This window comes from Bidens hawaiensis, unplaced genomic scaffold (assembly GCF_021521415.1).
Source record: "Bidens hawaiensis isolate Kalapana, Puna unplaced genomic scaffold, B.hawaiensis_p1.1 tig00009085_1, whole genome shotgun sequence".
Classification (NCBI taxonomy): domain Eukaryota; kingdom Viridiplantae; phylum Streptophyta; class Magnoliopsida; order Asterales; family Asteraceae; genus Bidens; species Bidens hawaiensis.
The window spans coordinates 336,821-399,339 of record NW_027491667.1 but is presented as its reverse complement, the minus strand read 5'-3'; the positions used below and the strand labels follow the sequence as shown (position 1 = coordinate 399,339).

At 34.8% G+C, this 62,519-nt stretch overlaps 3 protein-coding genes and 1 non-coding gene across 5 annotated transcripts; 3 read left to right on the top strand and 1 right to left on the bottom strand.

Annotated features, from left to right (window-relative positions):
* Positions 1–21,318: 21,318 nt before the first annotated feature.
* On the bottom strand, positions 21,319–22,422 carry LOC143531120 (CASP-like protein 1). The gene is made up of 3 exons (XM_077026495.1): positions 22,050–22,422; positions 21,708–21,840; positions 21,319–21,559 (listed from the first exon to the last, which is right to left on the bottom strand). Exons 1-3 carry the CDS (start codon positions 22,304–22,306, stop codon positions 21,329–21,331), a joined length of 621 nt encoding a protein of 206 aa, XP_076882610.1. The 5' UTR covers positions 22,307–22,422; the 3' UTR covers positions 21,319–21,328.
* A 4,110-nt stretch (positions 22,423–26,532) lies between these two features.
* On the top strand, positions 26,533–30,806 carry LOC143531119 (protein JASON-like). Of its 2 annotated transcripts, XM_077026494.1 has the most exons (8): positions 26,533–26,569; positions 26,732–26,838; positions 26,923–26,977; positions 27,685–27,770; positions 28,601–28,839; positions 28,923–29,502; positions 29,583–29,665; positions 30,588–30,806. In XM_077026494.1, the coding sequence occupies exons 1-8, from the start codon at positions 26,533–26,535 to the stop codon at positions 30,607–30,609; spliced, it is 1,209 nt and encodes a 402-aa protein (XP_076882609.1). In that variant the 3' UTR covers positions 30,610–30,806. The 2 variants fall into 2 exon arrangements, with proteins under 2 accessions (XP_076882609.1, XP_076882608.1); XM_077026493.1 differs by lacking the exon at positions 26,533–26,569 and having other exon boundaries at positions 26,602–26,977.
* Positions 30,807–36,516: 5,710 nt separating this feature from the next.
* On the top strand, positions 36,517–36,616 carry LOC143531155 (U6 spliceosomal RNA). The gene has a single exon (XR_013134978.1). It is a non-coding gene; the product is annotated as a U6 spliceosomal RNA (small nuclear RNA).
* A 20,070-nt stretch (positions 36,617–56,686) lies between these two features.
* Positions 56,687–59,982, top strand: LOC143531118 (cytochrome P450 86B1-like). The gene is made up of 2 exons (XM_077026492.1): positions 56,687–57,994; positions 59,581–59,982. Exons 1-2 carry the CDS (start codon positions 56,753–56,755, stop codon positions 59,980–59,982), a joined length of 1,644 nt encoding a protein of 547 aa, XP_076882607.1. The 5' UTR covers positions 56,687–56,752.
* The last annotated feature ends 2,537 nt before the right edge of the window (positions 59,983–62,519 follow it).

Below are 62,519 nucleotides of genomic sequence, written 5' to 3'. Positions count from 1 at the left end.
GGGATGTCATTGCAAAAGTTCTTACTCGAATGCCCGCTAGTACTATCCGAGATCTTGCTGTTTTGTTTATGGTTGATGTAGGACAGAGAGAGCTTGACGAGTTAAAACTTTTGCGCAAGGCAATTCTTAAACTGAATTGCTCAATGGAATTGAAGTTGAAGTTTCTTATGTCACTCAGAGATTAGTATGTGATGATGTTTCATGGTGTGTTTTTATGTGTGTCACCCAGAGATTAGTAGTAATAAAATTTGTATGTTTGTGATGGTGTGTTTTGGTAATAATAAAATTTTTATGTTTGTGTTAAAACATTGATTCAACATGTAACTATTATCTTAAAGTGCATTACAAACTGTTAACAGAATACTAGAGATCTCCATAACAAGTATCTTAAAGTACATAGCAGTCAGTTTTGAAATCATTCAAATTTTTTGTTGCCTTATCTTAAGTTCAGCAATCAACTCTTCTCCGGTTAAACGAGTGTCGTCATTTTCATGGAATAGCAGTGCATTCTTGATAAGAGTATTTCTGTGTTGTTTTGTATCCGAGAGGAGGATTTTGCACAAATACTTTAACCTCAACCCTTTTAGTTGTCTTTGTTGTTCAGGGCCTTCCTTTTGGAGATTACACCCCCATGGTCTCTTCCCATCATATTTCTCCATATGTCTCATAGCAAAAATACCATAATCTATTCCATTACCTTTTGTTCTCCATCTCATCTTCAATCTATTGATTGTTGCTACTTGGATTTTCTGAGTAATGGGGTGTTTGATTGTTTTAAGATACATGCAAAAAACGTTTCTCTACACAAAATAGAAAGCAATTTAAGTATTTTGACAATTTTTATAACAGGTATGTATGTTTTTTGGGTAAACGTATATATGTTTACCAGTATATTAGGAGTCTTTCCGTATATTTCTTCAATATTTTCTCTAATTGCTTTTGATTTGTCTTCTAAGCTTTTAAACTTTGCATTAGCTGGTATTTCTTGATTTGCACTGTTGTCAAGTAATTTTATCACTCCTGTTTGAATATTGAAGGTAACCACAAAGAAATGATCGCGTTGTATTATTGGCATGAGCACTATAGCAACCTCCTTGAGTGATAGAATTCCACTCCTTGCCATTTCTCTTTCGATGTTGTCTGAAAACACATCCAGTCTTTCTTTGTCTGTGAAACCCCTTGACTCAGAATAATGGTCACTTGTCTGTATAATAATTAAAATGCAGATGACTAAAGCATTTATTGTGCGTTTTCTAATAGTGCAAACAAAATAGATTAATTTGTACCAGCACATTGCTTGAAGCAAAGAATCTGAACGGTGATGCTGCAGATTTTTTCTTTTCTTCATAGTTCATTATATAGCTGAATGCATCCATTGCATTGGTGGCTATATAAATGCCAGGACAGAAACTTTCACAGACCACCTTGAACGATTCTATGTGAGTGGACTTGTTTACCTCCTCCCATATGTCTCCAAGACAAAAAAATATATACTCTGAAATTATTTCTTCATCTTCCGTGACACCAGCGGATACGTCAACCTCTCTCAGAAGATATGGAGAGTTCAGTGCATCTGGGCTATCACTTGTTGACAATCCGGTGTCAACTGTTAAACATAAAACAACTCACATTAAATTTAACTGAAAATAATTGTAACTATAATTAAATACCTTCAACCCCTTTTGGTTTTTATTTATAATTAAATACCCTCTTTTAATGTCGCAGGCACTGTATTAACAACTTCATCAATATCTGCGCATGAGACATTGTTTTCTTGACCTGCATCACTTGCATCATTTTTTACGACAGCCAAAGACGTAATATATTCAACTGTGATTATAATTAAGCTGGTACATATATGATATACCTTTCTGAGCAGCCACTGGACCACTAACACCAACATCTTAATCAACTGCATCACACAAATGTAATAAGTTTTAAAATAACAGCATAAGTGTTTTAAGAGCATTTTTATTATACTAATAATTAATTTAGCCCAAATACCTTTCTGAGCAGCCACTGGACCACCAACACCAACATCAGAATCAACTGCATCACACAGATGTAATAAGTTTAAAATAACAGCATAAGTGTTTTAAGAGCGTTTTAATTATACTAATAATTAATTTAGCCCAAATACCTATCTGAGCAGTCACTGGACCACCAACACCAACATCTGAATCTTGTGTTTTAGGGACCACATTATTAATGAATCTGTTTTCCCATTCACAACATCTAGCAAATATATTCTCATTTGATGGATGTATATCCTTTCCTTGACGGACCAACTCGTTGATCTCGAAGCAAATTTTATCAAATTTCTTCAACTTGTTATCCATTGCCTTATTCCAAGACTGTAAAAAGAAAATATAGTTATTGTTAATTCAAAAACATTTTCAATTTATCCCAACCAGTTGTAATGGAGTTAAATAATAGTCAACAAGTACGATAGGCATTTGCAAACTTAAAGGTGAATAATCGCTTACATAATCATCCAAATCTTGTTCAGCTGTTTGATCGGCATTATCTGTTTCAGATGCACTTTGACCATCTGTTTTTTAATTACATATAATGTTGTATTACTTAAAATGCATGTAGAGATAAGAGATATGAGAGTTTTTTAGAAGAAAATAACAAGTTTAATACCATGTTCTTGTTTCTCCTCAGCTGCAGTGTTTTCTTCAACTCCAGGCTTACCGACAACACTAACCGTCACAGCAGCGGTAGCAGCAGCAGCCGCAGCAGCAGCAGTCTCATCAAGTCTCCTCCCGGCAGCACTAACTGTCACAGCAGCAGTATCAGCAACAGCAGCATCAGCAGTCTCATCAAGTCCCTTCCCGGCACCGGTCCATATTTGGAATAACCGAGGTTTTATCAATTGCGGAGATGAATCGTTGATTGACTGTTGTTGATTTTGTCACAAATCCTATACAGGTGTTGAACAACACAAGGAAATTAATCTTAAACAGTTCACCAACTCCTTGATCCGCGGCCAGTTTGTCTTTCACATGCTTTATACTTATTCTTGAATTTGTCGGGAATTGATTTTTGAACAAATCTGTAGTAACATCTTCCTCCAATCTTGGTCTACTCTTGTCTAATACAGGAATCTTACCCATTGGTATCCCCAACACTTCATGTACTTTTTGTGGTGTTATCTTAATAACACCGCTCCCAATGTTCAATTCATTTAAACGGTTATTATAGTTCATGAGCAACCAATATCCCAAAGTTGTTGGAGTTTGGGTTACTTGAAGTCTTAACATTGACCCGAAACCCATTTCTTCCACACAAGTTTTTTAGGCAGTGGTCATTGCCTTCACTGCATCAACAATATTAAAAGGTGCACACCTATTCTTCAATTTTTTGTCTACAAATTCAACAAAAGGTTTTCCCCTCTCGGCTGGCTTCTTTTCTTTAATGGCTTTCTTTTTCGGAGGCTGAAAGTTCGGGTCAGAGGTGTTGTGTTCCACCTGTTTCCGCTTTGACAACAACCTGTCGATTTTTGTGTCAAGGTCTGAATCAGAGTCTGCTTCCACAACATGTTTTGTTTTCCCCACCGGAGCAACTTTTTTAGTCTTCCTTTTATCAGTCTTGTTTTTTCGACAACCGAATCACATACATACAATAAAACACGGGGGTAGGGGATAACAACACGAATCACAAGGAAACAGAAAACTCTTATCAAACATCACAATGATAAATTCTCATACCAAAGCCATAACACGCTAATCATACGCATATAACATGCTTTAATATTATACATAAAAAAACAAGGATATGTATTACAATAACAACACGCTTATCAAACGCATTAATACATAAGAAGATTCAAACAAATGCTTACATTTTAAGATTAAGTAAACCTAAAATGCTAAAAAATCATAAAGTAACACCTGTTCCATCTTCATTCTGAGACCTATCGTGCTTTTGCTTCGTCCTTGGTTCCGTTCCAGAAGTAGATGAGTTAGGGTTCTTCATTTTGGTTTCGTTCCAGAATAATTAAACCACTCGAGCTTGTGCATGTGTTTGTGCTTCACAGTAGAAACGAATCGTCGACTGTTTTTAGGAATTTTGACTTACTTATCCACGTTCCAGAAGTAGATGAGAGACTTACGAGGGTAGTTATTTGACCCTTTTAAAAGAAGGCGCGTGCTTTTAAATTTTAATCGTACGGTTAGTATTTTATAGTAGCAAAATATATATATATATATATAATATTAGTGGGTGGTGGTGGGTTCAGGTGGTCATGATGGTGGTGAACGATGGCGGAGGTGCGGTGGTTCGTGGTGGCGGATGTGTGGTGGTGGGTAGTAGTTGGTGGTGGTGGATGGGTATAAATAAATGTATATATATTTATATATAATATTAGTGGGTGGTGGTGGTGTGGTGGGTGGTTGTGGTGGGTGGTGGTGGAGTGTGGTTAGTGGGCGAATGTGGGCGGTGGTGTGTAGTATGATTGCGGATATGTAATAGATGAGACAGTGACGGTGCTATCCCGTATGATAACCATGATGATTGGCCCAATTATGACGAGACGATGCTAATATAACTACCTGGGTTGGTGGTGGTTATCATAATGATGCTGCTAACCTATATATACGGTTTGCTTACGCCAACCCATACGATGGCGACTGTAGCTCGTACGACGAGCATGACGTCTATGATGATGATCACACATATATATGATGAGGACCAATTATATGTACCTATATAACAATACGCCACACAGGCGCGCGCGCACACACACATATATATAATATATATATATATATATATATATATATATATATATATATATATATATATATATATATATGTTGATAATGATGGTGACACCGATGTTTAATGACATGTAACCCGTATGATCGACGACGACCATGATAACGTATACGATGGTCATACTGATGGTAGCATGTACGACTGATGATGTCGTTTGATAACGACAACAATTCATAAGATGGCGCCGACAGTGATCGCTAATATTGGGAGTTTTGTTTACGATAACCCATACGATGCTGACTACATCCCGTACATGGCAATCGGATGATGATGATGATGATGCTGATGATGATGATGGAGATGTGTGAAGATGATGACGACACTAATAGCGAGATATATGTTACCCGTATGATCAACGCCGACTACGATAGCCTATACAATGACCACGTTGATTACCCGCACGTCTGATGATGATGCCGTTTCATGGTGATGGTGATCGATGATTATGATGATGATAACCACTATAATACATGATAACGATGATAACTTTATGATGTTGATCATCATCAAAACACATATGGTGATGATGATAACCTAGAAGATGATAATGATACAAAACTACATATGATAATGATAACACACTAGAATGTTACGAGCCTCTCTATTACGAAGTTGTAAATCTTATCCAGAAAATCTTACTAACGGTTAAGATAATACTTCAATAATGGATAAAATTTCAAATTTATTTAAAAAAATACGATTTATTAAACGAACTCAACTTTTAACGAAATTTAATACCGAAATGTTAGTAAAAAAACTAAAAGTAAGACTATGTTTTTATACTATTTTTTTTAAAAGTTATAAAACAAAAAACCAAAATATATAAATAATTAAATGTGTAGAAATAAATAAAACCAAAATTCAAAACCCTTTTAACTACAAAACCCTTTTAACTTCAAACCCCTAAATCGACTTCTATTTCGCTTTACTGTAATTCGTAGACATCACTTATCCTGGTAAGAACATAAAAATGTCACGTCTCAATAATGGAGTTAAGTTCCTGGTAGATATCGACAGCGATTCCATGAGTAGGATGGTATGTTAATGTTATCTGGTTAATTTTTTTATGAAACATTTTACAGTTTTGCAACATATACATTCTAAGAACATTTTTTGTGTTACTTATAGCTCATTCCTAAAGCTGTTCAACCAATGTTTGCTGACATGAAATCGAATACCGGCTGTTGTTTGAGTTATGATCAAAGTGGTAGAACGTTTTCTATTGTTATAATCAAAGTACTTGATGACTTTTATTTTGGAACCGGTTGGACTGAATTATTCAGAGAATGTTGTATACAAGCTGGAACATATGTTGTTTTTGAGCTTAAATCAAGATCTATGTTGAATATGTTTACTTTCAAAAGAAACGTAAATGATCAATCCGGTACTATGATATGTATTCCAGTCAGAAACCGACACGTCCATTACTTAGTAAGTTTTAATTTCTGTTTTTAATGATTGTTTCCAAATTCAAATGTCTTTTAATTAACATGTTTAACAGGATTTCCCTGAGTGGTACGTGATTCAAGAATTTGGTGAAAATTGGATGAATTTGCTTTTCGAGCTTATTGCTCCAGATAGAGTGTTGTTTAATGTTTCATGTCATTGGGATAGAATGGGTTGTAGGCTAGAGGATGGATGGATTGAGGTTTTTAAACAAACCAACTTGAAAGGTGGTTCGTTTGTTGTGTTTGAAATCATATCAGATAACACATTTCATATTAATGTCTTTCATGAAGATGGCATAGAATTTATCCTTCCTGGTCCGAATCAGCTGTTTCTCAACTATCAATTAAGCAATCAAGGTAGTTCCTCCCAAAACCCCATTCATTTTGATGAGCAAGATGATGACTCTAAAATCGGCTTCTACATGAACGTCACCAAGAAATTGGTAAATTGAATTTTTAAATTTCTTTTTTATTTACAAGTATATTTGAAATTTGCTTTTCACAGCGTCTTCTACGTCACATTGCCACCAAGATTGATGCCTATGATGGAATGCCAATCACTTTGGTCAATCCCGAAGGTCATAAGAAAAAATGAGACTTCATGGTGAACTGTCGGACCTGAAATTCAGATATCGGTTACCAAAATGGAAAAAATTCAAGGTGGAAAATGAAATACAGATTGGTGATAAGTGCAGATTTGAATATGACTTCAATGAAGCTACGTTGTTAGTTTCAAAAGTTGATTGGTGATTTGGTGATGTTTGGAACATTTGGGAAATATTTGGTGACGTGTTTGGTGAATTTTGGAACGTTTGTGATTTGGTTGGTTATTTGTATATGTATGGTTGTATTGATGCACTTTTTAGTTTATTGTGTTGAATGTTGGTTGGTTAGCTTTTAAATGCTTTAATTTTATAGTTTCTTGTATCATCTATTTTGTTATTCACTCTTATTTTGTTTCATGGAATGTATTGTAATGGTGCCTTTTGTATGAAAACTTTTAATGAATGAAAATTATGGTTAAATCTAAAAATAAAACAAAAAACAGTTTGTTAAAAAACACTATTACGCTTGTAACAAGCTAATATACATAAACATATATAAATATCCTAATACGCAAAACACGCTTATCCAACCATCTTCTGTCAAAGTGCCTATTTTCAGCCACAGGTTCTCTATCGTAAAAACTATGCCAATAATCTATTAGTTCTTAATTAAAAGGGAGGCAAAACTCAAAAAGCTCCAAAATATTGGCTCCAAATATTCAAAAACTCCAAATTACATTTAACACTCCAAAAATCTAATTACACTCCAAATTATTAAAAATTTTCCACTCCACAAATCAGCCGACAGTGATTTATACTCCAAATTATTAAAAAACAATCGAAGATGAAGCTTTTAGATGAAAGAATCGAAGAAGAACATGTTTTATACTCCGATGAGGAAGCCAACTACGACGACGATGCTCAATCAGACGACATTGAAGGCTACTCCAGCGAGGAAGCAAACGACGACGACGGTCAAGAAGACGAGGTTATAGGGACGATGGTTATCGAACCCCTCAACAGTTTGGAGGCTATCGAACCCCTCAACAGTTTTGCTACTACGAAAAAACCCACAAGGGGGTTGACGAGGTTACCTAAGCTGCGTACCCAATATGCAAACACTGGTGGTGGCAAACTGGCAGTGGAGTTTGATAATCTGGGTAGGTTCACTGGCCAAAACAGATCAAAGTTTGCAAGTTTTTTAGGGGATGTTGTAAGGGAAATAGTTGGCTTGAGACATTTAAGTTTAAGGGAGGTCACAAAGGAGCTTAGAGATAAACTGTGGGAACAAATAACGGTTATTCTTTATTTCTATTTGTGCTTTTTATATTTTGAGATGTAATTTACCTATACTGTATTATATTATGCAGAAATATTTTGAGATTGAGGCTTGTGGCAAGCCTTCTGTGATGAATCGGCTCGGACACCTTCTTCGGGATTTCATAAGAAAAATGTATGCCAAATACATTATGCCGAACATCGGTAAACCTCTGAAGCTGAAGGCGATACCCAAGGGACACAGGACGATGATCAGGCAAGAAGACTGGGATCGCTTCGTTGAGTACACACAATCAGAGCAGTTTCAGGTATAAATCCTCTACTCTGCAAACGTAGATTGATCGACTATATATGGTTTATGTTTTTTGTTTAAATATAATGAAATGATTATAACGTGTGGTTGAAGAAAAAATCGGCTTCATCAAAGGGAGCTCGAGCAAAGAATGTTTTTGATCATCACATGGGACGAGGGGTTATACCTACCTTCGAGAGAAACTGGTAATCACCGTCAGCTGCTTTCTCTCTAGTTCAATGATTTGTTGGTTATGTGTCTAACGCATGACCGTCAGCTGATTTCTCTTGAATATTTTACAAGGTCAAAAAGAAGGAAATTGGCCCGGATGAGATCCCCAGCCGTGCATTAATGTGGATGAAAGGGAGGGAGGACAAAGATGGTGCATACAAGAATGCTATTGTCGAAGGCGTGGCAACCAAATTAGTATGTTTTAGTATTAAACTTTTTAAATCATTTTAAAGTCAATTCATTGCCTTATATTGGTGTCACAAAAACTTGAGTCTGTATAACTTGTCTCAACACTTTATGTGAATACATAAGCGTGTTACAAGTGTATTATAATATTTGTTTTCTTGCAGGCTCAGCATGAGGAGCAGATCGCCTCCAGATCCCTGGCACTTGAACCGTGCACAGATGCCGTCACCTTAGTGCTTGGCAAAGAGAAAGGTGGGTTTTTAAAAAGGATTGGGTACGGATTTGCTACAGGTAAATATTGGGGTGTGAGTCGGGTAAAAGGTTCGTTTAAGCAACGGATTGCCCAACTTGAGTATGAGGCGGTGCAGAGAGATGAAGTGGTGAACAGGTTGACGACTCTACTTGAATCCACGAGTGCTATGCTAGCAAGCCGTGAGAAGGAACAGTTAGCATTTGAGGCCACGTTCAGACATCTCGAAGGATTTTTGCCGCAAATGTCGGCAAGTCAAGTAAGTGACGTATGCTACATATTATTAATGCATTCGACATACATAATTGGCACTGTTTTTGTCACAATTCGTAGGTAAATCCTGTTCCCAACCAGGTTGGTTCTAACCAAAGTACTAGTGATGTGGCGCAAAATAAAATGCCAGGACCAGTAAGTATCTGACAGATTATTTGTTTTTTACAACTTTCCATGTGATTTTTCATTTTTCATAACCTAATAAATTGATTTGTAGGCCAGTTCTGTGGGAAACATCTTAACCACAGGTGAGGCTGTGCAACAAGAATCCGCTTCTCAGGTAACCATTTCACAGTTTGATTGATTTGTTTTAATAATTAACTTTCCATGTGAGTGTGCTGATTTGCATAAGTTAATTGTAGCCCATGTCTGCGGATAAAATAGTTGTCGAAACGGTACCCGCTCCCCATATCGCGACATTAGTACTTATTTGACAATTTCAGTACTTTTTATAATTCGTTTCCAATGTGAGTGTGCTCATTTTCTATTACCGAATTGCAGGCCAAGTCTGTGGAAAAAAGTGTTGACCAAACGGTAGTCGATCCCCATAGCGCGACATCAGTAAGTATTTGGTAGTTTCAGTTTTTATATTTTATAACCTAATAAGTCCTAACAATTCCAATTTCTGTTATATTACCAATGAAGCCTGTAGAGAACAATGTTGACCAAGCATCAACACAACTACACCACACTCCGGATAGTAACGGCTCGAAAAAACCATCAGTAAGTATTTGGCAATTTCAGTTTTTCCTTTAATTGTTGATTGATTCATTGAATGGTTTTTAGGTAAAACAGAGAAGCCGTAAAAGAAAAGTTGATGTATCTACGAATGAAGCTTCCCCACCTGCTGAAATAAAGGTATGTACTACGCGAAACATTGTTAATTTCCCAACAACATGGGTATGTACTTATATATTGACTTCAACTAAGCCATCTTAATTTCACATGCTGGTTTATAGGTGTATGAGTGTCGTTTGTGTGTGCATGACAAGTGTAACAAGGTGGCAAATGGTAAAGTTTATTGGTCACCGGTTCCACAACAGTTGCATGGAAAAGCAATCCCGGAGGGTTGCTATAAAGTTAGTATTGATGAAGTCATAAAGGAACAAGCAATTATTCCTTGTGAGGCAGGTGAAATTGTGACTGTTGGCAATGCACGTGGTTCTTTTGTTGCTTGGCCAGAACACCTAATCTTATGTGACTAGGAGGTTTGTTCCCTTTTAACTTAACCGAACAAATATCTATGTTCATTTTCATTTAGTTTAAAAAATGAACACTTGCGTTCGTTTATGTTCGTTTGTTTATAATCTAAACTAACGTAATTGAACAAAGATAAACGAACTTCCAGCCGAAAGGTTCACGGACAGTTAAACGAACGTTCGGTTCGTCTGCAGGCCTACTATTTTGTTCTATTCAATTACAAAATACGACATTAATTATACATATTTGTTTTTCATATTCTGTTGTTCCAGCTACCACCACTCCCATCCTCAAAAGAACCAGACAGAGCTGGCAAGAAGCCAAAGGCAAAGTACACAACGATAGACAGGGTGACCAAACAGAAGAGAAGGAGCAGTGCCAAAAAACCGACGCCTTAGGTAGTCGTTATTTTTGTATTTTGTAAGATATTTTGCATATACATTTTCTTAAGTGAATATTATTGTTAATATAATTTGTTTCTAATTTTGTTTTGTCATGCTTGCTTATAGCTGTTTTATATTACTGCATAAAAAATAAAAATAATTATATATTGCCTAATTACACACAATTTGGCCACATAGAACACATTAAATAGGTGTGGCCAAAAGTACCTGAAATTACAAAAATTAGAGTCTATAAATGACCATTAGCCACAACATAAACATTTTTGTGTGACGAAAAGTATGATAATAGCCACACTTTAAAAGCATTATGTGTGACAAACGGTAAAGACAATGGCCACACCACAAACAACAAAAGAGTGTTTGAGTGGCAACTTCACATTTTTAGCCACATTGACAACAACCTCCAGTGTCTATATGATATTATTAGCCACACAGTATCTCACTATGTGTGACGAAAAGTTTGACAATAGCCACACTTTAAATTAGGAAAAGCATTATGTGTGACAAACGGTAAAGACAATAGCCACACCACAAAAGAGTGTTTGAGTGGCAACTTCACATTTTTAGCCACATTGACAACAATCTCCTGTGTCTATATGATATTATTAGCCACACAGTACCTCACTATGTGTGACGAAAAGTTTGATAATAGCCATACTTTAAATTAGGAAAAGCATTATGTGTGACAAACGGTAAAGACAATGGCCACACCACAAAAGAGTGTTTGAGTGGAAACTTCACATTTTTAACCACATTGATAACAACCTCCGGTGTCTATATGATATTATTAGCCACACAGTACCTCACTATGTGTGACGAAAAGTTTGATAATAGCCATACTTTAAATTAGGAAAAGCATAATGTGTGACAAACGATAAGACAATGGCCACACCACAAAAGAGTGTTTGAGTGGCAACTTCACATTTTTAGCCACATTGACAACAACCTTTAGTGTCTATATGATATTATTAGCCACACAGTACCTCAATATGTGTGACGAAAAGTTTGACAATAGCCATACATTAAATTAGGAAAAGCATTATGTGTGACAAACCATAAGACAATGGCCACACCACAAACTACAAAAGAGTTTTTGACTAGAAAGTTCACATTTTTAGTCACATTTACAATAACCTCCAGTGTCTATAAGTTATGATTAGCCACACAATACTTCACTATGTGTGACGAAAAGTTTTACAATAGCCACACTTTATATTAGGAAAAACATTTTGTGTGACAAACGGTAAGACAATGGCCACACTATAATCTACAAAGGAGTTTTTAAGTGGCAAGTAAATATATTTAGCCACTTTTAATGTAATATCCAGTGTCTATATAATATAATTAGCCACACTATTATTAAATTTAAGTGGCCATTGCTTTGCTATATCCACACGGTATAGGTCACAATGCACGCTTAACACAACCCTATTGGCCACATTATTATAAAATTCATGTGGCTGAAACATTAATTCATGTGGCTATATACGTGCAATGGTCACTCATAGTGAATACTCATGTGGCCATTTTCTATCGTTTAGCCACACTTATTGGAGAGGCTTCTTGATGGCCAGCAACTAATGCGTGTACCCTTTAGCCACACTTATTACCACATAAGGCCACCAAAAACTATGTGTGGCCATATCATACCCACGGTGTCGCGATGTAAGGCCCCGAACCCGGTGGCCCTACTTTCGTGTCGGATTTACTCATAAACACAGTTCTTCAAATCATAGTTTATTAAAACTTTTCGCGGAATATAAAACATCAATCATTTGTTACAAAACATTAAATCTTTTCTTTGATACCATAACACAAAACTTTATTTTTAAAACATCTTTACTTCTTTCTTCAGATGCCAACCGTTCAATCCATGCCGTGTGTCATCCTCATGCTAGCTCTTTAATCAGCTCACCTGCGTGCATACTAAAAGTCAGCTACGCTGAGTGAGTTCTAGTTAATCGAATGCCATACAATACATACACATACATACATATCTGTAGATACATATCCATACTTCACTAGTTGCCCTTCTGTTCTACCTACATACTTGCTACCATACATGCAATTTATTCCCATATATTTCTTCCCGTATCCGAAGACACATATTACTATCTTAACCTCGTATAAATATCCATAGGAGGATCGTCACGTAATATCTATTAAAAGAACCATTACCATTACCATACTATATATAATTTCCATAGGAGGAACACTCTGTATACTTTCCATAGAAGGAACACTTTACTATCCATAAAAGGAACACTATACTTTCCATAAAAGGAACACTATACTTTCCATAAAAGGAACACCATACTTTCCATAAAAGGAACACTATACTTTCCATAAAAGGAACCCTATCTATACGTTATTATTTAATATCCATGTAAGGAGCTAATCACTTCCCTTGACGATACGTGCAATATCCGAAGATCGTTCACGTACCATCAAGCAATCATTCATACATTTCACATTATCCACAGAAGGCATACACTTATCTCTTAGGATAAGTGTATTAACTATCACATTGAGTATGCACACAGCCCCGAAAACATAACAAGGAATGGGGCTAGAAACTCACCTGAACACGGTTACGTTCACCGTTAATCGTAATCCCTTTCTTCAGTTGTGCACGGCTGACTGTATAACAAGTATGCGTATCAATTAACTATCACTTCTCATAATGTATTTCTATCTTTAAATGACCCACAACGAACGGGGGTCCGGGGGCAGCGCCCCTGGCAGCGGGGTCTAGGGGCGGTAGCCCCTAGCAGGGTCCAAGGGGCAGAGCCCCTGGCTGGGGTCGAGTTGCCAGGTCAGCTTGGAAAAATTTTATTTCCATTAACTGTCTTAACACATTTTTCATTAGATTTTTAATTTATTTTCTAATCGAACTTGACTTTAGGCGAAGTTAACCTTAGGCGAACTTAGCTTTAGGCGAAGTTACCAGCTAGGCGAACTTAGCTTTACAGCGAAGTTGCCATCAGGCGAACTTGGCTTCAGGCGAAGTTGTCTTCAGGCGAACTTGGCCTCAGGCGAAGTTACCAGTTAGGCGAACTTAACTTTACAGCGAAGTTGCCATCAGGCGAACTTAGCTTGCAGGCGAAGTTCGTCGCTTTGAAGGCGAAGTTGCCCAGATGAAGGCGAAGTTGCCCAGACAGCCGCTGTTTTAGTTTCTGATCGGCATTTCGAGCGATTTTAACACCCTTGCTATGGTTCAATATCACCCACTACGCTACCTGACCATTTTTGGTCGTTTATACACTAAAAAGCTTGGATCTTTAAACTTCAAAGATCAAGAATCATACCTTTTTGGGCTTGTTTGGATCTCGTTTACTTGCTTATCACCACTAATCGCTCTCTCTCTCACTCGGGTCTGCCGGATCTGCCCGGATCTGCCTTCGGTCCGGCTGCGAAGTTAGTGGCGTGTGTGTGTGGGTGTGTGTGTGCTTGGATAATGATAGAAATGAAGATATTTTGGGGTGTTAGGGTATTTATATCCCTGAAATCCCATGGACCTAAGGCCCATTCTCATTTAACCCATCTCTATTAATCCAAGTCCATAACCCACATCCATTACCCGACACTAGCCCGACCCATACCAACTCCTATTCTTTTATTTATTTCCTGATAACCCGAGTAAACTTTCCCTCTATTATTAGGTAATATAATTGATATTATTTTGGAAATTTCGGGATGTTACACGCGATCTTTGGCCACATATGACTTGAACCAAATGTGTGTGGCTAAAGGTCTACGGCCACACTTTTTTCGTGTGGCTGAAGGTCAATATTCACATAGTGTAAAGCAACAACTTGATATTCGAAGGCAGCTCAGTCCCCAAAAGGTGCTTTTAGTAGCCCTGATTCAAGGACTGGTCAAGCTGATAGTGAAGCCAGTGAAGTGGATGTGAGATCCCAAGTTAATAAAGTAATGTACAACAGAAATCCATTTTGGAACACTAAAAACGATAAAATCATAAAGGATCCTAAGACTGAAAAGTCCGAGGATTCACCAAAAATAGTTTTAAAAACAAGAAAAGAAAAGTCCAAAATTGCCAAAACAAAGAAACAAGTTTCTTCTTGGATTCCTAAGGACGATTCTTCATCAAGTGAGGCTTCAACAAGAAATAAATTGATTTTAAGAAATAAATGTCGATTTACGGTTGACTTTCCCGAGACAAAAACGTATCGGGAACCCATGTCCATTTAAACGCTTAGTGCATGTAGGGTCTATCAAGAAGACTATCAAGAGTATTTGGTACTTAGATAGTGGTTGCGCCTGGCATATGATGGGATACGAACCCTTGCTATTTGATGCTAAACCATTCGATGACGGATTCGAGTCTTTTGTAAGCGACATGGGAGGACAAACTTCGGGGAATGAGAAATGTTTCATATGGTACTTTGTGCTTCAACAATTCCAACCTGGTTCAAATGGCTCAACAACAACTTGTCGAGCGTTTCTCAAACTCACCTCGTTCAACTACTTCTCTCAAGTGATGGATCTAGCATTATCTACTGGTTTCGGTTTGAATCTTTTCAACTTTGTTATATGACGTGATAATGTGTGCTTAAGATAGTCCATATAACAACAACTGTGCTGACCTTTTCACTAAAGCCATCGATAATTTTTTATTAAAAAACTTATCTATCTTTTTGTATATAAATTTGTAAATATTTTTCATATATATCATAATTTTAAAGGGAGTAAATGAGTTAAGTATAACTCACCAAAAAGATTTTCAGTTTTTTTAAGAAAAACTAAAATAAGTCATTTGACTCGTCAAAAAGATTTTATATTTTCTTTAAAAAAAACAGAAAAAGTTTCAAAAGGATATTCTCTCATTTAGAGGGAGCTCTTACTTAGAGGGAGTCGGATAGTTTAAAATTTATAAAAAGTTTGAGAAATCGATCCGACCTTTGAAAAATGATAAGAAATTGTCTTTAACGATTCTAACATATGAAAAGAGTAGATCAAAAGCCAACAAGATCATTCTTTGATGTGTAGATAGGCTTGACAAATGAGTAAGTGTCATAGTGATATAAACTAAATCATCTGCCTATGCTAGTGGTTTTACCTCTATGAAGTAGTTACCGACTCCAATATAAGGCATATCGATGAAAGAAAAAATTTTATTAATCAGTCATACACGAGTCCGTTAGTGATTGATCACCATAAAAATTATTCTTGCTTTAGATACAAATATTGAAAATCAAAATGTTAAAGCAGAAAAATAGCAAAGTGCTTAAAAGATTCAAATTCAACAACAAAAATGTTGATAATTAACAAACAAAAAGGGGTATATTAGAACCACGTAACATGGGGCAAACAAGTAAGTTCTAAACACTTTATATAAAGGTTTGTAAGTCCGTATGTCAAGTAAGTCCATGGTACAACCTTTATTGTTTTGAAAGAAAATTTGCAAAAGGTTCATATAAGCTCAAAATGTTTTGATTAATCATTGGGGTTCGGAGTCAATTCAGGGTGCTACTGATGAACACAAACTATACCCAAGGTATGATGGAGCTTGTAATATTTCGGATTAAATGGGGACTGCATAAGCATTGTGATTAATATATACCTTAACATATCACGTTGACAACATATACTTGTTTAAGTTTAAAGTGGACAAAAAAATATTTACATTCAACTTTGGGTTTTTGGCATAATAATATCAAAATAGAAATGTGATCTAGGACTAGGGGTGCAAACGAGCCGAGCCGAGCCCGATCTCGACTAGGCTCGAGCTCGGCTCGTTTAACTTACACAGAGCTCGAGCTCGGCTCGTGAATGAATTTTGAAGCTCAAGGTCGTCTCGGGCTCAGCTCGTTTACTATTTATCAATTATTTTTATATATATTTTTTTCTTTTATAGTTTTATGTATAAATGAATATATATTATTTAGTTATTTTTATTTATTTTTTCATAACATTATATTTATTAATTAATAATTATTAGATATATATTTAAAAAATATATAAATGGCAGGCTCGTTTAGGCTCGCGAGCCGGCTCGAGCTCGGGCTCGTTTATTAAACGAGCTTATTTTTAGGCTTGAGCTCGGGCTCGGGCTCGAGAAAGTTCGGCTCGAACGAGCTTTTTAACGAGCCGATCCCGAGTAGCTCGCGAGCAGCTCGGCTCATTTGCACTCCTATCTAGGACGTTATCGATCAATGTGATTCCATGATATGATCTTTCTCGCAAATTTAATTAAAGTCATTAGAAAATTATGTAAATATGTTGTTATATAATATTAATTTCATCTTTACTCCTATCTTTTTCATTTTTCTTGTTTTATTTTATGTTTGAACTTCAAAATATTGTATATATATTTTCGTAATTTTAAAACATATGAAAATGCCAAAAAGATTTTAAGTTTTTATGTGTTCGTACATATTTTATTAAATATTTGTTTTTATTCAAAATCATGTATTTTGTTGTCAAGGTCATTCATGCAAAGTTCGTTAGAAACCTGAGACTTAAACAAATTATTTACAAGTTGAGGGACTGAAATTGATATTTTTTAAGAAGTTTATATAAAATAAAATTTCAGAGTTATTTTGCAAACACTTCAAACTAAGAGCATGTTTTGAAAAAGAAAATTCGTTTTTAACCCCAAGAGGGTTTGTGAACGAATCTTATTCGCTCTAGGTTTTGTGCAGCTGCACATGGACATGTAGATCAAGTGTAACATCCCGAAATTTCAAAATAATATTAGTTATATTACTTAATAATAGAGGGAAAGTTTACTCGGGTTATCGGGAAATAAATAATAGAGTAGGAGTTGGTATGAGTTGGGCTAGTGTTGGATTAATGGAGACGGGTTAAATGAGAATGAGCCTTAGGTCCATGGGATTTCAGGGATATAAATATCCCCTAAACCCAAAAATATATTCATTTCCTTACTTTCTACACACACACTCCAAAAACACACACACCATCTACACCGCCGCCGGGCCGAGGAGAGGAACGGGCAGATCCGAGAGAGAGAGAGAGAGAGAGCGATTAGTGTGTTAACAAGTTAAACGAGATCCAAACAAGCTCAAAAAGGTATGATTCTTGATCTTTGAAGTTTAAAGATCCAAGCTTTTTAGTGTATAAGCGACCGAAAATGGTCGGGAAGCGTAGTGGGTGATATTGAACCATAGCAAGGGTGTTAAAATCGCTCAAAATGCTGGATAGAAACCGAACAGCGACTGATCTGGACAACTTCGCCTGCAACTGGGCAACTTCGCCTTCAAAGCGATGAACTTCGCCTGCAAGCTAAGTTCGCCTGATGGCAACTTCGCTGTAAAGTTAAGTTCGCCTAACTGGTAACTTCGCCTGAGGCCAAGTTCGCCTGATGACAACTTCGCCTGAAGCCAAGTTCGCCTGATGGCAACTTCGCTGTAAAGCTAAGTTCGCCTAGCTGGTAACTTCGCCTAAAGCTAAGTTCGCCTAAGGTTAACTTTGCCTAGAGCTAAGTTCGCCCGAGGTTTAACTTCGCTTAAAGTCAAGTTCGTTTAGAAAATAAATTAAAAATTCTAATGAAAAATGTGTTAAGACAGTTAATGGAAATAAAATTTTTCCAAGCTGACCTGGCAACTCGACCCCAGCCAGGGGCTCTGCCCCTTGGACCCTGCTAGGGGCTGCCGCCCCTAGACCCCGCTGCCAGGGGCGCTGCCCCCGGACCCCCGTTCGTTGTGGGTCATTTAAAGATAGAAATACATTATGAGAAGTGATAGTTAATTGATACGCATACTTGTTATACAGTCAGCCGTGCACAACTGAAGAAAGGGATTACGATTAACGGTGAACGTAACCGTGTTCAGGTGAGTTTCTAGCCCCATTCCTTGTTATGTTTTCGGGGCTGTGTGCATACTCGATGTGTTGTTAATACATTTATCCTAAGTGATAAGTGTATGTCATATGTGATATGTGTGATAGATATGAATGATTGTTTGTCGGTACGCGAACGATCTTCGGATATTGCGCGTACTGTCAGGTTAAAAATAAAGGTCCGAATATTATATATCGAAGATGTATGAATATTTCAAATGAATACTTGTCGGGGCGTGAACGATCTTCGGATATTGCACGTAACGACAAGGGGTATGGTTGTTAAATGAATGAGGTAAAGAATGCCTAGAGTGTTCTTATGTTATAATGTAAGTATGTGTATATAGGTACACGAATGGCATGTGAGTTCTACGTTCGACATAGTAAGTTAGGATGGCAAATCCCTCTAGCTTCTGTCGGACATAGACTCGGCTGGTAATGGCGTAGTTAAGGACTGCGAGCCTTATACGTGAAGTAGATGATATATGTAAACGTAGATAAGGACTGCGAACCTTATACGTAATGTAGATAGGCGTCAGCATAGGAAAGGACTGTGAACCTTATACGTGCTGTATTTGTAGCATAGGGGAGGACTGCGAACCTCGTACGTGCTATGAATTAGGTTGCAACATAGGGAAGGACTGCGAACCTTGTACGTGTTGTGGATGTATTTCAGCATAGGAAAGGACTGTGAACCTTATACGTTCTGTATTTGTAGCATAGGGGAGGACAGCGAACCTCGTACGTGCTATGAATTAGGTTGCAACATAGGGAAGGACTGCGAACCTTGTATGTGTTGTGGATGTATTACAGCATAGGAAAGGACTGTGAACCTTATACGTGCTGTATTTGTAGCATAGGGGAGGACTGCGAACCTCGTACGTGCTATGAATTAGGTTGCAACATAGGGAAGGACTGCGAACCTTGTACGTGTTGTGGATGTGCTATGGTATAGGGAAGGACCGCGATCCTTGTACGTACCATAAATGGTGAACATAGGTAATGACTGCGAACCTTGTACGTGTTCACGACCTTGAGTACAGGTATAGACGGTGGTACGTACTCTCGGTTTACTGAGGTTAGTGATTGTAGATATGTATGTATGTATGGTAGCAAGTATGTATGTAGAACAGAAGGGTAACTAGTGAAGTATGGATATGTATCTACGGATATGTATGTATGTGTATGTATTGTATGGCGATCGATTAACTAGAACTCACTCAGCGTAGATGACTTTTAGAATGTACGCAGGTGAGCTGATTATAGAGTTAGCATGAGGATGGCACATGGCATGGATTGAACGGCTGGCATCTGAGGAAAGAAGAAAAGATTCAATGTTTTGTAACAAATGATTGATGTTTTATATTCCGCGAAAAGTTTTAATGAACTCTGATTTGTAAGAACTGTGTTTATGAGTAAATCCGACGCTAAAGTAAGGCTACCGGGTTCGGGGCCTTACATCAAGATCAAGTGTTTTGGGCTACAGAGACTGAAGTCGCAGATGAAGCACTTAAAAGAACTTGAGAACGTGACAATTGGCGGTAGATGAAGATCAATCAAATGACAAAGTAAAGAAACCAGTCGGCACAAGAAAGTCAGCAAAAGAAAATTAGACGTCGAGCCTCCCGAATCTGGTGTTTCTAAAATTTATCGTTGTCGATCATTCCCAGAAAATAAGATTAAAGTTCAAGTCTTCAAGTATGGAAAATAAAGAATTGTCCAAGATCCAATCTCGTTCAAGCTCTTGGATTAAGACAAGTACTAAATTCAAGAAATAAAAACGAAGCAAAGAACCTAATGAGGTTCATGGACATACTCAATCCTAGAGGGAGATTGCAGGGCTAATATTCTATATTAGTATTAAGATTGTGTATGTCTTTATTTATGCTATTAGTCTGTGTATTACGTATCTCAATACGTTTATTTTGTACGGACGAAATGTAAAAGTTGGAGAAAGGGGGACCCTATATAAAAGGTCACTTAATCCATTTCTCCACAACCAACTCTCCAACTCACTTTAAAATAAAACACTCCAAGGAAATATAGAGAAGTTCTCTCTCTACCAAACACCCAACTTCATCTTTCTCTCTTTCCATCTTTTATGTTTATACAAACTAAGATCCGAGATCCGAGTGTTGTTAGTGATTTCCGCTAACTAACAACACGGATTGATTCGAGTAAGGTTGTTAGATCCATCCAAAGAGGACCTACAATGAGTGTTACCCCTGAGGTTTTGCGTATCGTTGCATATCACCCAAATATGTACCTTTTTTTAATTTTACGATCTACCGAATGTATGGGTTGTTACCCTTAGCCCTTAAAGTTTTCACTAAAAATAAAAAAAATGTTTCGATTATTTGAATCTGTTAGTCATTCACTGGATTTTAAGTATCCATCCTCCATGATTTTTGTGTGAATTATTTTTCCGTCTATTTGTTGGTTGATATTTATATACATTTATCCAAGCATTTTTTTTTATTAGTTATTACATATAGTTTGAGTGTGAAGATTTGAGTTTTATTTTTATGTGGTTTTATGAAACCTTAAGAAACCACAAAAGGTGAAAGGAAATAACTCAAAACTAATACACATTGGAAACATATTGCTTATCAACCAAACTAAGTACTCCTTGAGATTTTCTTCGAAAGCGCAAAAACGGAGACCCAAACGAGCAGTAGAAGTGCTATGGAAGGCAAGAGCGACACCGTAATAGAGCCTGCAATATGTCCACAAAAGGAGCCGTAAACGTTGCAAATCTTGTTCCATCTCGTATGCTTGTTTCCTTTGAAACCTATGTATCCTACTCCTCCTGCTGCACCTGTTGCAGAAGCCATGATACCTAACAGCAGCTGTACCATTCACATTAATATAAATTAGTTCATTCAGTTCTTCTATAACTATTAGAACTAGCTACCACAAACTCGTGAAGCTAAACGTTAAACATTCCAGCCATTGAATCACTTTTAAAGAATTAAATTCTACAATTCGAGAACTTACAGCGTCAAGTATCACAAAATGAAGTAGCATCTTTGTGGACCCTTCTGTGATCATCTTCACCAAAGCTAAGACCGATAACAAACCAGTGATGATGCTGTAGAAGCAAACAACTGAGAGTGCTGCCACATAGTATCTGCATCATATCGCAAATTAATATCGAAAATCAGTCTCAAGTAGCTAACCTTTTTTTATTTTAGAAGCTTAGAAAAATTTTTACACACTTACAAATAGTGCATACTACACATATATGATATGATGCACTCCATAAAAATTGTACTAAAGATCCACAAGACACAACCGTATTTGCTACGCACTTTTGCGTAGCAAACTTAGGTTACTTACATTAAAGCTGGGGACTGGTTGAACTTCGCAACCATGGGTATCGCAAAGCCTGGGGCGACGGGTATCAACTTGGTTTGTTTAGAAGTAACCATGATAATGAGTGCAACGAAAGCCGTTGCAAAGAGCATGGACCTCAATACCACATCAATCACCACATGGTTCTTGGCCGAACCAGTACCTGTACCGGTACTAAATTTGTGTGCTGGTGCTGGTGACTCCACCGATATGGTGGAATGTGATGGATTAATGGATGACATACTCACCGGAATGTATAAAAGCTGAAATTTGTGTGTTCGAAATTTGCTGGTGGTTTGATTTATGTGACACCATCTACATTTATACAAGAATTGGTGAACTTGATAGCCATTCTTACTAACTAGAGTACTTGAAGAGTTGAAGTTTCAAAGTATAGAATGTATTTAGATTTTTTTTGGCCATTTTGTCAGATTCGATAGACATCCAAATTATTGCATTTGACTACCTAACTAACAATAGTTTTATTTTCTCATAACAGTAGTTTTATCAGAATTTGCCTCATCCTGTTTTAATTTTTAATATTAGTATTTTGGGGTAACTGTGTAGATAATCAAGTTTCAAGAGTGTTTCAATTACGTTACTTAAGTTTAAAAATTGTCTCAATCAAGTCACTCAATGTAATTTACATTGAGTGACTTGATTGAGACAATTTTTAAACTTAAGTAACCTAATTGAAACACTCTTGAAACTTGATTATCTACACAGTTACCCCAAAATACTAACCCGCAACCCGACCTTATTAAGGTTCGGGTTAGTCGGGTTTGGGTTATTCGGGTTTCAGGTTTGTCTGGTCGGGTTAATCGGGTTAACCATGTTACTTTATAATTTTAAGTTGTTTTATGTATTTGTAACTTGTAGGTTGCGAAATTTCTCATTCCATTTAATTTTCAATTTCTTTTACAAGTAATTATCTTATAATTTCACATATAAACCTATAAATGAACCGAACGAACATGAACAAAGGCGCCGTATTCTTTCATTTAACTTTTAACGAACACGACACGAACACTTAATCGAACAAATATTTGTGTTCATGATCATTCATTTAAAATATAAACGAAGAATTCACAAACATAAATGAACATAATTAAACAAAGATAAACGAACATGAAGGAACATATATGTACATACATTCACGAACACAAACATACATTAACAAACATCAATGAACGCATTTAAATAAACACAAAAAAACAAATATAAAACATATTAGGGTGATATAATTACTAAATGCAAATAATATTTAATAATTTTCTATTAATATGTAAACGAACATGAACGAACGTAAATAAACTTAAACGAACGATCATAAAAAAGCATTCACAAACATAGATGAACTAGTGAAATATGTGTTCATGCTCGTTCGTTTATTTAAATGAACACAACGTAAATGAAACATTATTGCCTTTATAGTGCTTATTTCACCTTTTAATCATTGTATATAAAGTTAAGTATCCCAACTAATCAGGGTTAACCCGAAACCCGAATTTTTCCCAAAAATAAACCCGAAACCCGAACCTATTAACAATTCAGGTTGACCCGAATAACCCGATTAATACTTTTTGACCCGATTTAACCCGACCCGAATTTGCTTATTCGGGTTCGGGTCAGGTCGGGTTAATCGGGTTCGGGTACTTTGGACACCCCTACATATTATTATATATATTAAAAGGAGGATTCACTTCTCCTCACAATTACACTATTCAATTTTTTAATATTATATTTATTATAATTATTAAATTACTAGCCTATAAATAAAAATGAAGGATTTATTTCATTTATTTTACTTTTTTTCAACTAATTATATTATTTATACAAACTATATATTTAAATATTCTTGGACAAGTATCAGTTTTACATATTTAGTTAAACGTTTTTCTTAAACTTCGCTTTCGTATTTTTTTATAATTCGTTTTTACAGTGACCGAAACTTTTTTTATGATCTAAAAATATCTCATTGTCGCTTTGTTTTATATTCGCGTCTCGACGATTGATAACGCGCCTTTAAAATATTTTTTTGGCCTGCTTATGTTTACGAATTTGTGTTGATACTGTTGATACTAACCGAATTTGCGTTGGTTCGTAGCAATAACGTGCCGGGTTTTCTTGTTCTACATGTGATGATTTGTTGTAATTTGGCATTCACGAGTTTATTTCTTTTGTTTAGCTCTGATGCCAGATACAAGTTGACTTCGTGTTGACTCACAACGCAATCGTGGTTTAACGTTTTCATGTATGTTTTTGTTCGATTTAATGGTCCAGCCGCGAAGCGCGGGATCATAAATCATAGTTTTACTAAATTTAAGGTTTTAACATGTTTTTAGCATTCTTGTTTTGGTTTCAGTGAGGAAATCTTTTTATCTTTTTTTAGTGTGTTATGTGGACCGGTGACGTGTATTTTATTTTTTATTTTTAATTATTACGGAGTAATATAATTAACGTTGTATTTAATTTTTTAAATATAACTACATACATTACAAATCCTGACCCTCATATATTCTCCTTCATTGCTTTCTTGATGCACAAAAAATCTGATGATGCTCGATTTGAAGGTTTATTGACCCGATTTAAGAAAACAATTATATAAGTGACTTAATTGAAACTTTTAAAACTTGATTACTATTAGTCTATATATATTCTCTTTAGGTTTCTCGTCTGTCCACAAATTTTTCCTCTCAACCTTCCACATTTTGTGTTAGAGATATTATTTTGATAGCTTATCACACTTTAAAAATCTACACCAAAGGAACCAAGGATTTTTTTTTCTATATATGGGTCACTTTTTCAAGGCCTAGTGTAGTAGGGAATTTAATAAAATATATAAAAATACACAAACATATTGAACACACAATAAAATTATGATGTCACTAGAAGTAACAAATACATCACATTTTCTACAGTTGTCGTATGAGTTTTCATCTCTTGAGTGAAACTGAAGTTCCTTGTTAATTTTACACCCCAAACTTGTTTCAAAGTTCAAACTACAAACTTGTTAATACGCTATTTGGATCAAACCACAAGGATCATATATGTAATTAACTCGTTATTATTCTATTTCATTTCATATATAGGGAAAATTAAATAAAAAAGACCACTTAGAGGTCCTTGGCTATACGGTATGTTTTGGCTACACAACTATTGCAATAAAATCAATTTTGTCATCTAGCAATAACACGTGGTTGAAAATTTGGTTATGGTCCCAAGGGTTTTATTGAATTGTATTTGTATTTGTATTTATATGATGTATTTTATTGAATTGTTGCTTATAAGAAAATAGTATGTCGTGAGTCTAATATTACATTTTGTTTATGTAGCAAAATTTCGCCTTTTGATATGCATTTCAAATTTCTGACTTTTCAATTTTGTCATACATATTTAAATAGTTCATACAAAATTACAGAATTTTATCGAAACAAATTTGGGATATAAAACTGATATTCACAGTACTAAACAAAGTGTTTTATGTGTTTCATTAAAGTCACCTAAAACACTTTTATTTCTTTAAAATCACTTAACTTTTATTAGTTATTTCAGTGCTACGAAAGTTATTAAAAAACATCAAAACTTTTAACATATATGATCCATATGAAATATACATGAATCCTAATTACTAGTCACAGACTATTTTTGTTTTTTAAATTAATTTGAAGAGTGAAGTGGTAATCAAAAACTTAGTAAATAATAAACAAATTAGTGAATTTGTGTAGTTAAAATAAAAAAAATAATCAATAAAAATAGTAACTAAGGTTTACGATTCATAAGTAGTCCATTTATATCACTTAACAGAATTAAATTCATTACTAATGTTTGCAATATTGGAACAAAGTTTAATGTAAAGAAAATAATAATAAAACTCTCACTAATTTTTATCAAGAAACTTATTAAACTTGTTTACCAACAATAGTGAAAAAAAAACTCGAACCCAAAAAATAATACTTGAAACTGGTTTATTTTATATGCGGGTTTTTACTATCCATACACAACCCTACTTGTAGGGTTCAGATTGATTATGCATTTCAGTACCAGCCCGTATTCGGAATCGGGTCCGTTTTGTACCTGCTAATTCAAAAAACCAAAACCGGATTTTTCCAATACCCGAGACCGGGTATTTCAAATATCTAATCTATACCTAAAATTACCCGAAAAATAACTGAAAAGTACCTCAAATATACCCTAAAAAAATGTAATCCCTTAAAAAAACTCAATGTATATAAGGGTTTTTCAATATCCAAAAATAGAGTAATCAAACACCCAGTTTTCAATACTCAGTCATACACGAACTGAAAAACCCGATTTGTGCACCTCTACCAGCCATTAAAGTAGTTAACAAAATTATATAAAAAAAGCAGACCCAGGCCCAAGCCCAAGCCCAGGCCCAGGCCTATTAAATAATATCAGAAATGGTAATATAACTAAAAACTCAAGTCAAAAAAGTTTGAAAGCATCCATGGACACAACTCAAATCGTTTATTCTCTCCTTCTCGGTCCGTTTCAATTTAATTTCTGTTTATTTCCAAAAATATTTAAACCCAACGTTCACTAATCACTAATCCACTTATTAATTCATTTCAAAATCAAATCAAAATATCTAATTCTCTCTCTCACTCTCTCGATGTTAACCTCACGCTATTTTTCTCAATTTGCAGATTTCATTCGCCGAGCCATGCGTTGCTTCACCTGCTGTTTCCGAACCCGAGATGATCACCGTGCTCAGACTAATCGGTTTTCGCAACCGATTACTGCCGTTCGTAAGGTTAGGGTTTGGTATTTGCTGATTGAGGTGTTAGGTGTTGAATTGGTGCTGGTATTGAAGTATTATTGTTGTTTTGGTGTTCAGGAGGATGTGGATTCGCACGATAGGTGTTGCGTGTGGTCTCTGCTAGCTCGTGAAGGTAGTTGATTGCTTTTGTGTGTTATGTTTCGTGTTATCGATGTGGTTTGATGTGGATTTTATTAGATCTGTTGTTTAAATAGTGTGATGTTTGATTTAAGTGTTGATGTGTTAGTGTAGTAAGCTAATGGTTATTGCAGGTAATTGATTGATTACTTGTGTGTGTTATATTTTGTGTTATCGGTGTGTTTTGAAGTGGATTTTGTTAGATCTGTTGTTTAAACTAGTGTGATGTTTGATTTAAGTGTTGATGTTATAGTGTGGTACAGTGTGGTGTGTTATAGGTTGTTGACTTGTTGTAGGTCAAAATTGATGTTATGGTTTAAATTTATTTGTTATTGTAGGTCAAAATTGATGTTCTGGTTTGATTTATCGGTTATTTTAGGTCAAAATTGATGTTAAGGATTGATTTATTGGTTATTGTAGGTCAAATTTGATGTTACGGTTTTGATTTGTCAGTTATTGTAGGTCAAAGTTGATGTTACTGTTTTGATTTATCGTATTTTAGGTCAAAATTGATGTTACGGTTTGATTTATTGGTTATTGTAGGTCAAAGTTGATGTTACGAGTGTTATTGTAGGTCAAAATTGACGTTATGGTTTTGATTTATATGTTAAGATGAATATGGAAATTGAATGCATTGTGGCTCTGAGAAATGTGCATTTGCTTGTTTATTTTGTGTTTTGATGGAGTGGTTGTGCTGTTCAGATGAAGATGAGGATCTCTCACAATGTGAGGAAGGGAGGTATGATGGTACAGATTCTTCATACTTGGATGAGGAGCTGCTGGCTGAGGTAATAGTTTATTCGATGATTTTAGATTTTGATTTCCTAACTGTAAAAATGATGGTACATATTGCAAGAGCATCGCTAGTGCAGCTGCCATTGTTACAACATCATAAGTTTTTCATTTTGTGAAAAAGCTATATTCTGATATTTTGTTGGTGGATTTTGAGACTAGAAGCTTGGATCTGTCTTCATATACTAAGTCTACTACTTCTGTTTGTATATTGGAGACATGCAGTCTCAACTCTGACCATACCACTAATTACAATTGGACAATGGTGCAATTGTCATTGTTGCTATTTCACTAGTTTCTGTGGCTAATATGTAATTTGTAAATGCTTGTGATTAGAGTTTGGACAATTAAAACATCTTTAATTAGTAATTTAGATGTCTGTTTTACTTAAAAATGTCCAGAATGGATTTCCTTAAGATTTTTTTAAAATTAGTTTCAGAGCGTATGCGATATAGAAAACTGTACAACACAATAGTTGGCCTTTTAACTTGTTTTGTTCAGTTTTTGAAGTATTCAGTCTTCGACTTTAATCGTTTTAATATTCAGTTGTTGATCCATGAAGCTCATGACCTCTATATATCACGTTTGACCTTAGCTTTGAAAGTTGAAACACACAATTATTTGTCATTTATCTTTTACATCAACTTTTATATGCAAACAACAATACAAAAGCAAAGCAAAATAGTTAGAGGGATGTTGAGTTGTAAGTTCAAAAGACAACTGAATGTGGCAAAGGTTGAATCTGAGTTGGTCATATGGTTTATCACTTTATTGTGCAACTTGGCTTTTAAAGCTAGACTTCAGAACTAAGTTATAACCTATACAGGCAAAATTTCTCAAAGCTTGTGGCACTTTACCTCAAACTCCAGCTGAATTCCGAAAAACCAAGAAATCACGAGATTCACAACCTCATAACAAAGATACAGAATCAACATTCAGTTCAAATATTCCGAACACTGGTATTGAAGACACATTACAGAAGCATCCTGATCAGTTACAGTCTCAAATCACAGTTTTTCAGAAATGGAATAATGGATCAGATTCTACATCTGATTCATCAAACAGGTAATTAACTCATCCTTCACCAAATGCTCAAAATTTAATTTCATTTCTTGGTTTTATTATACTCATAGATCAAACATTAACAGCACCTCTGCTGAAAGCTATGTGATTGGACCGGCTGCAAGCACAAAGTACAAAAACAAATCTGTACACTTTGAATTCCAAAGTGATTCATCAAAAAACTCATCACCTAACATCATTAATCCTCCCGTGAAGCTAACCGACTCACCATTCGATCACACCATTTCAAAGCCGACGCCATACCCGACGCCTCTAAAACTGACCGATGATATGCAGACACCAGGCACAGTTTTCCCATTATATGACAAGAATCGATCTCAGTTTCTGAACTCGGGTATAAACGCTAGAAACTTTATGCAGCTAGATACACCAATAGAAGAAGAATGTGTTGAAGAAAGCCCCCAATCAGAATTAAAGTTACAAGAAAGTTCAAACAGAAAGGAGTTAAATCTATGTCCTACTCTGTCATCATGGCTACCACCAAAGTCAAACAATGATGAAGCCTGCATTGACCCGAATTTGTCTGGTCGAACTCCTGGGGATAGGGTTATACTTGGTGTAATTAACTCTGACTGGAATGCTGATGAAACACCCAAATGGGTAGATGTCAATGGGATCCCTAATACAACTAACAAGTATAGTAAGGTTAGTTTTTAATCTATTATTTAGTTTGTAAAATTTCACAAATTATAATTTTGTGACTTTAATTACATTTATGTTTGTAGGATCAGAAGGTTAAGTGGCATGCCACACCATTTGAAGAAAGATTAGAAAAGGCATTATTGGAGGAAAAATTCGTCCCCAAGATGTAAGTCACACCAGATTTATTTGTAGAAGAAGCAACTTTGTAAAACTACTTAACTAGTAGGGTTTTTTTTTCTCGTAAAACTGATGGGTTCGCAGTTGATACCAACGAAAGGGGTCGTTTGAGTTGGTTTTGGGCTCAAACTGAACCAAAAACTGAAAATTTGGTTTTGAGTTCTAGAAAACCATTCAGTTTTGGCTTTTTCGGTTTGGGTTAAATTCGGTTTGGTTATGTTTTGGTCCTTTCGGTCTTGCCATTTGTGGTTGCAAAATTTTGGTCAAATTATTTTTCTCTAAAGTAATGAATTTAGGTTTAAATATTTTTGTTAATTAATAGCTAGTTGATTATTATGCACTTGGGCTAAAAATTTTGGGCAACACTATTTATTAAATTCTTACAAGTTACTTAAATATTCAACATAAAAATAAAAATCCATAAATTCAATTCAGTTTGATTTAACCAAACTGGAAGTTCGGTTTTTACGAAAACATTGTCTCAAACTGTTGGTTTTTGACTTTTTGTTTGGGTTTGGTTATTTTGGTTCGTTTTTTTTAAATATTATAAATTACTAGAGAAACTACATTTTATGTTACGTCACTACGTGACTATGGTAAAGAGATAAGAAACTAAAATTCGATTTTATCAACTGCGGATTCAACTTTCAGTTTCCTGACTTCTAAATTTCATTATTATCAACTGTGAACCCGACAATTTTACAAAACAAAAAAAAAACTGTTACTTTTACAAACAATTCAAGTCATACTTTGTGTGGCTTCTTTTAGCTTGTTGACTTTGATAAAAATAGAGGATTGTCTAAAATTCTAATATTTAGACAACTGTTTAGGTGGTTAAACACTAGAAGTAAACTTATTTGGATAATTGGATATTTATAAATTATAATTTATTTTATGATCTTGTTTAACAGGACGCAACTTGGAGGGACATAATGTCTCGAATATTGAAGAACACGAGAATGCTGGATTTTAGATCCAACCTTTGAGGTTATAAAATTTGCTGCTTGCTTTGATCTTATAACTTGTAAAGATTGAAGTGGATGAGAACTTTAAGAAATCATAATTAGTATGAATGCTTACACAATCACATGATGAATGAACTTTCTACACCAAAACTTTGAGGATATGGGCTATGGGTGGTTTATAAATTGTTGAAACCGCCTAAACCGAAGCAAGTCAGGCTTATGCGGTTCGGTTTTGGCGGTCTGGAACTTGGAGGTTCTATGTTGGAACCTGTTGTTTAAGTTTTACTAGTCAGTTGCCCGCACGATGCTGCGGTGTATGCGTAAACACAAGTGGTGTTAGTACGTTTGTAACCTCGCAACAGTATGTGTGCAACCCAAAGGTGATATGCATTTAACGTGGCTTCGGACATATAACCAGTGCCAGTAAGCACGCCACATAATGCCTATACGCGAGCAACCGGTATGTATAAACAATGTCATCCACGTAACTGATGCTTGAAGACGCGTAACTGGTGGCGACAAACAAGAAGCAAAGATGAAATGCACAATAATTTCAAAATCCAGTCCGTTTTGATGGACCTGTTCCGACCCGAAAATGTTTTAACAGGAAGCCCGTTTTGACATGAACCCTTTCGATCTAAACTCATCCCGACATGAACTAAATTAATCATTTTTGTATTAACCTGTTCCAGCCCTAACCCTTTCCAACACCATTAGCCGAACATGCCCGAACCTTTGTCGGTAATAACTGATCACGTAACATGTTAGTTTTTTAAAAATTAATAAATTATAACAATACTATGTTCAAATTAAAGAGAACAAAATGCTCGTTTTATGATGGAATTTTTTAGAAAAATATTAACGTGTGAAAAAGTTACGACCGTTAAAGAGTCGCGGGTTAGGTGGTTTATAATTAGGGTGTAAATTTGTAACTATTTAATATATTAACAAAACTTGATTGAAGTTGAAGGGCCATTATTGTATATTATTTTTATAATTAGGGTGTAAATGTGTAACTATTTAATATATTAATAAAACTTGATTGAAGTTGAAAAATCATTATTGTATATTATTTTGTAATATGTAAAGACTATTATATCCCTAATTTTTAAAAAATTATATGCATACTTGTACAATATACAACAAGAGTGATACCTTTTAAAATTTAAGAGGTCATTGACTCATATATTATATATAGTATAGATTATCTTTCTACCTTTTGTTTCTCAAATATGCAGTCATGTAAATATATTATATTAATCGATATTAATGGATATCAACATTGTTTTAAATTTTTATTATCAGTTAATGATTTTGAAAAGGAAAAAAAACAATTCAAACAAGTGAACATCAAAACTGAACTGTCAAATTGCTAAGGTCGTGGTGTGTGTCAAGTTGTAGTGAGACTGAACCAAATGATAAAAATAATGGAACCTAAAACCAAACCGATATAAACCAATCGATCTTAAACTAGACCAATAAGCGAATCATACCTGCACTATGTTTTACTCTGAAAAATATAGGCATAAAGCAACGTGGATTCAAGTTGGATAAATACAAATGTTGAATGAGATAACTAACAATGTAACAATTTATTTTATATTACAAAATATTATATTGATTGTAACTTGAGGACTGAAGCCAACTCCTTTAACCCCCTTCTGACGAAAACGGATTAGGGTTTCGTCTTTAGCGGTTGTCTTTGAACAACTTTGTTTAATGTTGGGTTAGGAAAGTTGAACACCGTTGTTTAATGTTGTGCCTAACATAAATTCAAATGGATTTGCGTTTAAGGTTAGATTTTAAAGTAAATTTTGAAGAGTTCTGTTTTGATTTGAGAAAGTTAATAAGTTTTGAGTTTGTTTTAGAAAACAAATGCCATTATTGGAGTTTGATGTATAATTTGTAAAGAATTCTATGTAGATTTGCGCATGTTTGAAATTGGATGCAGCATACAAAAGGTTAAAAGATTTTATGCGTAAAGATGCATTATTCCAATTAACAGTGTATTAAACCCTAATTAAATGCCATTTAAAGATATCGCAAGTCACATGTATAGAATATTGATATTTTAATGTAATTGATGAAAAAATGATAATTACATGCCTTGTTCTTTGATGAACAAAAGATAATTGCATGCCTTGTTGTTTGACCATATTACAACTTTAGTTTTCAAGTTTCAAAAATTACACATTTAGACTAAATATTTGTCCGAACGTAACACCATCGGTCCTTAACATGATAGGTGCTAACTTGGTATGTTAAGTGGGTGTGAAATGACAAATATATCTCTAAAGTGAGGTGAAAACCTTAAATTTTATTCTTCAAAACTTTAAGAATGGTTCGAAATACGAAATAGGACGTGTCTTTGTCTTTCAAACGACAAATTTAGAATTAAACTTGTCAGTCACCGGCTTTTGAAAAAAGGGAATTATTGTTTATCATTATGAAGTCGCATGCCATTCACCATAAAACAGGAAAGACATTAATGCAATAGACCTAACAATTCGTGAATCTTTCCCCCAAAAAATGCCAAGTTTCTTACGAAATTCTCAAGTTTAGAGCCTTAAGAAGCTTAGTCCAAATGTTGATGGGTTTTCTCCTAGCATGGTGGAAAACAAGATTAACTGGGTTTTCTCCTGTTGGAATTTTGTATATTAGCATAGTAGCGAAGCTTAAAAATGTACTAATTAAGCCATTTAAGTTAAAAACGCGTTATAATTAAGGCGCTCAACTTTTATATTTTATTAATTTTCTAGGTTTTAAAATGTTTATTTAGCATTTTTTTTTCAATAAAGAAATCTTTTTTTTATGTTGATGTGGAATGGTGACGTGAATTTTATTTTTAACATAATTTAAAAAAGTTAAAATTTTGAATATAACTACCAATATTGCAAATCCCGACCCTCACATCCATGGCCGTCTTAAAAAATTAATAAAAATCTTTAGGCCAAAGGCGAAAAAAATTAAACATTAAATAAAAGATTTTTTTTTTTGTTTAAACAATTTAATTTTTAAATAGGTTTACTTATGATTTGGGTTTGTAAATTTTCAAATGAGTTTATTTGGTTATGATTTGGGTTATGTAAAAAAAATTTGTATAAAAATTGGCTTAAACATGTCTTAAGTGAAACTAGTTAGTAACCCACAACCAATCGTTAGGAGTCATACCCCTTTACCAATTACCACTAAACTAAACTAGTGAGTATATAATTGAGTTTAAACATTAAATATACATATATTTTTTCATAAAAATACGTATAATTGTTTTAAAAATAAGAAAAACTAGGGTTTAGCGGGGTACGTGTCGGGCCGTGGTGTGTCCTCCTTAAGAACTGCCCTGCTCACATCTTCTCATTCATTGTTTTCTTGACGCACAAAAAATCCTAAGTAACTCGATTCGGGGAAAAATACATGATTGACAATTATAACTCTTTTGAAACAAAGTCTTAACATAATCACCATCACACTTTCAAGCAAACGAAAGTTAGGGTTTTCTTTATGTACACAACTTGGCAACCTATTAGGAGTATTAGGTTACATGCATATATATATGCTTTGATTCTTCTTAGTTTTTGTTTCTATTTATTATAGCAATATCTGCATCCGATGCTCAAGACATGTTGGTTTTTGAGGGATGGATGAAACACCGCGATATAAGTTACGAAACCGAAGCTTTGAAGCTCAAGAGATTCGAAACGTTTAAAGTCAGTCTCCGTGAAGCAGAGGAAGAGTTTCCGCTAACAAAGGAACCAATGTGGGTGCATTTGACCAAATTTGCGGACTTGACCGATGAGGAGTTCCGCGGAGACTGCCTAGCATGGAAACCTCAATCCGACGATGACGAAGACGAAAAGAATGGGGTGTGTGCGTGTAAGTTACGTACCCGTTGTTATTTATCAGTGTTTCAATAATCTCGTATTATCTTTCTTTCTTTATTAATAATATTAATCTTAACATAAATTTATATAATAATTGTTAGGGTACATTGATGAAAGTATTTCAGAAAAGTTTGTTGTGGGTATGACTTTTGAAGATTGGGATCATGTGGAAGAAGAGGGGTCGACGGTTGGTACTCTTAAACGCAAATGCGGCCTGTGCTCTTGTAAGTCTTTACATTGAGATGGATGCTAATCATCGATTCAACAATCATATGTAACTTTCTTTGCCAATAATAATAGTAAATGGTATTATTAGGTGATGAAAAAGATACCAAAGATCAGATGGATGCTACTGTCAAACGCCAAAGACCATGCTCTTGTAAGTTCCTCTTTACTCATTAAGGCAAAATTAATCATATCTTTGATTCACTAATATTCATATGTATCTTTTCTTTGTATACTATATAAATGTTAGGTATGACTGCCGCTGCTGTTGATGATGAAAAAGAGGATGTTACAGTGCCTATGGAACCCGAAAATAAAGAATCATAGGAAGCGTGCGTGTCGGTTTTCTAAGTGACTTCATATTACATTTTAAGCTAGTTTTACTTTTAATCTGATTCAAAGTTTTATAGTTCCATTGTGTTAAAAAGTTGTTTTGACTCCTTCATGTTGGCCATCTGTTTATGCTCCAGCATTTTCACAATTAGGCAATTGTCATTAGTTTCTATGACCAATATGTATTTTTAATGCTTGTGATGCGCCCGATTATAAACGTACACGTCGTAGCTAATAATTTAGATTTCTGTTTTACAAAAGTTCAGAATGGACTTCCTTATGTTTTTCAAAATTAAAGTTGTTTATAGTTGTTTTGTTCACTTGTTGAAGTCTTCATTCTTCAAATTTAATTTTTTTAATGTTCTGTAGTTCAACCATGAAGTTTCAAGCCTCTTTCTCACACTTTTGACCCCATCTTTGAAGTTGAAAAACACACTTATTTGCCATTTATCTTTTATATCAACATTTAAATGCATACAACAATACAAAGGCAAAGCAAAATCCGTAGAGGTAAGTTGAGTAGTAACTTCAAAACATAACTGAATGTTTGATTCTTACAAGGTTTGATTCTGATATTACTTATAAACAAGATCAAACAAAGGTTGAATCTGAGCTGCTCATATGATTTATTTTGTCATGTGTCTTTTAGAATCGAAACTTCCGAATTAAACGGTAACTTAAACAGGCAAAATTGCTAAAAGCATGTGGAACTTTACCTCAAACTCCAGTTGAATCCAGAGAAATGTGAAAAAATCAAAAGGATTCACAACCTCATAACGGCAATACAGAAATCACATTCAATTCAAGGCCTGCAAACAATGGTATTACAGAAGAAACCTGATCAGTTACAGCCTCCAATCACAGTTTTTCAAGAAATTTGGTGAATAATAATAATAATAATAACAATTTTCTTGATGTGCATATCTTAGAGCATCATCGTGCAACACCTCCGTTCTTGCGTCAAACAACCAACTCATTAAGTCACATCATATTTTAATCCAACCTATAAAATCCTTTATTTCTCCTTTCACATTAGATTTTAATCCAACTTAGAAAAACCTTTATTTCTCCTCAAGTGATTAATTACTCGTTTTTGTTTCAAAGTTTCACTTCATCACATACTTTTTACTTAATTTAGTATAGAACTAATATGAATGGGTCCACTATAAGGTGTTTCTTGTTCTTGTTCACAAACTAATGGGGGGAATACAAAACCACTCCTATATATATAGGAGAAGTGGTTTGTAACACGTGTTTTTAAATCCAAACTGTGTCACGTGGACATAACTGGAGATGCTCTTACCCGACTTAATTTACATACTGAATTAATGATCCAATTTTACAAAACCTGGCAAGTTGCAAAATTATAAGATTGCAAGATTACCAAAGTTCTTCAAATGTATAAGCTTCCTATATATTCTAATTGTTCAACCATTGTCCCTTCGTGGACACCTGATAAAATTAGAATGATACAGAGAAGCTTAGCAAGACCGCTACACAAAGATAACACACGAAAAAAAAATTGTTCAACTATTACAACATCCTAAACTAATACGACTCCAGTTATATGACCCACCCACCCTAGCAAAAATATTTAACTGTATACCAAAAATTAACTCAAATAATTTAATTTTACAGCACAAGCAGTTAAAGTTGACGTATGCCAAATCCACTAGCTGGGGCTAAAACATTTCTAAGACCATGTGTAGTGGATAGAGCCTCTATGGAGGCGTTATGCGTCATGTGGCGTCACGTCATTATAGGGGGCTTTATGGCTAAAAGGAGTGTACACGATGGAGCCTCAACAATCATTACCTTTATTATTTTATTTATAGAAAAAAATAACAAATAAAAAATCACCAATCAAAACCAACCCTTCCCCCCACCCGACTCTATATGGGAAGCGCCCCCCACTACATGGCGCCTGGCGCCCGGGGGCGGTGTTCCCGCCGCCATGGGGCGCCGTGGGGGGTGGGAAGCGCCCCACTACAGGTGGTCTAAGTTCCAAGTCTTGGTAGCGTTGACTTCAAGTTGTCAGGTCTTGCACAATTGCGTTTGAGTGGAGATGTGTCAGGTAAAGGCTCGACTTGGGTTTCGTGCGTCGAATCAAATGGATTGGATAATATTAGTTCAATGAAAGTGTGAGTAGGGTGGGTGTAGAGGGGAGCGTTGGATTAGTGGCTCGCGTAATCTCCAGCGAGAAATCCAGACTATTTGCAAGGAGGCCGTGAATGGGAATAAAGAAAGGCGTTAACCAAGTATGGTTTATGTTACGGGTGTTTCTCGGGTAGTTTTATTGGGTTTCTGGTTATTTGGGTTGGGATATTCAGGTTTAAGCTCAAAGAAAATAAACCCGAGAACCGGCCCAAATAAGATCGGGTCTCAGGCTGAACAAGTCCGGTTGAACAAGTAAAAAAGAAAAGTAATTCGACTTCAACAAGATCAAAATATTTATGACCATATTTCAAACCTTCATAAAACTGGAATCAAGTTTAACGTAAATCCGATATTCAATTATACAAAAATCCAAAACCTTTATCTTATCTTGCTTTACTATTAAAAGAATATATGTTGAGGCTTAAGTGTCAAGGTTACATTCATTTATCCTAGTCATTAATGGATTATTGGTCAAAATCATTTTGCCAATTGGGTTATAATATAGTTAAGTGGATTTTATTCATTATTCAAAGGTATGTAAATGTCACCTTTTTAATCACCCTTCAAGAAAAGTTGATGTTAAATATAATCAGTTATTGGGTTGGTGATGATTTTTAAATATTGGCGATTTATATTGTCTAACGGCATTATGCACTAGATTATTTTCTATATGTACATTGATCATCATCTTTTAAATATTGTTACTTGGGAAATTACATTAAGTTCATATTTTCCATCATGTGTAGCACGCATGGTACAATATGAAAAGGATATATTTCATAAGTCGTAAAACATGAAAAAAAATATAATTCATAAGTCGTTTACTTTGTACAATACATAATTTACATATTAATTGAGTTTAAAATGATGATTTAAATATTTGAAAATACTTCTTTATATAAGACATTTATATCAAATGTTGCTTTTAAGGTGAAGACACCTATCAGACTTGCAATCCTATTATCAAATCGTGTTTGTCACGTTTCAGACTACATTTGTATCATATGTTTCGTTCTAATTTGACTTAAGACAAAGATCGAAAATATATGGGTCATTTTAAAATTTTGTGAATTTGGTTCAGGTCAAAACTACTTTAATAAAAATTGATTTAGCTACGAGTTGTTTTATCAATTTGTTACGAGTCAAAATAGTTCGAGTCGGAATTACAAACTGAAAAAAAGGTGCGAATGGTTTAATCCGTTGGTTTAGATTTTGACTCAACACAAGTATCGGATCTGAATGGATAATTTTAAAAACTATAATTTTGGTTCATGTCAAAACAACACTAATAGAACTTGATACGGGTCGTAACAGTGTTGCAAAAATCCCGACCAGTCAACGATTAATCCCCGATTAATCGCTAGTCCCCACTTCACTGATTAATTTTGGGCTAGTCGGCCAATTAATCGGTCAGTGGTCAAATCCGGCCAAAATCAACGGTTTCCGGTCCAATCCGGCCAAAATCGGCGGTTTCCGGTCCAATCCGGCCAAAATCGACGGTTTCCGGCAAGATTCCGGCCAAAACCAGTGGTTCCGCGTGAGACTTCAACAAAAATTAGCGGATTCAAGTGAGATTCCAGCCAAAATATGTTTTGTGTATGTATAAAACTTGAAATTACATATAAAAGCGTGTGCGTGTATGCATAAAACTGAGAATTATGCATTAAAGTCTGATCCAATTAATCCTGATTAATCTCGACTAATCCCGATTAATCGCTAGTCCCCACCCCACCGCCCGACTAGCGACTAGTGATTTTTGCAACACTGGGTCATAACAGGTTGTTATCCAAATTGGTAAATGGTCAAATTTGTTTGAGTAAAAAAATAAGGTAGATTTTAAAAATGGTTGGACCATTTTAACACACTTAATATTTGTGGTGTAAATAACCGGACACTTAGAATTTGAGAAAAATGAACGAAATAAAACATTTTGAATAAAATGAGCTTTAAACAAGTTTAATACGTACTATTTTATCCTATTATAAATAGTAACTTGCTATAACATTTTTCTCAATTTCTCTTTTTATACTTTAATTGTAGTATTTATTACATGTTAACACTATTCTTTTCTTTTATATGTTTTTTTTCAAGGTATACAATTTGAGGTGGAAAATTGCCTCAAAGGTCTGTGGAGAACTTTGCATTTATAGTAGCTCGGTTTATCATCATCGTCAAGGAAGCTTTTAGATTTATTATATGATATGCAAAGCTGCACATGATTTCAATCATGAGAAGTATTTTGAGAATCACAATTGAAATAGCATACCTTATTTATTTCATTTATTTTTGAACTTTAGTTTTGTTTATTTCTTTCAGATAACGGACTTTGTTTATTTTTATCATTTAACAAATCCCATGTAATACACGAGTTAAAAAAACTAGTAAAACTATAATCAAATTGCTTAAGAAAACCTTCATAATTCCAAAACTTTTAGAAATAATATGTTTAAACTTAAAACAACAATAAATAAGATGATAAGAACAACTTCTAAATAGTCTTCCATCTTCATGGTTGAATGAACGATACGCATGCTACACTAATAACTACATGTTAAATTGAAGAACGATTTGTGCGCATGATGCGACGGTTGATAGGCCTATAAGAAAACGATTGGGATTTTTAGTTAAACTTTAGTTTGGGTCATTCGAGTCTATCCAAATTTAGGGTTTTAACCCATATACCGACCCAAATGTTAAATCTCAAATTCGAGTTAGAAGTTTAAATGGGTTGGGTAATTTCGGGTTAGTTTTGGTATAAGGGCATGTTAAAAAACACACCCCTAGTTTATGCAGTCAAACTGGGTTGACTTAATCAAGTTTTACTTATATTTTATTTTTAAATACATTTTTGAGTTCACGAGCAATTTTATCAGTTACTAACATGTCACATTTTATTAGACGTTCTGTGATCCTTAGCTAATGTGATTGAGGTGAGACATCTTATAAAGACTTCAATTTAATAATGAGAGATCTTGGGTTCAAATCTTACCGATAACCAAAAAAAATATGGGGTTTCAAGTTGTGACACATGGTTCTCTCACCTATAATGGATTTCCTTCTAAATGAGATGATTGAGTATGTCGGTGGCTGGTAAATGATTCGAATAACTAAAAAAAAACCCTCATGCGTATTTTGTTAATTAGTAAAATCATGTGAAATGCACTTTACTATGGACATATATTTTATAAGGGTAATTTACTTTTTACCATTAAAATTGATTATGTTTATTACAAATACTTATTAAGAAGGGTATTCATACAAAAAAAACAACGTACAATAAAACCTAATATATCCCGTAATAATAAAACTATATGTGGCTCTGAGGAGGATAGAATGTAATTAAACTTTACTCTTACCCCCGATAACAGATAGGTTGCTTCCAGAAAGATCTTCGACTCAAAACATGCAACAGACAATACATAACATGAGGTGTGTTTGTGCACGTATAGACAACTACCAATAATACCACAGGTGGTGAAAGACTATATGGTAATCAACCTGTAAACATAGATAAAAAAGACCTTCACATGTAAATTTTACATAATTATGGGTTTTGAGTAGAACTGTTAATTTTATAATTAGTTGGATTAAATTTTGAAATACCCACCATTTGTTATGTAAATTTGATTTTTCCCCGGCAAAATTACTTTTAATCGATGGCTTTTAATAATATAATTCTTTTTGGCTTGTAAAAAGAGAAAAACATGTAGGCAAAACTAGGTCCCTACGACCTGCCTAAAAATGTATTTGTATACTTTCTTAAATGGACCAAGACCTGCTCTGAGTGTCCTATCAAATTAAAGAGAAAATTTGTATTTCTCCCTTAGTCATAAACGCATGAGCGTTTTGAACACACTGAAAAATGTTTTAAATCCATCCTTGCATGTCCTTAGTTATAACCAAAACTTATAACTAAAGAACAACACAATTAATGACCTATATAGAATGTATAACTATTTCAAAAGGTATTTGGATGATTTTGTTTATCAAAATATCGTAACTTATTTTTATATGGTAGTATATTAATAATGAAAAGCTCTAATACTTAAAAGTTACGGTAGCGCCAAACATGTCTGATTCATCATGATCAACGGTTGGTAGCAAGAAGCATATCAAACGTTATGCATTTTTAAGAATTGGCAGTGAGAGTTGCGTTTAATCTAAAAGGTGACGAACGATGATCCAAACTACTCAACATCCTCTATATTCGATCATATCTAATTGATGTTAACTAATTGTAATAAATATAGCCATATTTTCTCCATCAAGTTAGGCAAAATGATAAAACCAGCAGGACACATCTTGTCATATGGGTTTTATGACAAGTCATGTGGGTTTTATGAGACTGGGTCACTGGCACAGATCTTGTCAGGTGATATGCTCAATCAAACACTATACGGTTTTTAATAAGAGTAAATTATGGATACGTAGTATGTTGGAGGTTTAAAGGTTCTTTTGCGGTTTGAATCTTTGGAAGAAAGTAAGAACTTTTTAAAAGATTATACAAGTACTTTTTAGAATGATTTATATCGCCAAACTCATATAATTGCTTGACTCATTGTTTTTGGGGTACCTTAAAAGATTTGGGACCTAAATGTATTCTCTCTTACATGCAATAAGTTGGCTATGGTTTAGATGCGGTATCATTCTTCTGATGAAGACACGTCTAGTATGGGAGGTTATGTTGGCGAATGGACCAAAGAGAACATGCTTAACTTGTACAACATTCTAACATGTTTCCACTTGGTATCGGGTTTAAAGATGTGTAAGAAAAAAAAAAGCTTCTTTTTTGGTGTTTGTGTAGAGGATGCGGTAATTGCTAGGTTGGCTAGTACTCTTATTTGTGAGTCGGATTCTCTTCCATTTATGATTCATGGCTTGCTTTTGGATGTGAATATGAATTTGGTATGGCATTGGAACCCAATTATTGATGGTTTCGAAAACAAATTAAACATGGAAAGCGAATGTCATTCTTTCAAGGGCCGGGTAGGTTAATATGAATCAAATCAATTCTTGGAAGCTTACCCTACTATTTCTTAATGTTTTTGGTGCCAAAATCAGTCATTGCACGCTTTGCTTGAAAATATTAGAAATAATTTTCTATGGGGCCTTTTGCCCTGAAAATATATTAGGTGCTTTTGTCTAAGGTGATGAAACCAAAAGATTATTGTGGTTAGGGATGGGTAACTTGGGTTTGATGAATTTGGTATTGCTAGCAAAATGAATATGGAGGATGAAGGTTTGAGTTTATTCATTATGGTTCACAAGTGTTAATGCCATTCATATATAACATTAAAAAATGGGATTACTGAAAAAGAAATCAGTAACGGGTACGTGGTCCAAAATTGCCAAGGTTGTTGATATAGAAAGACACTATAACATGATAGCGAGGCATGGAAATAAGCTGAATTTTGAATGGATGTTTAGTTAGGTATCTGTGTCAGAGAGCAATGCTATTGGGTTGTCACCACAAACGAGTCTTGAATGGTGAAAACCTTGTGGTTGTGGTGAAATCGAATCTCAAAGATCTTGAAAGTATAGTCAATAGTTTTAATTACTCGGATCATGAAGACAACCGAATATGGAATTAGGACTTCTCCGTGTATTCGGTCAAATCTATAAGAAGAATGGTTTTGGTCAAGGGCTTAAGTGATATATATATATATATATATATATATATATATATATATATATATATATATATATATATATATATATATATATATACTAGTTTTTATCCCCCGTATTAAGGGGGTTGTTTTATATTATTTGCTTCTAAGACCAGGTGTAGTGGTCACGTTGTTGGCCAACGTTTTGTGAAAACGCAGGGGGTACACCGCCCCCCCCCCCCCCCCCCGCGTTATGTTGAATTTTTTTTGTGCGTTTTAGATACAACGCCGATAATGTCAACAAAAAACAAGTGTATAACTCTGGAAACACCGCCCCCCTCCAAGTTATGGAGGCTTTATGACTACACTTGTTTTTTGTACAAAACCATAACTCTGACTGGGCGCCACGTGGCGCATAACCCCTGGATGTAGAGCTTTACGACTACACATGGTTTAATATTTATTTACTTTTTGACTTTTTATTTTTTTTATTGTATGAAAGTTAATAATATATACTTATGGTTTGATGATAAATTGTTTCACAAATAAATGGGATGTTATAACCCAGTTTAAAAGCTATATGGGTTTGATGAGATCCAAGACCCGTTTATTTTTTTACTATAAAATTGGTTTTTTAATTATAAATAATATATATCTTTTTTTAAATAAATAAAATATTAATTTTTAGTATATCCCTATTTTATAGGATTTTCATATCAAATATTTGGTGATATTAGTTTTTAATTTAATGAGATGTTATAACCCATTTAAGAAATATATGGGTTTGATGAGACCCAAACCCGTGAATTCGGGTCAAATGCATGAAAAGCTTTTATTTAGAAATCAAGCAAATCTGGTGACTCCAAGAAAATGGGGAGCGACCACATCAAGTTTAATATATTAATTAACTTTATCTTTATTGAGGAAAGTTAACGTATAAAAGAAATTAACGTGCTAATTGTGGGAATCAAATAGAGTAATTATATACAAAAGTAGAGTAATTATGTATTTACATCAGAGACTAATTATGTAATTACACTATGATGTAATTACCTAATTGCATAATTACTATATTTGATTATCACAATTAGCACGTTAATTTCATTTGTATTTGATCCAAACCTTATCTTTATTTAGCTTCCTTATTGTATTATAATTATGTTTCTTTATTGTTTATCTTTTTATATATTTATGTCTTTGGTTTTCCTATAAATTGTAATGTTGTTTTAAAAAAATTAATAAGAAAATTAATTGGAAAATTGTTTCACTTTTCTCTTGTTCTTGAAGCCTGACCCACTCTACGGGTCTGTCGGGAGATTGATCATCTCGAATAAGTCTTTATCAGTTTGGTGCTTTCATTCATCATCCTCATGCCTTCTTCATCACGTGAAGACCTCATCATGGCTATGGCCGACAAAATCGATCGGTTATTGATTTAGGGGGTGTTTGGGGTTTCTTATTTTAGCTCCTTATAGCTTATAACTTATGTGTTATAAGTTATAAGGTGTTTGGAAAAGTTAGGTTTTGTGAGTGTATAAGGTATAAGTTACAACTTTGTAACTTATAACTTATGCCTTAATAAGTTATAAGGAGGTAAAATAAGGAATACCAAACACCCCCTTAGCAAAATTCAATCGCCGCCCAACAAGCTACATTAGCCAAGTTGCAGTTTGACTCCCTCACTACCACCCTGAACCAAATCACTACTAACCATACCGCTGCCCTCGCCAAAATTTCCACACCTTCTCGGCAATAACTGACCCAAAACCAACCCTTACACCCTAATATTGGCACCACCATCACCTCTCGTAACCGCTTCAGATTTTGCACCATCCCCAAAGCTTGATCAGTGCCTTATGGCCACATATCTTATCTACTCACCACCATTCAACCCCAAAACAGCAATTGTTTCAAACTCACTAACCAAAGTAATCTTAGCAGCTCCATCCACGCAATCACCTAATTCAAAAGCATCCCAAAACCCATACAATAAGCTTCTACAAACATCCTTAAACCAGGTCTAAAACGGACAACAACAAACGCACCTGAACCGGTGCAAAAAAAAATACCATACGTGGTTCTATCCTGATTGAACCAAGTTATGAAATCGGTATCTATAGATAAACTAATGAACCCGTTAGTAAACGCAACCGAAAGACGAGAGTGGTGGCCGTTGTGGCGAGCGGTTGAGACCGCCCCGTTTGAGGTAGTCCGACTTGAATGACGACCACCATGGAAAACTCTTTCCGCTCATGAAGATAAGAACATTTTGAAAGGTCGGGGAATTGATACGATCATATATATTATTTAAGTTTAATCTATTAATTAAGTTTATCTTTCATTTAATTTCCTTACTGTATTATAATTATGTTTTCTTATTGTTTATTTTTTCCTATTTTTATGTCTTTGGTTTTCCTATAAACTGTAATCTTGTTTTAGAAAAATAATAAGAAAAATATTCGAAAAATTGCTTCAACTTTGGTTTCTCCTTTTCTCTCTTGTTCTTGGAGCCTAACCCACTCTACGGGTCTATTGGGAGATTGATCATCTCGAATCAGTCTCTATCATTAAGAGATTCACATATTAACAAATTTGATTGTTTCGACTGGGTACCATTAAGGGTTATGTGCTTTATGTGAAGATTGTAACACCATAACCAATGACGAATTATACTTTGGGGCGGTACGTTGATTGTTCATAGCACATAGACACTATTAATGCAACAATAATATTTAATTTATTTCATAATCACAAGTAAACAATTGTCTCAAAAACAATATAATACATCAAAATAGACAAACATTATTAATTTATAATAACCTAAAGTCCAACTAAATTTTCTTCGATCCTCAGTCATACTTCTAACATGTAGCACGTTTAAAATTATATATTTTGCCAACAAATATAAATAAACAATTAATAGATGAAAATTCTCATTTACTTTGATGCAAGGCCAAATTACTAAGGATACATGAAATAGATGAAAATGATATCGCTGTTCTTTTCTACTTAAAGTCGAATTAGTATGAGGCGCATGTATATCCCGTCAGACCCTCTCAGAGCATTCTCATCCCATTCCCCATCTCTATTTCTATAATTATACTAAAAAACACTACATTTCTCTCTCCTGTTCAATTAAATAATATTTTTTTATACCTTTATCATTACAGTTTTCTCTCTCCTCTACGCACAACCAATCCAACAAATATTAAAAAATAAATAGGGGCAAACAATGTTCCCCAAATATTTCCCCAAATTTACAAAAAATCACTACATTTCTCTCTCCACACTATAATTTACACTCACAACCACTCACAACTCCACCCTATAATTTGCAAACTCCCCACACATAATTATAGGGGATGGGATGAGAATGCTCTCACTTTGAGTATGTGTAGTCTCTTCCATCATAAAGCAATAAACACATAGCATATAATTCACATATAGTTCAAATAATTATGAAGAAAAGTAACATACAAGACAACATTGTGAATTGGTTTGCAACTTGACACTATAAAAAACATATAATGTATTACACTCCAAAACATTTCAAAATATGAAAAAGGGCTATGAAGACTCACTTGATAAAATAAGCGAGTTAAAGATGATATGAACACTTAAGCAAGCGGACCAAACGAGTTCGGTTTAAAGTGTACGAGTTCAGTTTAATGTGTGATCCTAAAATATATAAGTACTTCTAGTTTCAATGAAATATATAAAGGACATAAAAGAACAAACAAATAAATAATGAGTTCGGTTTTCTTGGTTTGGAATTTTAGAGAAAAATATATATTTCTCTAAAAATGCTTAGATTTTGGTCATGATAGTTATAAATCATGCGTTTTTAGTTCTTGTTAAAATATTTGGTTATAATAATAGTTAGTTATGTTGTTTAAGTTTGACTTATTTCAAAGAAGGTGAAATGGGCTTAAAAAGTTAGAAAATAAGTTAAGCAAGTGGTTCGTTTATGGTTGGACATAAACTCGACTTTATGTCGGTTTTTGGTTAATAAAATATAATTTTAGAATTATGAAGATGAGATCATCATGAGGTTGTGGATTGTGGATTACCTTTTTGTGTTAAGAGCCTTCGTACATTATCCTACTCTATATATTCACACACACACAGATGAGTTATTGTACAATAATGTCTTATAGTACATTACGTATGCGATCTTCCAGAGCGTTGGATTATAAAACACGCGGTGACAATTTCGTAAATAACTCAAACTAGTTCATGATCAAATATATGGATTACAAATTCATTCTGATCCAAATTCTGAACTCCTTACTCTATCTCATCCAATTTCTAAACACTAATCAAAGCTTAAAGTATGAAATCTCTAAAGTCAAAACTAAAATCAAAATAGAACGTCGTTAAACATCAAGAATCTTCAAAATTGATCTAAAAATGATGATTTATTCTGTAACAACTCGGGTTTTCGTTTATATTATTTATATCAATATCCGACCCGTCATAGTTATCGGGTAATTTTAATCAACAAAACTTCACATGCAAATTAATAATATTGTATTATTTATTGTTTACTATAATTATTTATTTTTTATAAATAACTTTCATTTATATGCAATTTGCACCCTACACTATAGTTTAATCTTATTTTGTATCCACATTGAAACTATAGGGACTTTTTAGCAAATCTAATTTAAATATTTTATTTTAGACCCATAACCCGTATTTGAATCCATAAGCGTGACCCATTTTGATTTCTAGAAGCATAATTCTCTTTCTAAACATGGAATTGATCTGTGGGAATCCATCCCATACCTTATGCGACCCTCACCGTCATGATTAATTTAGAAAATAAAATAAATAATATACGAATTTAGTTCATAACCTATCGGCCGTGTATCATCATGTCGATATACCATTAAAAGTTCATCAAAATCCAATTCAACCTGTATGCGCCTTCATCATGATCTGTCGAACCTAACCATATGTTTAATTGGCCTATAACAACCTGCAACTCATCAAACATGATCGTTTTCTGGCCGTCAGTTTACGTCCTTGGTTCACCAACATTCCAGCAAAGTGTCAGGTAATTAAATCTTGCATTATGATCAATTTTATGCGAATAACAGAAGCTCTATGCTTAATTCAATAAACGTTAACGGATTAATCGAATTGACATTCTAGGGTTTATATCAATTTGGGGGTTAATCTGGATTGTTAGATTTAAATAAATGTTCTTGTTCTTTATCCATCAGACCAGTTAGACAAACTCGTTGCTTGTGTTGGTGCTAGCTCTGTTAATCGGCCAGGGCACGAGTTCGAGCCCCGGCTGGCGCACAGCCTTTTTATTTATTTGATTTTCTTTGTTTTTAATTGCTATATTGATTTTAATGTTTTATAAATTAAATATAATTAGTATTAATTATCAAATAAACATTATTTATATAAACCGACACCATCAGGTCATTGTTTCTTGTCGAATCACGTTAATTACACACACATATATATATATACACGTATATATTCACGTAATTTATATATATATATATATATGTATTAATATTAAATCTTAGTTTTATTTATTTATTTAAAACCCGACACTTTAAATTCACGTTTTCTCGTCGTTGAGCGTTTTTTTAGAAACTTATTATCTTATATATATATATATATATTACGTTTAAACAAAAGTATTAAAGGGATTAAGTATATTTTCACCGTTAATTTATCGTTAAGACAATTTATTTATATGATAAACTTATTATGTATTATTATTTATAATAAATGGTTAGTTGTTTAATTTTAATATGTACTTAAATATTTATTTACTTATATTATGTATTTAATACGATACATATTATATATAATTAGTTACGTATTATTATCGTTAAAATAATTTATTTATATATTCATAAAAAATTATTATTGTATTATGTTTTGGCTCGTAATTAACTGTTTAAAATAATTTTTATAAATTCGATCATATAAATACTATATTCAATTTAATGTATTCTCAAGATAATAATGTTTCTTATGATTTAATGCTAGACAATTATATCGTTTTTACTATAATTATAACGTTAGAAATCAATCGCTCAACCAAATATCACACTAATCGTAAGCATAACTTAAATCATATCGAGATTTTAATTCATTAAATCGTGTTATATCCTTTGTAATTAATTTAATAATATTTTACTTAACCAGGAATTCTTGACGGTATACCCAAAGGGTTTATCTTCCTCATTTATATTTTTGTTCATCGGATCAGGTGAGTAATCACTCCCCTTTTTACTTATTTTTAACCTTGTTGGGGACATATGCGTATCGTATCATATTTATCTATTATCTAATATTCAAAATCACAACTGTTTAATCCTTGTGTGTATATCAGTTTATGCCTAACTTGCTATTTGCTTACTTGCTTTATTTGAACCGCATTCAGAGAGGTCCAACATATTCTCAGTCTAGTATGATCATACGACCGCCATAGTGGCCGGCGTCCGACGCATTGACAATGGTTTCACCGACACCTCATTTTTGGTAACCAATGCCCATTCGCATGGCAACAATTTAGCCCTTTCTTTATGTTTGATTGCTTGTGTTCTATGGTTAACTGTTTATCTCACAGGAACAGTTTGCATCTTTCTTTATATATTTAATATACTATTACTGTTGTGTCTTAAACTGGTGTTTTACTCACTCAACATGTGTTGTTGACAAAAAATATATTTTATACGCATTTGCAGGTTATCAGCTTGGTTGTTTAGCAAGATGAAGATCACGTAGAGATGCTTTTTAGGATACAAACTTGATTAATCATTGTTGTAATTTTGTTATAGTTGATGTACTTAACTGTAATTGTCTTATTTGAAATTATTAAATAGATATTGAAACTTATAATGTTGCATAATAGTAATCCTTGAAAAGCTGTGAGCAATCAGTTCGGCCCGGCATTTCCGTCGTAAGTTGGGGTGTGACAGATCCTGTAACATCCGGTCCCTCGCACCACCAATATTGTCCGCTCTGCCCACGAAGAGCTCACGGATTTGTTTTTGGTTGCTCAGATGGAGACTTCCCAGGAGGTCACCCATCCTAGTACTACTTTCACCTATGCACGCTTAACCGTGGAGTTTTCATGTGCTCCACAGCCAACTAAGCCCAAAACGCGTTGGTGATTGAAGAGGCATGACATTTACTTATGAACCAAGGAACTCTCTTGTCCACGGTCGATGTGGGATTTGCCTAAGAGTGAGACGATGTTGTGTTTGTCAAGGGTGTTACAGACAACCCCCCTTTGGACTAAGCGTCCTCGATGAGGCGTGTCCCATCATCCCGAACGGCACAAGAGTGGATCTGATACCACCCGTAACATCCGGCCCCTCACACCACCAATATTGTCCGCTCTGCCCACGAAGAGCTCACTGATTTGTTTTTGGTTGCACAGATGAAGACTTCCCAGGAGGTCACCCATCCTAGTACAACTTCCACCTAAGCACGCTTAACCGTGGAGTTTTCATGTGCTCCACAGCCAACTAAGCCCAAAACGCGTTGGTGATTGAAGAGGCATGACATTTTTACTTATGAACCAAGGATCTCTCTTGTCCACGGCCGATGTGGGATTTGCCTAAGAGTGAGACGATGTTGTGCTTGTCAAGGGTGTTACATATTCAGTCGAATTGATGTATAGAAAGACTTAGATTCATAAATCGATTATGAAATTGCAGGAATAATACACTCAATGGAGCTTTGATTATAGTTCAAAATATTGCGTTTAAACATTCTGAAAAAAACTAAAGACACTGTGTACATGTAAACGTTCTAATTAAAACAAACACCTTTAAACGTTCAAGTTTAGAAGTTTATAACAAAAGTTTAGAAGTTCAAGCTCAAATCTTATACATTCAAGGTTAAACTAAAACGTACAGGCTTAGAACCTAAAACGTTCAAGCTTAATTTGAATACATTCAAGGTTAAAACCCACTACTCAAAACTCAAAATTGAACGATTGAATCTTCAAATTGATGATTAATTGGAACGTTCTGACCAAAACGAACACCTTTAGACACTTAAGTTTAGAAGTTCAGAACAAAAGGTTTAAAGAGTAAACTGCGGTTTTCGTACCTGTGGTTTGTCTAAATCTACGATTTTAGTCAAATAGTTTCAAATTTGCGATTTTCGTCCTTATGGTTTCATTTCACTTACAAATAAAGCCGAATTTATTAACCCCGTTAAGTCTGATTGTTAAACCAATCAGCCTACCCTTCACGTGAGGGGCAGTTTTGTCCTTTTTTCCCCCAAATACACCCAGCCCCTCACGTGAGGGGGTTTGCGAATTACAACCGGGGTTTATTTTGAGAGAAAAAGGCAAAAACGCCCATCACGTGAGGGGCACGCTGATGGGTTTAATGACCAGACTTAACGAGGTTAATGATTTTAGATTTAATTGCAAGTGAAAGGAAACCACAATGACGAAAATCGCAAATTTGAAATTATTGGACTAAAACCGCAGATTTAGACAAACCATAGGGACAAAACCCGCAGTTCACTCAAGTTTAAAAGTTCAGTCTTAAATTTTATGCATTTTAAGGTTAAAACCCACAACTCAAAACTCAAAATTGAACTATTAAAGCTTCAAATTGATGATTAATTGGATAAATTTCAAGGTTAAGTAATCAATTAGGTTAATCAATTTCAAATCGAAAGATAAACAAACCTGTGAACAATAGGCGATGATGTATGATGACCGTGGATTGTGGTTTTGACGGTGGACGGTGGACAAAATCGTTGTACGATGATGGAGTGCTGAATAATGACAGTGAAGGTGGACAAAAATCTTTGGGAGCAGTGGATCAAAGTTGATGAAATTTAAAATATTGCCACCAAGTGGTTTTTTGAAATCGACGTTGTAGGAACTCGCGTATATAATGTACGATTAATGATTATTGTACTGGATCCTTTATATATATATATATATATATATATATATATATATATATATATATTATTTTAATATTTTAATAGAATTTGTGGTGATTTGTTATGGAAAAAAATTAGTGTTTTTGAGGAAAGTTAATAATCAAATATAATCATGTGATAGTTTATAATGATTTGTGGTTATGGTTGCTGTTATGACTAAACAAAATTCAACTATTAAAATATAATAAAATTAAATATAACCCTACCTCTAAGACCAAGCGTAGTGCAACGTTTTGGGGGCGCGTTTTGGCTCAAAACGCCGGGGAACACCGCCCCCCCGGGCGTTTTGGGGTTTTTTTTTGGGATGTTTTGTAGATAACGCGGAGGAATGCACGGAAATTAAAAAAAAAACAAATATTAAATTACCTTTTAGATGTGAAGGTTAGACAGATGGATGGTGGTGATGGTGAGTTTATGTGGAGGAAGGTGTTGGATAGGGTTAGGGTTAGTGGATTGGAGGTACAGATCAGAGAAGGAGTTACAGATCGGTTTATTGTTATGATCGATGGTGGTGCTGGGTGAGTTACGGTGGTGGTGGTGGTTTATGTTATGATCGGTGGTGGTGGTTTACTGTTAAGGTGGAGGTGGTGGGTGAGTTAGAGATGGAGAAGGAGACACCTGTAAGGAAATAGAGATGGAGAAGAAAAAGGTGGTTGGTTTATTTATTGTAACAATAATAATAATAATAATAATAGATGAAGCACTAAAAATAAAAAAAAAAACAAAAAAAAAATCACTGGGCGCCACGTGACGCATAACGCCCAGAGGTGAAAAATTATGACTACGCTCTCTTTTTGTAAAAAACCATAACTCTGACTGGGCGCCACGTGACGCATAATGCCTAGTAAAGAGACATTATGACTACACACAGTCTAATAGTTTATTTACTAAAAGAAACATACCAACGTAACTAACATCTCCCGATCCAACCCAACTTAATGCATTAAAATCACGTATTATAACGCCTTATCCAAGTGCCATAAATTTTTCCTTGTTGACCAGCAATTACCCATCCATTTTATTTTATTACATTTAAAGATTCTCTTACATGAAACATTATTTAACTAGATTCAGATACCAATTCAATGAACTTTAATTTAGCTAGCATTAAAGGAGAAGTGAGATTTGGACTATATGTTTCAAGATCTCAAGTTTAAACCGATTCCAATCAGATTTTAACATAGTGGACATTTGACAACAGGTTTTCGCTAAAATAAGGTATGGTAGACTTAGGTACCCTTGTTATGAACTTATGATCGTGGATATATGGAGGTATTGGGCTTACCCGAGCTTTATTCATGGGTGAAAAATAAAAAGAAAAAAATGAAAATAAATACCACATCATGAACTAGGGCTGTTCACGAGTCGAGCCAGGGTGGTTTCGAGCTCGGGCTTAAATTAAAAGAGGCATCTCAGCTAAGGCTCTAGCTTGATTTTGAAGCTAAACGAGATTTAAATCGAGCCAACGAGCCGAGCCATGATCGATCCGAGCCTAGGTCGAGCCGAGCTTGATTACAAAAATGAGCCAACTCAACTCAAAATGTTTCAAATCAAGTATTTTTAGCTAGTTTTATTCAAGCTTTTATCGAGCAAGCCACGAGCCCGAGCTTCGAGCCTCGAGCTTTTTGAATAGCCCTATCATGAACTATAGGTGATCAAATCGGGTTGGTCAAAGGAACCGGAACCGGTTCAGAACCGGTTCCATTAGTCAACATCACTGTTTAAACCGATTCCATGTTCGAACCGGTTAGGGAACCGAACCGGTTCCCCAACCCTCGGACCCGGAACCGGTGGAACCGGTTCTGACCGGTTCCTAAACCGGTTCTTACACTGTAACCGGTTCCAACCGGTTACAGTGTAAAAAATAATTTTTTTTTCGTTTTTCGTTTCCGCTGCTCGTATTTGTATAACATGTTAAATAAAAAAAACAATTAACATAAAATTCATTTTATTTACTTTAAGAAGTTCAAAAAAAAAAGGTTACATGTTTTAAAATATTCAAAAACAAACTAACAAAACATTAAACTTATAAATATAAAGTTGTGACATATTATTTCTATAAAAGCCTTCTTGTTCGTCGTAATTATTGAGTGGCGACTTATTCATCAGAATTACTTGTAGAAACGCCTTCTTGTTCGTCGTGCACTCGAACATCAAGTGGTGTTTCGTCTTCCAGAGTGGTTACGTGTTGAACACGATCGATTGAGTCCAAGTGATCCTTCAAACAAATGCACATCTCCACCGACTCCGAATTCAGTCTTGTTCTTCTCACCGATATTACCCTGCCACTAAGAGAAAAAGCAGATTCCGAAGCTACCGTAGAAGCTTGGGCGGTTAGTAAATCACGGGCCATGGTGGCAAGAATCGGAAACTCGGTTTCCTTTACCTTCCACCAAGCCAAAACATCAAAAGTGCCATATTCCTCTTCGGATAAACCGGTAGAGAAATCATATGCACTATACCTTCCTAGTTCGCTTGAAGGGGTGTTACCCCTTTGTTTTTTAGCCGTTAAGTTGCGAACGGTGTTCATAAGGCTAATCATGGGGTCTCGTACTCTAGGAGCACTTGAACTTGATGAAGACCCCCCCGGCGTAGGCATGTGTATGTTTGACCCATATTTATTTATATAAAAGTCATACATAAATTTAAAATTCAAGTTAAAATCATTTTGTGCCTCTGTTGAAAAGTTTGGGTCAACTTCATGCATATCTAAGGCTGAAAAAATTTCGTCTATCACACATTCAACCCCCGTAACATTTAACATTGGGTTTAAAGCGGCGGCGCAAGTAAAAATCGGTGGCAATTCAAGAAAGTATTTTTTTAATTTAAACTTCATTGGTAATATGATGTTTGAAAACATTGGACTTTTATTTTCAAATTCTTTAAGATTGTTAACGATTAAAAATAACTCCGAAAGAACCAAGGGACTTGTCGGATAATACGTTCCCGATAGTTTCGTAGTTGATGTTTTAAAAACTTCAAGAAAAGTCGATAAGTCATTGATAATTTCCCATTTCTCATTTGAAAAGGGGATTGCCAAATCATTCTCGGCAAGACTAGAATGAAACATTTGTAAAGTGTCTCTTTGTTTCAAAGCACTTTGAAACATTATGCAAGTGGAATTCCATCGATGAGGTACATCCCAATTAGCTCCCAAAGCTTTTCTTCCCGTATCTTTACAAAATTTTCTATAATCCATTTGTCTTTTTTTACTTTTCTTAAAAACTTCATGTAGCATTACTCTAAAATCGTTTATAACCGATGTAACCTCATCCGAAGCAAGTCCGTCTTGCACGATTAAATTAATGATATGTGCAACACACCTTGAGTGAAAAAATACACCATTGCAAATCGGCGTATATTTTAATTTTAATTTATCAACCGCCGATGTATTATTCGACGCGTTATCAAATGCAATTGAAAATATTTTATTTTCTAGTTTATAAGTTTTTATAACATAATCTAAAATTTCAAACAAATTATCTCCCGTATGTGGATACTCAAAGAGTTCGAAAGCAATGGTGCGTTTCATCATTTCCCACGATGACGGGTCTACCCAATGAGCGGTGACACAAAGATAAGATTCGGGTAGACCATGTGGAGCCGACCAAACATCAGTAGTTAAGTTTATTCCCGTATTTATATTTTCAAAATATGCAATTAGTACCTCTTTGGCCTTCTTCCACAATTTTAAACAATAACGTTTAAGAGTATGACGACTTACGTGAGTGTATTGTGGTTGAAGCGTATCTCGAATCATGGCGGTTAAGCGAGGGTTGTCGAAGTGGCTAAACGGCAAAGCTTCTTGAATCACAAACTTCGCCATACGATCTTGAACTCGATCAATTTGGTATGTAAATATTCCGCCTTCACTATCCATTTGCGTTTGTTGCGACTCGACGTTCTGTTTCAACGCCCTGCAATACGGTCTTTCGATGTGTTTCTTCAAATTTGAATTCGAAAGTGGGTTTAAATAAATCCCACAAAACTTGCACCGAGCCTTCAATGAATGGTCACTCAATTCAACCAAATCCCAATTGCACCAAATCTCTTGATTACGATTATGAGGTACAATACGAACGAAACTTGGTCCGGCGGTGGAACCTTGACCAACCGATGATTGTGAGGCAGCCATAACAACAAATATGAATATAGAAGAAGAGAAAACAAGAGATTAGAGAACTCAGAACGTTGTAATAGCGTTTTTTTGTATTTTTTTGCGTTCGGGTTTGCGTTTTGAGTGTTGTGATGAACCCATTACACCAAATACCTATTTATACTAGTAGTGGGGTGTTTGGGGAGCCAAAAAAACGGCCATTTTTGACCCCAACGGTCAAAAAACGGCCATAAAACCGTTTCCCAACGGCTAGAACCACTCCAACGGCTATAACCGGTTCCGAACCGGTTCCGGTCGAACCGGTTCCAGAACCGGTTCCGGTTCGGTTCCGGTTCCTACCCGGTCCACCTCCAAACATGTCAAACCGGTTCCGGATCGTCGGGTTGAAACGGAACCGAACCGGTTCCTACGAAAAACGGGTAGGAACCGGTTCGGTTCCGGTTCGGTTCCGTCGAACCGGTTCCAGGAACCGGTTTTGTTGTCCACCTCTATCATGAACCATCTAGAAACTGTATGCATCTATATAAAACTATTCTATGTATGTCCACACTATATATAAAACACTTTAAATAGTTTATTATACATGTAGTTGGTGGTTGTTAACCTTTATTCAGACTAATGGTACTTAGGTTAACCTCCATACCAACCCAACCCAACCCCACCCCACCCTTAAAAAAGACCATCCAATAGTTAACCACCAAATTGTTGATAACCCTAAATCATCAAACTTTAGCATCATTCTGCTCACCAAATCCAATTCTCATGCACACAAGCAACACTAACTCCCCACCCTCATATAACACATGACTTGCTTCACCTTCCCATCAACATATCTTAAACATGAACCATCACTCTACACCTTCCACCCTCAACACCACCATCATGCCCACCTCTTCTCCTCCTTTTCAGGCCACAGGCCGGAAAATATTGCTAGATGTGCAAATCCTAGAGCTTTTCATTGCCCTTTTCGTTTTCGTTGCCATACATTCTGTACGTCAACGAAAACGAAACGGCCTACCCGTGTGGCCACTTGTTGGAATGTTGCCATCCTTAGTTCTAGGCCTTCGGGTCGACATCTACGAATGGCTATCTCAAATTCTTAGTAGACAAAACGGGACATTCGTGTTTAAAGGCCCTTCGTTTACGAATCTTAATTGCGTAATCACTTCAGATCCTCGTAACCTTGAACACCTTCTCAAAACAAAGTTTCAAGCTTACCCAAAAGGCCCTTATTTTCGACACACTCTTCGTGATCTTCTTGGTAATGGAATCTTTAACGCGGACGATGATGTATGGCAAAAACAAAGAAAAACCGCGAGCATCGAGTTTCATTCATCCAAGTTTAGAAACATGACCACCGAGTCATTATTAGAACTCGTCCATAAACGGTTATTACCTGTTTTGGACGAGTCAGTAGATCAATCCACCGAGATTGATCTACAAGACATTCTTTTAAGATTAACGTTCGATAACGTTTGCATGATTGCATTCGGGGTTGATCCGGGATGTCTACATCCCGGGCTACCTGAAATACCATTTGCTAAAGCCTTTGAAGCCGCAACCGAAGCGACTATCCTCCGTTTTGTCATTCCAACACTAGTTTGGAAGATCATGCGATATTTTAACCTCGGATCCGAAAAGACACTAAAGCATTCAATCAAAGGAGTAGACACATTTGCACATGAAGTGATTCGAACTAGACGAAAAGAAATGATGTTGCATGTTGGTAATGACAATAAACAAAAGTCTGATCTTTTAACAATCTTTATGGGACTTAAAGATGAACATGACCAACCATTTTCGGACAAGTTTTTACGCGATATTTGTGTGAATTTTATACTTGCTGGAAGGGACACTTCTTCGGTGGCTTTGAGTTGGTTTTTCTGGCTGCTTGATCAGAATCCAACGGTGGAGGAGAAGATATTGTGTGAGATATGTGGGATTGTGAAGGAGAGGGGTGATGAGGGGCAAAATGGGAATTTGGTGTTTAGACCAGAAGAGGTGAAGAAGATGGAGTATTTGCATGCTGCTTTGTCTGAAGCGTTAAGGTTATATCCTTCTGTACCCGTGGATCATAAGGAGGTAATCCTTGCTATTATAAAATTAGCAGTTTATTTTAGTAATGTTTGCAACTACCTTAAATACCTAAATGAGTCTTAATCGGAATGTTAACCGTTTATACGAATTTTGATCGAAGCTCCATATGACTCTTTCAAGAACACCATCAAAAAAGAAATCCATCACTATATAAACCCTCTTATACTAGATTTTAAACCTCAAACATTAAAGATTTCGCTTAACTATCGACAGCTTTCACACGTAGCCATTCAGCTTTTAACTAATAAAGTTTTCTACTCAACTATAAGACCATCCTCTATGGTGAGGGGCTTCGAAGCCCCTCACCAGTGCCACGTCAGCGCCACGTAACCACCGGGGGCTTCGAAACCCCCATAAAATAATGTCCCGCTGTGATTTAATGCCCATTAACGCCCATATATATATGTGTGTGTGTGTGAGGTTGAGATAGGAAAATGAGGGGCCCCACCATATTGTTCAACCACGGCGGCTGTTGCTTTGTTCGGATCTTCGTCGCCCTTGGTTCAACGACGCCTTACCGTGATGTTCAGCGCCCAAGTCGTAAAAAAAGGCCCTTGATGGCGCCCCATCCATGTTCTAACAATGACATTTGAAAAGCTTGTGACACGTGGTGGGCATAAGAATATGTGTATCTTGCGTCCAAACATCTTAAAAATAAAACTTAAAAACAAAAATATTTAAAATCATATTTTTCAATGTTTAATAATTCTAGAAACTTAAAAGTTCTTTTTTTTTAATTTAAAAACTTTAAAACTTAAATTAAAACTACTTAGATATATTTTTGTTTAAAACTGAAACCGTATAAATTTAAAACAATATATGATTTACTAATCAATTAACTTGACCAGTTGGCCTTCTTTTTTCTTTATTCAAGTCACCAAATTAGCCATACTACAAAATGGGCATTGAGTTTTTATTTTTATTTTTAATTTTACAACTATTTATTACAAAATGGGCGTTGAGTTTTATATTTAACAAATATTACAAACCGGTCATTATTGAGTTTTATATTTTATATATTTTGTCTCTGGTCTTCCATATATAACTAATACTTATGGTGTGGCGCAAAAACATTACTAGAAAACAAGTCATGCTCCCACAAAAAATTCTTACAAATTTCATACAACAAGTAGTTCCAACATATTTTTAACAAAAAAATAAGCTCTAATTTTGCTACAATATTATCTAATAAACATTCCGTTAAGTCAAAAATAGTTTTTGTATGAAAGTTGTAGGAAATTTACAACCACATGTTTTTATAGCAATTTTGTAAGAAAAGTTGTTGGAAAATGGTTGAAAACGATTTTCAAGCATGTGTTTTTTCAACGCAACTTTTTGTTGGAAAACTGTTAGAAACTGAATTTTCCAACAAATTTCCTACGAATTCAGTTGTAGAAAAACATCTCTTTTTCTAGTAGTGAAAGAATCTTACTATTTTTATTTTCGAGTCAAACTTTATATTTGTAACATAAGAAAGTGGATGGGTATTTTAATAATTTTATTACACCACAAAGCTGATTTGGCTAATTTCATGACTTAAATATGGTTATTGCCTCAAAATACAAATACAGGTTGTTGAAGATGATGTATTCCCAGACGGGACAGTATTAAAAAAAGGAACCAAAGTGGTATATGCAATCTATGCAATGGGAAGAATGGAGGCAATATGGGGAAAAGACTGCCGACAATTCCGGCCCGAAAGATGGCTAAGAGACAAGCGGTTCATGAGCGAATCTGCCTACAAGTTCACCGCCTTCAACGGCGGCCCACGGCTGTGTTTAGGCAAAGATTTTGCCTATTACCAGATGAAATTTGTGGCTGCCTCAATTTTATACCGTTATAAAGTAGTGGCTGAAAATCATCCTGTGGAACCAAAGCTTGCACTCACTATGTACATGAAACATGGGTTGAAAGTGAAGCTTTGCAAAAGGAGTGAATCTGATCTAAGGATGTATCAGAACATTAAATATTGACAATTTCTAGTGTAGATGTGTGGCTTGCTTTTTGAGATTATTTTTATGATTTTTTTTTATTGTTTGAAACCATATTACATTTATAAAATGATAAGTCAATATTGTATTGCATAGAAGGTAGAAAGATGAGACTTGCAAATATTATTACCTTTGTTTTCATTAACACATATTAATAGAGGTGTGTTTATTTCAAAACAATTATTATGTTGAAAACTGTGAGAAAATAACGAAATTAAGTTAAAAAAAATGGTCTTGATCACAAATGAACTATCAACAACAAATGGTGCAGATAATTAAACTCATAAGATCATGGTGAGATTCAATCAATAATTGCAAGACACTGGCCGGTTTCATCCAGTGACAGACCCATGATTTTTTTTATGAGAGATGAAGAATTATAGGATTCGTTTATCTACCACTATATCTTTTTTCGGATCGGTTAGGGTAAAATCCACAATACCTCCACTGCCACCTTTGTTTTAACATTTTCATTTATTGCTGTTTTTTTATTCTTCTGATTCTTATCATTTGATTCTTCTATTTCTTAAGAACATTCTCAACCTTCTTTATAAATATAAATATGTGAGGGAAATATGTAAATTATATGATACGGTTATAAATGATTGTGAGTAGTGGCGGATCTTGAACAACTAGCATGGATGGGCCGAAAGTCACGAGACACAATTATTTCTTAATTATAAGTTTCTGGTCGACAACCCGGTTCAGGTCGGGTCAAAAAGTAAAATCTATATTCAATCATTCAACCAAAACACTAATTCAATCATTTTATTTACCGATCTAACAATCTTACACATAAGAAACAACTTTTTAAACAAACAAAGACAAGATGCGAGGGGTATAGACAAGTATCTGCAAACGATAAGATGCAAAGGGAAAGATGAGTACCTCAAGGCTCAAGTTGAAATTCAAAAACCGAATTCACATAATCAAAACACACATATTCCTAATTCATGAAGGAGGCCAAATTCAAGCACTAATTCTTCCAATTATTCCAAACCCTAACATACCAGATCGAGAATAAAAACGCTGAACTTGTTGCTTGCCTAAAGTCTAAATTGTGATCCGTGAGCACTCATGACTCAACCCAGGTCTAGTGATCTAAGTCTTTTTCGAACGTCTTGCTTCTGCTTCTGTTCGATTTCATTTATCACACCTTAGCCCAGACAAAAACTTTTCTGCTTATTGGGAGTGTGGACTTATTGTTACTTTATTATGTTTAAAAATAATTTCGGCTTGGGCTTTTTTGTTTAAAAAATGTACGTTTGAGTCTTTCTTTTCGCTTATTAGGTAAAATGGTTTCCCGTTTTTCGGCTTTAAGGAGTTTGTTTAAAGAAAAATCAAGCGTGGGCCGGACACAAATAATATAGATGAGCCGAACAAAATAATATGAATGAGCCGGACTCAATATATATAATGTTTTGTTGACTTTTGGAAAAAAATTACTCTACTAAATGAAAAGGCTGGATGGGCCGAGGCCCATTATATGATCTGCCCCTGGTTGTGAGTAAAGGAGAGAGAAAATGTTATACGTGAAAGTTAAATTTGGGGTTTTATTGTTCACACCGTATAATATTTTAATATTTTCTACAAGTGGATGTGAGTAAAGAAGAGGGAAATGATAATGATAAAAATATAAAAATGTATTATTTAATTAAAAATGAGAGAGAACCTTTAGTGATTTTTAATATAATTATATTATATATAGATAGATAGATAGATATATGGTAGGGAACTGAATGTGAATGCTCTAACTCTATACAATGATCTCATATTTTATAACCTCCAACATTTTCTTTAAAACATTTTTACGTTTGTTGTATACCTCTGTATCTTTATAATTGCAAATCGTCATTCTTGAAAGGTTTGTCGGTTTCAACTTAAGAGTTGTCAGGAAAGTGAATGTACCTCTCGTAAAGCAAGGAGTCAGTCGAAATAAGGATATACCTGACAATAGGGGTGGCAATCTTGACCCATGGGTTGAATGAGTTGTATCAAAATGTATAAGATGGGTCAGAATGGGTCAAATTAAAAAAAGAAAATGATTGAAATGAGTCAAAACGGGTTGACATTTCTCAGTTTTTTTATGGAATGAGAAAAACGGATGAAACTTTTTGGTATTTTTACTTTTTAAGTTTTTTATTTATATTTCGAGTTATAATTTTTTAATTATTTTTTTCGAATTTTTTTGTGAGGGGTTTTGAAATGGGTCAAAATGGGTTGGGATTTCAAAACCCATTTCAAAACACCTCACCAAAAAATTCAAAAAAAAATTAAAAAATTATAATTCGAAATATAAATAAAAAACTTAAAAGGTAATAATACCAAAAACTTTCCTCCGTTTTTCTCGTTACATAAAAAAAAGGAAAAAAAACTCGAGAAATGTCAACCCGTTTTAACCCGTTTCAATCATTTTATTTTTTTAGTTTGACCCATTCTGACCCATCTTATACATTTTGATACAACCCATTCAACCCATGGGTCAAGATTGCCACCCCTACCTGACAAGATGTTGATAG

What these genes read in the sequence shown, in the direction of transcription:
- LOC143531119 (XM_077026493.1), top strand. Translation starts at nt 26,698, where the DNA reads ATGTTAACCTCACGCTATTTTTCTCAATTTGCAGATTTCATTCGCCGA. An exon ending in GTCTCTGCTAGCTCGTGAAG is followed by an intron (nt 26,978 to 27,684) that starts GTAGTTGATTGC and finishes TGTGCTGTTCAG; the next exon opens with ATGAAGATGAGGATCTCTCA. An exon ending in CAACTAACAAGTATAGTAAG is followed by an intron (nt 29,503 to 29,582) that starts GTTAGTTTTTAA and finishes TTATGTTTGTAG; the next exon opens with GATCAGAAGGTTAAGTGGCA.
- LOC143531120 (XM_077026495.1), bottom strand. Translation starts at nt 22,306, where the DNA reads ATGTCATCCATTAATCCATCACATTCCACCATATCGGTGGAGTCACCA. An exon ending in AACCAGTCCCCAGCTTTAAT is followed by an intron (nt 21,841 to 22,049) that starts GTAAGTAACCTA and finishes GATATGATGCAG; the next exon opens with ATACTATGTGGCAGCACTCT. An exon ending in ATTTTGTGATACTTGACGCT is followed by an intron (nt 21,560 to 21,707) that starts GTAAGTTCTCGA and finishes TGAATGGTACAG; the next exon opens with CTGCTGTTAGGTATCATGGC.
- LOC143531118 (XM_077026492.1), top strand. Translation starts at nt 56,753, where the DNA reads ATGAACCATCACTCTACACCTTCCACCCTCAACACCACCATCATGCCC. An exon ending in TACCCGTGGATCATAAGGAG is followed by an intron (nt 57,995 to 59,580) that starts GTAATCCTTGCT and finishes ATACAAATACAG; the next exon opens with GTTGTTGAAGATGATGTATT.